The 60948-nt window shown below is 32.2% G+C and overlaps 3 protein-coding genes and 4 long non-coding RNA genes across 13 annotated transcripts; 3 read left to right on the top strand and 4 right to left on the bottom strand.

Moving 5' to 3' along the window:
* Positions 1–2820: 2820 nt before the first annotated feature.
* LOC137001513 (uncharacterized) lies at positions 2821–3369 on the bottom strand. The gene has a single exon (XM_067360526.1). It carries the CDS (start codon positions 3367–3369, stop codon positions 2821–2823), a length of 549 nt encoding a protein of 182 aa, XP_067216627.1.
* Positions 3370–8519: 5150 nt separating this feature from the next.
* LOC137001391 (E3 ubiquitin-protein ligase cblA-like) lies at positions 8520–10090 on the bottom strand. Its single transcript, XM_067360140.1, has 3 exons — positions 9897–10090; positions 9669–9815; positions 8520–9582 (listed from the first exon to the last, which is right to left on the bottom strand). The coding sequence occupies exons 1-3, from the start codon at positions 9967–9969 to the stop codon at positions 9287–9289; spliced, it is 516 nt and encodes a 171-aa protein (XP_067216241.1). The 5' UTR covers positions 9970–10090; the 3' UTR covers positions 8520–9286.
* A 4754-nt stretch (positions 10091–14844) lies between these two features.
* On the bottom strand, positions 14845–16308 carry LOC137001390 (uncharacterized). Its single transcript, XR_010891416.1, has 3 exons — positions 15364–16308; positions 15080–15142; positions 14845–14986 (listed from the first exon to the last, which is right to left on the bottom strand). It is a non-coding gene; the product is annotated as an uncharacterized lncRNA (long non-coding RNA).
* Positions 16309–24078: 7770 nt separating this feature from the next.
* Positions 24079–29234, top strand: LOC137001783 (uncharacterized). Of its 4 annotated transcripts, XR_010891653.1 has the most exons (4): positions 24079–25292; positions 25395–27160; positions 27914–27989; positions 28174–28539. It is a non-coding gene; the product is annotated as an uncharacterized lncRNA (long non-coding RNA). The 4 variants fall into 4 exon arrangements; XR_010891650.1 differs by adding an exon at positions 29124–29234 and having other exon boundaries at positions 25395–28388; XR_010891651.1 differs by having other exon boundaries at positions 27914–28539.
* A 4699-nt stretch (positions 29235–33933) lies between these two features.
* LOC137001785 (uncharacterized) lies at positions 33934–34734 on the bottom strand. Its single transcript, XR_010891655.1, has 2 exons — positions 34652–34734; positions 33934–34483 (listed from the first exon to the last, which is right to left on the bottom strand). It is a non-coding gene; the product is annotated as an uncharacterized lncRNA (long non-coding RNA).
* Positions 34735–36625: 1891 nt separating this feature from the next.
* Positions 36626–37524, top strand: LOC137001784 (uncharacterized). The gene is made up of 2 exons (XR_010891654.1): positions 36626–36811; positions 37404–37524. It is a non-coding gene; the product is annotated as an uncharacterized lncRNA (long non-coding RNA).
* Positions 37525–40545: 3021 nt separating this feature from the next.
* LOC137001782 (uncharacterized) lies at positions 40546–51868 on the top strand. Of its 4 annotated transcripts, none has more exons than XM_067360929.1 (9): positions 40546–43892; positions 46605–46863; positions 47797–48003; positions 48098–48419; positions 48519–48663; positions 49479–49555; positions 49838–49993; positions 50542–50714; positions 50900–51868. In XM_067360929.1, exons 1-8 carry the CDS (start codon positions 43600–43602, stop codon positions 50697–50699), a joined length of 1617 nt encoding a protein of 538 aa, XP_067217030.1. In that variant the 5' UTR covers positions 40546–43599; the 3' UTR covers positions 50700–50714; positions 50900–51868. The 4 variants fall into 4 exon arrangements, with proteins under 4 accessions (XP_067217030.1, XP_067217029.1, XP_067217027.1 ...); XM_067360928.1 differs by having other exon boundaries at positions 50837–51868; XM_067360926.1 differs by having other exon boundaries at positions 50542–51868.
* Positions 51869–60948: the final 9080 nt, after the last annotated feature.

Here is a 60948-nt window from a genome sequence, read left to right as displayed (position 1 = left end):
ATTATAAATTTGGAGTATGTTTGAAAAGATAACCCCCGTAGAGCGGTCACATAGATTTGCACCACATCTATGGGATGTACATTATAAAAATGCGTTGAGGTTTTGAACGGTCACAAGTTTTCTCATATTCGAGCTGTGACATTTAGTCGGTGATAGTTTCATACAATGGCCGCGTTATACACATTAGAAATTCAAGAAATCGATGCATTACTGACATCTTTAATGGATCGAGTGGCTGTACTGCGAGGTGCAATCCATCAATTTGAGGAGGCAACGAGGCTTGTGCAGCAGCAGCACGTGCTGCACTTTTTCAGAATTGATTATGATGTACACGGGTGTGAAAACGGAGTAGTTTTGGCATCGATGTAAGTATTGTTAGCTGATATTACGTATGAAAGATTTATTCTTAATCTTATACTATTTTTTATTTTGTTTGTAGGCAGGATATACGAGAAAACTTGATGACAGCTGTAAGGCTGCTGGAAATATTAACTACACGGTTCCAGCACATGCAGCATGATGCGGCACAAACAGCCGAGGTGTTGCAGACGGTGGCGGAAGCGCTTTCCGCAGGCTACTTTTTCCCGTTTGTATCTATTTTTTAAAATCTGTACTGTTATTTTAAATTTATTAATGATTTTTTTCTTTTGTTACAAATGACTAATTTTTTATATGTATATTATTATATATTATTTTTATCACATTTTAACACACACATACACACACACACACACACACACACACACACACACACACATGTGTAAAGTGCACATTTTAAAAATAAATTTTATATTTTTTTTACATTTTAATCTAATTGTATGTATATATGGGGCATTCTTTCTCAACTTTACATCCATGCTGCCCAAGAATAAGGAGACGACGTTTCTTAATTTTTTGCATTACCAACATCACTTTTTGACCGCTTGTATCTCTGAAACGGCTGGACCAATTTAAATTTTTTTTGGCTTAAATTAGTCGTGGCGATGCCGCCTTTAAGGATATACTATGTGTTTTTATAAAATTTTTTATATTTTAGTTGCTACAAACCCCCGAAAAGTCGACTTTGTGCGCGCAGGATAAAAGACTTAGTAGTGTCATTTTCTGAACTTTGCCAGAGATTCTTTTCCTGACTTAGTAGTGTCGTTTTTTGAACTTGGCCGGAGACACTACCGCGTCTCCTGATAAGTAAAAACCAATTATCAAATAAAGAAATTTTGTTACAAATTTATGAATCAAAAGAAACTTTTGAGAAAAATCGAGAAAGACGTCATCAAGAAAAAATGAAGCAAAGAAGTGAAACAATAGAAGTTATTGAAGCAGATTGTAACGAATTTTAAAAAATAATTTTTAGAATAGTAGTTTGTATTTAGAGTATTTCATATGTGTTTTAATGAAAAGACTTTATTATAGTTATGTTTCAGAAGTTTAAAGAAATATTTTTTGTTTTTTAATATTTAAGAATACTGGTTGTGTTTAGAATCTTTTATATTATATGAATAAAAATACTTTAGTTTAATAAGTTTAAAGAAATATTTTTTGTTTTTTAATATTTTAGATGAATAGTAATTGTGTTCAGAGTCTTTCATATAGTATTAACAAACTAGTATTAACAAAAAATATCTATATTATATATCAATGAAAGACTGAAAAGTTGTGTATTATATTTATAAAGTCTTTAGTATCTTAATAAATTATATGTGCAATAAAAACTAATTCATGATTTAATTAATAATGCAATAAAAACAATAAAAGCCAGTTACATTTTTTTGCAATTTGTATTAATTTATTAACATACAAACAAATTGATATAAAAAATTATGCTAAATAGTATTTATTCTTATACAATTTTTGTTTCTATAAAAAAAGTTTTACACAAGGGACATTCTTTCTCAACTTTACACCCATGCTGCCCATTTTCTATTTGATCTAAAAATTTTTGAAAAAATCTTAAAATTTACAGAAAAATGTAAGCTTTCCAATGGCGCGTGGCAAAATTATCAAATTTAATTGGATCATACTTAAAATTTCAGAAAACCAAAAAAAAATAAAAACGGTAATTATTCAAGTGTAGCGATTATTCATTCGACGTTTTTCTCTTCCAATTAACACTTTCGAGTACTCTGTTTATCTGTGCACTGTCACATAAGTCTAAACTAAAATGGCGGATCCAATATGGCCGCCAAAAATTTAAAAAATTTAAGAAATTAACGGATTTTTGTAAAACTTAATACCAAAGAGTTTTTCTGTATGCTGAATACAAATCTCAAATCGGATTTTGAAAATTCAAAATGGCGAATCTAATACGACCACCAAAAATATTGAAAAATTTAAGATGTTAACGGATTTTTATAAAACTTGGTATCAGGAGTATATTTGGGACGCAGATTTTAAAAGTTTATCATTAAATTCGTATTTATTGACCTATTTGGTCTAAAGATTATCAAAAAACTATTAAAATTTATAACAAAATTCAAGTCCTCCATGGGCGCGTGGCAAAATTATCAAATTCAATTGGATCATTATTTTTTTTCTGACACTTAAATTTGTTGTGTTAAATCTCACCATATTTGAGTCATTTTTAACCACCCCTATAGATCGCCACTGCTCCTTTTTTTTTTTTTTTTTAAGGCGGGGGAAATTTTTTATGGATACCCACGAGTCTCGGGGGAGAGCCCGTGGGTTATGTGGGAGTCCCCCAGAAAAGGTGTCCCTGGGTATACCCACTAAAACCCCTGCCGGTAGCCCCTGGTCTAAGACATTCATTGTAAGGGTGTTGAGCCGCGAAAGGAACAAAACCCCTGCTACCTGAGCGTAGAAACGCTATACGCCACCCCCTGGTCTAAGACAGGCACTCCCGGTACGATCAGGGTCCCTCGTACGCCGATAAACCTTGGCGTACGAGTTCGCCAAAAATTCGACCGGGAGGAGGCCCGCCAGGGCCGTGGCCGCCACGAACGACGTCGTGCAGTAGGACCGAATTATCCTGATGGCAGGCCGGCGTTGTTGACGATGAATAATCGCCATGATTCGCCGACTGACCGAGACTTTTGCGGCCCAAATCGGTGCCCCGTAAAGGGACACTGACTGCACGACGTTCGCGTATAAACGCCAAACGCAAACGTTCGGCCCACCCACGTTGGGCAGGAGACGACCTAGTGCGGCCGCCATCCTGTCCGCTTTGGGGATAATTTGACCAAAATGTTGCTTGAATCCCAAAAGCCTATCCAGAGTGAGGTTCAGGTACTTTATCTGGGACCCCACCGGGACTCGGACCTCACCCACCCACATTTGGATGGGGGGAGGACGCCCTATGGCCCTGTTGTAAAAGTACAGAGCCTCCGTCTTATGCGGGGCGACCTCTAGTCCCATGGCTTTTATGGAGCACACGACCGCTCGGGTTGCGGCGTTTGCTGCGTTCCGAGCCTCTCTCCAGTCCTCTCCCCGGGCCACTATTAGTGTGTCGTCTGCGTAACACAACAGACGACAGCCCAGGGGGAGCGCCGTACGGAGCACTCTATCTTATGCGAGGTTCCACAGTAGGTGACCCAAAATCGACTCCTGCGGAACCCCGCAGTGCACTGGCCTTCTGCTTACTCGCTCCAGCTGGTCTCGGTGCTGAAGCGTCCTGCCGCGGAAGTAGTCTCATACCACTTCCCTTAAATATTGGGGGAGGCCATGATGTTCCATGGCCACCCCCACCCAGTCCCAGGGGAGAGAGTAAAACGCGTTGACGATGTCTAATGACACCGCCAACGCAACCTCTCCCTGCCCTACAATTTGATCCAAGAAGGTCTTCAGATGCAAGATTGCATCTGTTGTAGAGCGACCCTCCCGGAATCCAAACTGCTTCTCACTTAGGTTGGGACCATTCCGCTACAGGTGCCGGACAATTCGGCCAGCAACTATTCTCTCAAACAGCTTGCTGACCTTGTCCAGCAGACAAATTGGCCTGTAAGCAGAAGGCTGTTCCGCCGGCTTCCTAAGCCCCGCTCTCTTTGTGGATCAGAACCAGATTAGCTCTTTTTTACGCCGAGGAGAAAGTGCCCGTCCTGAGGCAGGTGTTGTATAACCTCCTCAGGCGGACTCCCACTCCGCCAAAGACCAAGGCCCAGACTCGACCAGGGATCCCATCGGGACCGGGGTCCTTGCCAGTCGCCCCCAGTCTCTTTGCTACCTCGGAGAACTCCCTTTATGAAATTTCCAGGTCCTCGGACCAGGGGGGAGGGTCCCTCCTCGGGGGGATGTTTACATCTCTTTCGGGGAAGAGGGTCCCCACCACCTGACCGAGAAACTCCGGGTCGAGCATCTCCGAGATGGGTGGCGCCGCCGGTCTTAGTCTGTTTAGGACCAACCGGTAGGGATGCCCCCATGGGTCCCTGTCGAGTTCCGCGATAAGTTTTTCCCAGGCCTTGGCCTTGGCCCTGCTAATGGCCGACCGCAGTGCGTACCTTGCGGCCAGGTACACACCGCGCGCCATTGCAGTGCTTCTATCGTATTTACCCGCCCTTTGTCGGACCCTGAGGAGATCGCGTCGAGCTGAATTGGCAACTCTGCGGAGTTCTGCAATCTCCTCACTCCACCAATACGCCGCCCGACGAGGGGCGGGTTTCGATCGGGGCATGGCCACGTCACAAACCCGTGTCACCAAGCCCACGATCGCGGCGGCCTCTTTTTCGGTTTCGACATGGCCGGGAGAATCCGACCACATCTCCACCGAGACCGCCGCCTCCAACTTGTCCTGGTCCAGCCTCGCCAGGACCCACCTGCGTGGGGATCTATTTTCTTTCCGCAGGCGACGGAGCAGCATTCCTTGGGGGGTGGCTGTCAGGACCACCTCTATGATTTGGTGGTCCGACAGGGACTCTCTGTCCGTCACCCCCCAGGACTCTACCAGCCGCGCAGCCCGCGGGGAGGTCCACGTCAGATCGACTATGGACTCCCCACGGGGGTGCTTGTGGACCCCCTGTTTAATTGCAGGAGGTCCAGCTCCGCCGCTCATTCTATCACGTCCTCACCCTTTCTGTCGGTGCGCCGGGAACCCCACGCCATGTTCCAGGCGTTAAAGTCACCGGCCACCAGTACAGGGTGGAGGAGGCATCGGCAAATGCCTGCCCCCATCTCCCGCAGGAGTTGTAAAAACTCGGGGTGAGACATGCTGGGAGGGGCATAGACCCCCACCACCCGTAGGGCACCTCACCGCGCGATGACAAATCTCCTCCCCTTCTCCACTAGGGATACGGGAAGGAGCGCGGGGAGTGCCTTCTAATAATGACAGCGGAGCCATCAGCGGCCGCGACCCAATTAGGATTTGAGTCGTGCACACTGTACGGCTCCGCCACCACTCCCAATCCAGCGTCACGCCCGCACAGGTCCGCAAGAAAGAGATCTTGGGCCTGTCGGGCGTGATTTAGGTTGGCCTGCAGGAGTCTTGTAGACATTGTCGGGTTTATGTAACCCGTCACTCCCGCAAGTCAACTTCCATCGCGTCGTCAGCGACGACACTTGGCGACGTTTCGCTCTCCTTTCTCTGGGGGGACTGGGCCCCTCCGGACCAGACGGTTTCGCCGCTACCGCCTTAGTCTGTCCTCCCTGAGGAGGGGGAGAGAGTGCCGAGGCAGTCCCCCCCTTTCCGTTCCTTCCCCCTTTCTTCGGGGGTTTACACGCTTGGCCTCCCATACGATGGGAGGCCGGCCGACCGGCTGCCTGACAGACGGCACAATGGGCCGGGCCGGGCCTTTGCCTCGTGTCCCGCAGCACCGCAACGGTAGCAACAGTCGCTGCGGTCCGCGTTACCGGCTGGACACTTGGCCCTGACGTGCCCCTTCTCCAAGCATCTGAAACATTGGAGGGGGCGCGCGTCTAGTAGCTCCGCCTTGAAGGCGAACCACTCCAGCTGGAGACGGCCAGTTCGTTCGATCTTAGTGGCCGCCTCCAGAGGACAATGTACTCACGCCATCCGCAGGCCCCTCGCCGTCAGAGTAAAGTCCCCCACTTTAACTTCAGTGGAGAGACATCCTCCTTGCTCCGTCACAGCCCGGGCTATCTCTTCGGGTGTGGCAGAGGGGTCCATTCCGCTGATTCTAATTTTGCCCGTCTTCTGCGGACGGGCAATGCGGACTTCCGGGTTGTCGGCAAACAAGTCGACCATCCGCTTGGCCAGCCTGTCCGCTTCGATTTTTCTATCGGGGCCGGAAATCTCCAGGACCATGGCCCCCGTCTGAGCTGGACGGGATTTCAGTTCTCCCGAGATTACCTCTTTCAGGGGGATCCTCTTTTTTGCCCGTCCCATCACCTCGGCATATTTGCCCACAAGGCAGGTGACGGTGATCGCCGCGGTGCGGGGGGCTTTCCTCCTCTTTCCCCCTTTCTTCCCAGCTCCTTGGGAGGAGGGAGAAAAGGGGGGTTTGGGAGCCGAACTGCTCTCTTCTGTTTTTGGGGGGGGGGTCTTTTTCGGGGGCGGTGCACTTGGACACGGTTCAATTAGACACGTTGCATTTGGACACGGTTCATTTGGACACAGAAAGTTGCGCACGGTTCAATTGGACACAGTACAATTGCGCACCGTTTACTTGCGCACTGTTTATTTGGACACAGAAAGTTGCGCACCGTTCATTTGGACACCGTTCGTTTGGACACCGTTCGTTTGAACACCGTTCGTTTGGACACCGTTCGTTTGGACACCGTTCGTTTGGACACCGTTCGTTTGGACACCGTTTGTTTGGACACCGTTCGTTTGGACACCGTTTATTTGCGCACTGTTCGTTTGGACACAGAAAGTTGCGCACTGTTCGTTTGGACACAGAAAGTTGCGCACCGTTCGTTTGGACACAGAAAGTTGCGCACCGTTCGTTTGGACACCGTTCGTTTGGACACCGTTCGTTTGGACACCGTTCGTTTGGACACCGTTTATTTGCGCACTGTTCAGTTGTGCATCGCTCAATTGTGCGTTCGCTTGGACACGAAAAGATACATATACCATTCGTTTTGATATGTAATATATGGAAATAAATTAAGAATAATTTGTGAAAAATGTAATTATACAATGTTTTTATTGAATTTTATACCGGTAAATAAACGTGAAGTGTGAAATTGTAAATATACATGTGACATTAAAGATTATTAAAGGTTACTTCCCAGAAAGTGAAATAAGACGCATGCGATATATGTACCATTCGTTTTGATATGTAATATATGGTGAGAAATAAAGAACAATTTGTAAAAAATATAACTAAGTGTGTTCATTTAGTGTTATACCGGTTAATAAACGTAAAGTGCGTGAAATCAAAGAAAAATGACATTGAAAGGTTAGGTTAGGTTAGGTTAGATCTGTCAATGTAAAATGTAAGAAAAATTTATCGAGACATGAAAAAAAAATGTTTTATTATTTAGGTAGAAAAATGTTTTATTTTTAACAATTTCTGAACTTTTTAGTTTATAACTGCGTCAGGCATAAGCAGCATTCATATAAAATATTTATTTACATGTTACAAGAAATAAATGTCTTACAATATTTATACTTTTGAAAAAAAATACAGCACGAAATTACAGAGCAATTTACATTATTAAAAAAAGTAATAAAAGTATCTCGACATTTTGTACATTTGTACAATGTAAAATCTCTATATGTTAACTTGTATGTCAATCGTAATTACTTAGAGTAATTATATGAGCGAATTTTTATAACAGTACGTTTCTGAGAAAATATGAACGGTTTTCTCTAATAAGACGTAATGAAGAAATGAATGTGAAATTGTGTGTTGCCAATCAACTTGTAGCTAAATATTCGCAACGATCGGATATAATAAATAGTAATCATCCCAGCTATGACAGTCAGATATAACGGTACATTTCATCGATTACATATGAATTAATTTGTGCAAATGTGTGAGATACCAAACGTTCTCTACTTATATTCAAATGAAAACGAAGCACTGATACTAAATATATAAAATGCGGCACACTATATTTTAAATATTTATTTAAACAATAGTTTAAAGTGAAAAATAAGAATTGAAATATCTTTGGCTCAAGAAACATACATTTGCAGAAATTAAATCTGTATCTTCATATAAATGACCTATATTACTTAGAAGTATAAAACTATCACAACACTTAGTACATATTCGTAACAGTATTACAGAAAAAAGTAAAAGTATCTTTGGCATCTTATAGCTTTGCACAAATTGGAATCTCTAATTACGTTATATGCGAAAGATACATTTTTCTTAGAATATAAAATGCTGCCATTTCTATAATGATACGTCTTTTGAAAGATATAACTCATAGTCATTCTTACTCATAGTTATAAACAGGAAAAAAATTAAAAAATTTGACGTCATCCATCAATTTGTAGCTAAATGTTCAATGCGATTGGATAAAATAAATTGTACGTACCATTATAGCAAAGACATTCCGGTACATTTAATTGATATCAACTTCTCAACTCTACTTATATTTAGGTAATAATCTCTGGTATATATAAAATGTTATATATAAAATACATACAATAAGTCAGATACTTTGCCTTATTTGGTTAAGGCTGTATAATAGTATAAAATAAAATCACAGTTTCATACTATATGTAACAAAAAAAGAATAAAAACATTCATATATCTTTGACGCAAGAAACATACATTTACAGAAATTGAATGTCTGTATCTGATTATAAATTATACCTATATTTTGACTTAAAATAAATCTGAAAAAAGCTGAAATTTCTATAATCTATACATCTTTCAAAATATACAAACTATTATTCTGAGGGTGATCCTACAACGCAAATTGTCGCCTGATTGTCAGTCAATACAAAGTATTTTTCAGTTAAAGCCATTATTAAGTTGTCATTCTTCGCGATAAAAACCGAAATTTTCAATGCACTGTAGAACCACTCTGTAGACAAATAGAAAAAAGTGTAACGTGTTTAGCACTTATTATCGGAGAAAAGAATCGAACTTTTATCTATCTTATTAAAGTAAGTTATTAACTCCGCTTGCAACAATGTATAATCAATCTATAGATGTGTATATATGTATATATATATATATATATATATATATATATATATATATATATATATATCTTTCCAAAGTAAAATTACACAAACATCTATCTCTATCACAGAATCTTTTTGTCATCAATATTGATATCATTCGAGTAATATTAATATCAGTGTTTTTGAAACTTAAATTCTCGAAACTCATCAAGTAATATTAATATCAGCAATTTTGAAATTTAAATTTTTTACGTGGATAGATATAAATGTTTTATGTAGATAGATATGAATGTTTTATGGTTTTCTAATTCTTACGTAATTATCATATGTTACGTTACATATCGGACATCGATCGGCTTCTAAACGTTCGATGCATAAAAAGCAACAAGCCAAATGACCGCAAGGTATAAAAGCATGTGTACGTTCGTTTATAAGACACACAGTACATATGTCTTTCGTACATTCTTCTTCTGATGCAGTTGTATCCTCCAAGTTCCAGTCCACAGGATGGTACGGAATGCCTGAAGTAGCATCATTAGCGTCATTCAAATATGAGTAATCATCATAGGGTACTTCGTAAATCGATTCATCTAAAATGAAAACATTAATAATATATATATTTATGTACTTTGAAGATTAATGTTAATCTTCCTTAAAATATTTGAGCTGTAATTACCTTCATTTATTTCAATATTGTTCTCAGAAGTAATGTCGTGATGTTGTCTTACTGCTTGTGTATTTGCAGGGATTTCTCCTTGGTTATTCCTGGTATTCCATACTTGTTCTATTTCACTAGAAGGCGATTCTGTGTTTACTGGTTCATCTGCAAAAAAGAAGTGTAATTTTTACTATAGATCTAATAATTTATATTATTTCCCTTAAAATAGTTTGATTTATAAATTACCTTCTACTACAATTGTATTCTCTGTCTCTGTGTCAGAAATAATTATTTCATTCTCATTTATTATTGTCTGCATGTCTGAACTTTCTTCATCGTTATCTTCTAATGTATTATCCTCTCTCTGTACATTGTTATGTATGCGTCGAGATCTGCGTCTATTTTGTCTTCCTAAAACAAAAATAAAATAATTGTTTTTAAAACAAGTGTACCATAATAATTATTACGTAATTAAATTTTTGTATTTGTTGTATTTAACTGTGTTCTGTGTGAAAAAAGACTAAAGCAGTTAAATACTTACTTGTTTGTTGAATAGTTTCGTCCAAATCATCTGAAAACAACTCCAGGTTTATTTGTTCATCAGTTGTTAATTCAGCATCTGCAAATAATAAACAATTATTAAAGTAGTTCAGAATAGATCTGTAGTAATAAATTAACATAATTTTATTTTTCAATGTTATAAAAATTGTAACATTATAACATGTATTTATGATAAATATAATATAGATATAGCATATTTACCTTCCATTGATACTATTTGTTCCATTTGTTCCATTGGGAGGATATTATTGTTGGTGGTGAACATTAATAAAAATTCATTCAGTGACAATCTGAAAAAAATTGAAGTTTTAATTCATAATTCATCAAATTTTATTTAATATATAAATTATTACAAAATGTTACCTTTGATTTATTAGATCCTCTTGCGCATTTATAATTTTAGAATCTAGTTCTCTCCTTGCCCTTGTGCGAAGTCGTCGAGATCTAACACCATTGTTTAATCGATGTAAGTCTAATTCTTGATCAGTAATTAAATATGATAATTTATCTGGAAAAAGAGATAAAGCAATGTATAAGATACAAAGCGAGCTAAAAGAATGCAACACAGGAAGAGAAATGTATGAAATGAAGTGGAAGGTAAGAGTGATTGCTCGCGACAAACAAAAAAATCTTGATTTTGACTTACTTTCTGAAAACAAATCTATTTAATTTACTTAAAAAGTGGATATTTGAAATTTTGCACAATGTGGAAAAATGTTACATTTAATTTTCATATTAAACGCACGTTTAAAATATAGATAAAATGTGACATGTGTTATACGTATATAATGCAACTACTTTATAATAAAAATATTTTAATCCAGTATTATATATGTAAAATGATACATGTAACTTTTTTTTATACATTTTTATCATTTCATACAATATACGCATTTCATAAATATGCGTTATTTCAAAAATATATAATAGTCGCGTACACATTATAGAATTTCATACTTGATATAAAATACTTTGACATAAAAATTACCTAGAAATGTCCAAACATTAATATTCCTTGTTCCCAATTTTTGTGCCGCAATGTTATGAAAACTTTCTACTATATTATTAGTACGCACAGGACAACGATAGATACTAATTTTTAATGCCATGTTAGACCAAGTAAGTCTTAGATATGACATAAATTGTAAAATATCTGGATGTTCATTAGAAAGTTCATCAGCTTTTGTTTGTATTATTAATAAAGCTTCTTGAAACATATCTGGTGGTAATAAAGGCAATGCCATAGTCATTGAGAGTATCTTTTTTGGAACATTTGAAAGACGTAGTTTGCGCCATTTACGCAGTACAGCCTGAAATAAAAAATGTAATTTAATTAATGCAATGCAATTTTTCACATTTACTACGATTTTGATCAATGCAGAAACATAATATTTGTCACGTGTGATACATTCTGTCTGCATTGAAGAACTCCGAAAAAAGATAAACAATACTAACAATACTTTTTAATTTTCAATTTGAATAATATGGGTAATATGAGCACAATAGCTACAACAAAAGCGATATTACGACAAAAAAGCATTTCAGGCGTATATTCGAGCATGATTAAGAATAAAAGTTATGTATCACGTAAAAATCGCGAGGAAAATGCACGCATACGCTGTATTTGTCGGATAAAACACGAGAATGATGACAACAAAAGTGATAATATGTTAGAAGCACATCAGACACGTAACGACAAGAGCATAGATAGAAAACTAAGCACATCGCGAGAAAAAGCGCGGGAAACGTGTATGCGTGTGCACGCATTTATCACGTGCCTAGGACGACATTCATTTTTCAATAATATTATTGGCCGCATTCAGCGGATTCAACAGTTGAATAAGCGATTATTGCTATTGGGCTGTTCTATTATTAAACTTTTTACACACATAACATATATATATATATATATATTATACTTCAATCACAAATAAAATTTATCAAATATAAAATTTCTTATACTACCCATACATTACTTACTTTGATAATCGAACAATCAAACAAGACAAAAATATGTTTGGATAAGAACTATGTTCTTCTCGCGGAAATATTTTGATATATTTGATATTCTTCTAATTGTTACTTGGACAACATGACCACGATGGTTACGACAAAAGCGGTATTACGACGACAGCATTTCAGGCACATAATGACACGAGCGTAGGATAGATTAAAAGTTATGTACCACGGAAAAATCGCGAAAATCGAGCTTATATATGTACTGCATTAATCACATACAAGGCGAGCACGGTAGTTATAAGAAAAGCGGTATTACGACTAGAACATTTCAGGCACATATATTGACAAGAGCATAATATGGACTGAAAATGATGTACCGTGTAAAAATTGCGTAAACGCGAGCTGTTTTATTACTTACATATTTTGAATATGTGAGAAATCTAATAAAACAGTTCGCGTTTTAATAATATACTCCAATCAAAAATAATAATTATTAATTATCGATCTCTCATTCAATTGTTAACTCTATTAAATGCGATAAATATACTGTATATAAAGCTGATCTTACATTGTTCTTAATATTATTGTAGCATTGTGATAGCCTACTCATTTTCTTGTTATTCAGACACCCATAGAAATTTCGAAAAACCCATGCGGAAAACATGTTTTAAGTCAGCAGTGCACGTATAATACGTTTTTATCTATTAATTGCTTGCAAGATAGTAAAAAAAAAATTAAAAATGCACAGTATACACACAGCCTTGCTTTGTAACATACCATAAAAAATAATATTATCAGATGTATTCATAAACAAAATAAATTTTAAAAATGTTTTTACATGAAAAAATTCTTAAAAATTTTTTAGAGCTTCGTATCTTTAAACTTTAAAATATATTTTTTTAATATTTTATAACAATATTTTTAAAATATCTTTGTATTTATTACTTAAAATATGCAATAATTTTATCAATATTTACAAAAGTATTGATTGTTTTATGGAAATTTCATATGTTCTAAACTCTGTGAAAGAATTATGAAAAAATCTGCCCCTTTTCTAAAGATTAATTTCTAAAATTTTCTTTATATAATTATTTATTAATAGCAAATATATTTACAGGGTGTCAATTAAGTCCCGGGACGGCTGAATATTTTTTCATGTAAGGTATTTTTGAAAAAGGTCAAGGTCATTTCTGAAGTAATTTTCAACGAGAAATTCAACGGTGACCTTCAATTTGACCTTGAGCTTGACCTTCAAAGTCATTTCAAGGTTAGGTTAGGTTTTTTAAATGGAAACCCCTATTTTTGATTCCAAAATCTAATAGCTGGTGTCAAGAGCTTTTCAAAACACTATAATGAAGTTATTTTTCATTAAGTACTTTTCGAGTTATGAGGCTTGTAAATTACAGTATTTTGACATAAAATACAAAATATCTTGTAAAACATTCAATTTTTGGGAATCTTACCTTAATACTTTTATGCATAAAATAATGAGACGAATCAATTGGTATAAAGAAAACACATAGTTGCTTTCAAGAAAAAGGTATTTTTGAAAAAAGTCAAGGTCATTTCTGAAGTAATTTTCAACGAGGAATTCAACGGTGACCTTCAATTTGACCTTGAGCTTGACCTTCAAGGTCATTTCAAGGTTAGGTTAGGTTTTTTAAATAGAAACCCCTATTTTTTATTCCAAAATCTAATAGCTGGTGTCAAGAGCTTTTCAAAACACTATAATGCAGTTATTTTTCATTAAGTACTTTTCGAGTTATGAGGCTTGTAAATTACAGTATTTTGACATAAAATACAAAATATCTTGTAAAACATTCAATTTTTGGGAATCTTACCTTAATACTTTTATGCATAAAATAATGAGACGAATCAATTGGTATAAAGAAAACACATAGTTGTTTTAAAAAAAAAATACGTAGTTTGCAACATGCAACTGCATACTTTTTTTTAAAACCAATGTGTTTTCTTTATACCAATTGATTCGTCTCATTATTTTATGCATAAAAGTATTAAGGTAAGATTCCCAAAAATTGAATGTTTTACAAGATATTTTGTATTTTATGTCAAAATACTGTAATTTACAAGCCTCATAACTCGAAAAGTACTTAATGAAAAATAACTGCATTATAGTGTTTTGAAAAGCTCTTGACACCAGCTATTAGATTTTGGAATAAAAAATAGGGGTTTCTATTTAAAAAACCTAACCTAACCTTGAAATGACCTTGAAGGTCAAGCTCAAGGTCAAATTGAAGGTCACCGTTGAATTCCTCGTTGAAAATTACTTCAGAAATGACCTTGACTTTTTTCAAAAATACCTTACATGAGAAAATATTCATCCGTCCCGGGACTTAATTAACACCCTGTATATATATATATATATATATATATAAACACTTTAAATTTATTAATAATATATTATATTTACTGCGTGCATGCACGCACGCACGTACGTATGCACACACAGACAAAGAGAGAGAGAGAGAGAGAGAGAGAGAGAGAGAGAGAGAGAGAGAGAGAGAGAGAGAGAGAGAGAGAGAGAGAGAGAGAGAGAGACATTTATGTGTTTTATATACTACTAATGATTATATGTAAAAATCTATATATACCTGATTGAAATGGAACCAACATCCAGTTAACTTAGCTCTAGGAAACTTTTTGTTCAACGATTTTACTGCAGCCATTTCAAAGTCGCTCATGATAAACTTGATATTTTGTTCAAGTTGTGGTATCAGTTGTGTAATTTTATCCCATAAAGCGTCATACATAGTTATTGTACGTACATCACATAATATAAATAATGTTGCAATACCCTGAAAAAGTCATGTTACTTATTTTTGTCATCTATTCCTGATACTTGGAAAAATTAAATAATTAAAATTTTAATTTTAATTTTAGTATCTTACCGTATCCATATATCGCATATGTACAGAGTAAAGCTGCGCAATGTGAGGTTTACATGGGAGAACCTTAGGCAAAATATGCAAAATAAAAGTTAATTATTAAATAAAATTAAATAGTAAATAAAAGGTAATTAGACTCTATATTGCTCTATATGTTATAATAACTTGGTTACTGTCACGATTTTATAAACACTTATAAAACTTATATACACTTATATAATTTTATAACACTTATAAAAATTTATATAAAATTTCTTTATTACAGAAAAAGATAGTCATATACTTACAGAAAAAGTTCCATCGACGTAGATTTCAGTAGCAGAAGATAATGCTTGTAATAAATAATTGGTTGATAAAATTATTGCACTTTTTCCATCACTTGTAATTACGTTTTCTTTATAGATATTTTGTAAGATATTAGAATTTTGTAAAATGTCATATAATGATGCCAATGTATTAGGTACGGATGGCTGATTTTTTGTTCGTTCACGATGCATACTGCATCTTATAGCTGCAAAACTCAAATATTGTGCTGCATCTGAGTTGCTGAAAAGAAGAGAGATATTGTAAATATAATATAATATTGACAGAAAAACTTTTGTGAAAATACAATTATATAAATTGATTGATTTTTTTCATAATTGTTTAATAAATTTATTCTATTATGACTGATGCGCTGATAAAGTAAAATAGAAAAATTTGTATTTATATAAATTTTAATAAAATTGTTAAATTAATATAAATTGAGAAGCAACATTTGAAATTAGTAAAAAAAACGTAATTAAAGTATATTAGCAAAATAATGTTTCTAATAATATTAACAGAAGTATTCAAACAATTAAAATAAACAATTTAAGTTTACATAAGAAATTAAAAAATTTAGTTGAAGTTTTTAATTTCTTATTTTAACTTAGATTGTTTATTTTAATTGTTTGAATACTTCTGTTAATATTATTAGAAACATTATTTTGCTAATATACTTTAATTACGTTTTTTTTACTAATTTCAAATGTTGCTTTTCAATTTATATTAATTTAACAATTTTATTAAAATTTATATAAATACAAATTTTTCTATTTTATTTTATCAGCGCATTAGTCATAATAGAATAAATTTATTAAACAATTATGAAAAAAATCATTCAATTTATATAATTGTATTTTCATAATAATATATATCTTAATACAGTATCAACTGTTTGTTATACAATATTAATTTTTCCTTATAAAATTTCTTGTATTGTATTAACAATAAAAATGCAAATAAAACACATAAAAAAACAATATATCTAATATGTTAAAGCAAAAAGATAATAACATGAAAAAATATATTGTTAGATTGTACATATTAGTAAACATTCAAAATCATCATTTGAGTTGAAAAATATGGAACATGAAATTGTACTTATTCCAGCAAAATTATGATTGAGAAAACAGTAAATGTATTCAATAATATAATTAAAGAAGATGCAAAAGTTGTAAACAATAATTTAATACAAAACTGTATTAAAGAAGTTTTCTAAAAGAGTCAATTAAAAACTGTAGCTATTTATTTTTTCAAACAATTGTTCACTAGGGACTTATAAGTCAACAACAAAATTTACAAGTCAACAAATGGATTTTTATATTTTATCTTTCTATTAATAAGAAAACTGCTAAAAGTCTGAAACATTTAAATCAAAATCAAAATATTGAAAATCAAAGGTATAAGATATAATTGTTCAAGATATTACAAAATTATTGTGGGTTCTAATATAAAAAAAATTGCTAAGTCCAAAAAATTATTTTTATAATTTTTATAAATTGTTTTATATATAATAATATTTATATAATATACATAGATGCATATCAGACTCTATTTTAAATGTATTATGTAAAAAAATTGTAGTAAATTATTTAAACTTTAAATGTTAATTATTATCATTTACCATTTAAAACAATTAATTTGGACTCAATCATTTCTACCTGAACGCCTATGTTATTCGATTCATCTAATACAAATAATTCCAATACAGTAATTATTCTTTTGTACAAAATATATAAAATCAAAAAATCTAAGCACATCAAAAATTAAAACTCAAGATGCTAAAGATGTCAAGTTTCAAAATAAAAATATCAAAAAAATTTCAAAATATCAGAAATATCAGAGATATTCCTATAAATTACAACATTTTGATGTAAAAGATATCTAAAAATAATGAAATTACAAAGTTTCAATTTTATTATGTTATAAATCATAAAAATTTCGATGAAATATATTGAAAAAAAGAAAATAATTAAACCTTCTGCATATTGAATCAAAGATTTCTTTTAGTGCAGTATGAGTCTCACGAGAGCGCTTTAACATTTCTTCTTTCATTTCAATTTGTGCTTTGATAAATGGTTTCTTAGGATGATTATGTTTTTTTAAAACAGTTACAATATTATCTTGAAAAGCAACTGAGCCAGGACATTTGGTTGTCCTCCGTGTATTGCATCGAAAGACATTGTTGTAGCGACTGTCTATATAGTACAAATAATCATCATATACGTAAAGAAGTGTCCCCTTCTTTTTTCCAGGAACAGTTTGCATCTACAGTGAAAAAAATATATCAGTTAAATCTTTCATATCGCAGAAATAATGTCAATATTCTCAGTTCTCAATTAATATGTACTTTTAAATTAAATTATTATAAAGTAACTTATTAAAGTTTTAAATATATAAACCTTCCATTAAAAATGAATAATAAAAATAAAAAATAAACAATATTTCTTTAAAGATGCAGCAAAATATTAATTATAATTTTTGCACATACAAATTCTTTATAAGTGAAATTTATATTGTATTGTACTATTGAGTAATTACAGAATCACATTATTTTTAATTTTTTTATATTTAATTAACCATGTTAACAAAAGCAATAAGTAACAGGTTAATAAAATATTTCATGTTGATGAATAGTTGATGAATTTAATCAACAAGAGAAAATTGCATAAAAGAAACATACTGTGTCTGTGAATATGTACATGTCTACTTTAAACATATTGATATGCATCAAATATAAAGTTCTTCATGCTACGGATACTCTATTACTTACTATGATAATCAAACAGGCAAACAGGCAAACAGGCAAAATATGTTAGATAAAAACGATACTCTCCTTGCAAAAAATATTTTAGTGTATTTTATATCTCACAAAAAACCTTTTTTTTAAAAAAAGGTAAAAAAAGGGCGCCAAGTACACGCCTTGTTATATTAAAAAAAAGTTTTCCTCATAAAAAAACCTTTCCAAAAAATTGTTTTTTTAAAAAAAGTTTTCCTCATAAAAAACCTTTTCAAAGAACTGTACTTTCAAAAATATATTATATTAAAAAAAAGTTTTTTTCACAAAAAACCTTTTCAAAAAAAATTGTATATATCATAAAAAACTTTCCAAAAAGATTGTATTTCCAAAAATATATTATAAAAAAATCTTTTTAAAAAAATTATATACATTTATTATAAAAAACCTTTCCAAAAAAATTGTACTTTAAAAAAAAGTTGTATATATTAAATAAAAATTTGCTACATATTCTGTCTATAAAAGAGGTGATATCAGAAAATGACGCCAAGTTTAAATAAAGAACCTTTCAAAAAAAGTTGCATGTATATCTAAATATTTATTTAAAAATGATATTTATGTTTATATCTAGTTAATTCTTCTTAAGTATACTTTTTAAAATAATTGCATCTGTATTTAGTTATTTTTTTTATATCTGTATCTAGTTAAATAAAAAAATTTTTCAAATTTAATCAAAATAAAAAAATATTACAAAATTTCGCAAAAAACTTGGCGCTGCTATAAAATAGCCTTCATTGCTCTATAATATTTTAAGATGTATAATAATATTTTAAGGCTATTTTATAGCAGCACCAAGTTTTTTGCGAAATTTTGTAATATTTTTTTATTTTGATTAAATTTGAAAAATTTTTTTATTTAACTAGATACAGATATAAAAAAAATAACTAAATACAGATGCAATTATTTTAAAAAGTATACTTAAGAAGAATTAACGAGATATAAACATAAATATCATTTTTAAATAAATATTTAGATATACATGCAACTTTTTTTGAAAGGTTCTTTATTTAAACTTGGCGTCATTTTCTGATATCACCTCTTTTATAGATAGAATATGTAGCAAATTTTTATTTAATATATACAACTTTTTTTAAAAATACAATTTTTTTGGAAAGGTTTTTTATAATAAATGTATATAATTTTTTTAAAAAGATTTTTTTATAATATATTTTTGGAAATACAATCTTTTTGGAAAGTTTTTTATGATATATACAATTTTTTTTGGAAAGGTTTTTTGTGAAAAAAACTTTTTTTTAATATAATATATTTTTGAAAGTACAGTTCTTTGAAAAGGTTTTTTATGAGGAAAACTTTTTTTAAAAAAACAATTTTTTGGAAAGGTTTTTTTATGAGGAAAACTTTTTTTTAATATAACAAGGCGTGTACTTGGCGCCCTTTTTTTACCTTTTTTTAAAAAAAAGGTTTTTTGTGAGATATTATTTCTTTTTTTTAGTAAAAATAATTTTAATAAATATGATTCTTTTTTTTTAGTAAAAATAATGGTAATAATATCCCACCATCACTCCCGTCATATTTTCAACACGACGATCCTCTTTTTGATTATAGAAATCTTAATTTATACAAACCTAATAATTTTTTTTTATATTTTACAACATGTTTTATAAGAAAATTATTAGTGATCATAAAAAGGGTATAAAAAACCATCTGTATTTCTAAGTTATTGCGTTTTTTCATATATAAAAACAGATTACTTTTGATCAAATTTCTGTAAGAATGACAAAAACATCTTTAGCACCTTTAGGCCATTGTCTTTTTTTAATTAGCGTATCGTCAGCTTCAATCCAAGTGTTAGACATTTCTTCTCTATAAACATTACATACCTGCCGATTCCACCAATGTGCACAAAGTACACTTTCTGTCCACTAACTACAGAATACTAACAAGGGAACGTTCACAAGTGTCCCCTCCCCCGATTTGATTCTCCTTGAAATATGTTGTAAAACATACAATTTGAGGAGACACGTATTTTTTTATAGCGGCCCTAACTTAAATTTAAGGGATTAAACACTCCTTTGAAAAAAAAAACGGTTTTTTTCTTTGTGTGTAACTATCGCCAAAACCGTAGGAGATAAAAAAATATTTCAAATAGAAGTTGTATGGCTTGTAATGGACTTTATAACTGTGTAGTTAAATTTTCAAAAAATAAAATTTTTTTTAATTTACCTCCACCCCTTGTTATTATTTTTTCGAATTTCAAAATTTTTGTAATGACAAAAGTTGTAGCATTTTTTACGCTGAATTCAACCATATATGATTTTATTATGTTTCGAAATCACATCTTTCAAAAATGAGTCATCAGTATCACATTATATGCGTCGCGCTGCATGACCGTTTATACCGCACTTGTGTTGTGCATAGTCGCAAAATAAATATAAAAATGACATGTTATTATATATTTGAGAAAGAAAAGTTAACTAAAATTGTTGCTAAAGCATCTCTTCCACATTACACTCTTACAGATAATCGCTGCATTTCGTGCGCAGCGCGTTGTTATATGCAAGTTAGCTATCAGCGCATATTACACTTTGAAGTTTTGCTTGCAGTGACCACGGGAAAATAATTTATGAAACGAAAACAGTGAATGAATCAATCTATTCAACATATATCTACCCTGACTCTACCTTCTTGGCCCGACTTGACTGAGAATGAAATAAAATATAAAATTCCGTACAGTTTACTCTTTTTCAATAATTTTAATATACTGTGATTCTACATGCTATTACATTTCACTAAATTACTACGATTTTTTTAAACTATGATATATAAAATGTATATTATAAGTATAATTATAATATACAGGGTGAGGCAAAAGTATGGAAACCTCCGAATAAGTTTTGAGGAAAGCATTTTACGAAAAAATGTTAAATACAAAAGTTTTAGGAAATTTCTCTGGCTTTTCAATGGTGACCTTGGATTTGACCTTGACCGTGACCTTGAAGGTTATTTGAAGGTCAGAGTAATTTTTTTAAATGGAAACCCCTATTTTTTATTCCAAAATCTAATAGCTGGTGTCAAGAGCTTTTCAAAACACTATAATGAAGTTATTTTTCATTAAGTACTTTTCGAGTTATGAGGCTTGTAAATTACAGTATTTTGACATAAAATACAAAATATCTTGTAAAACATTCAATTTTTGGGAATTTTACCTTAATACTTTTATGCATAAAATAATGAGACGAATCAATTGGTATAAAGAAAACACATTGGTTTTAAAAAAAAGTATGCAGTTGCATGTTGCAAACTACGTATTTTTTTTTTAAAACAACTATGTGTTTTCTTTATACCAATTGATTCGTCTCATTATTTTATGCATAAAAGTATTAAGGTAAGATTCCCAAAAATTGAATGTTTTACAAGATATTTTGTATTTTATGTCAAAATACTGTAATTTACAAGCCTCATAACTTAAAAAGTACTTAATGAAAAATAACTTCATTATAGTGTTTTGAAAAGCTCTTGACACCAGCTATTAGATTTTGAAATAAAAAATAGGGGTTTCCATTTAAAAAAATTACTCTGACCTTCAAATGACTTTCAAGGTCACGGTCAAGGTCAAATCCAAGGTCACCATTGAAAAGCCAGAGAAATTTCCTAAAACTTTTGTATTTAACATTTTTTCGTAAAATGCCTTCCTCAAAACTTATTCGGGGGTTTCCATACTTTTGCCTCACCCTGTATATAAATAAGCTTATATATATATAAAAGCTTATTTATTGTATCAATATATTATAATTATACTTATAATATACATTTTATATTTCAAGATTTTATATACCATAGTTTAAAAAAATTGTAGTAATTTAGTGGAATGTAATAGCATGTAGAATCACAGTATATTAAAATTATTGAAAAAGAGTAAACTGTACAGAATTTTATATTTTATTTCATTCTCAGTCAAGTCGGGCCAAGAAGGTAGAGTCAGGGTAGATATATGTTGAATAGATTGATTCATTCACTGTTTTCGTTTCATAAATTATTTTCCCGTGGTCACTGCAAGCAAAACTTCAAAGTGTAATATGCGCTGATAGTTAACTTGTATATGACAACGCGCTGCATACGAAATGCAGCGATTATCTATTAGAGTGTAATGTGGAAGGGATGCTTTAGCAACAATTTTAGTTAACTTTTCTTCCTTAAATATGTGATAACATGTTATTTTTATATTTATTTAACGACTATTGCGCAACACAAGTGCGGTATAAACAATGCGTCATGCAGCGCGACGCATATAATATGATACTGATGACTTATTTTTAAAAGATGCGATTTCGGAACATAATAAAATCATATATGGTTGAATTCAGCGTAAAAAATGCTACAACTTTTGTCATTACAAAAATTTAGAAATTCGAAAAAATAATACCAAGGGGTAAGAGTAAATTAAAAAAATTACATTTTTTGAAAATCCAACTACACAGTTATAAAGCCCATTACAAGCCATACAACTTCTACTTGAAACATTTTTTTATATCTCCTACGGTTTTGGCGATAGTTACACACAAAGAAAAAACTCGTTTTTTTCAAAAGGGTGTTTCACTCTTTAACTTTGAGTTAGGGCCGCTATAAAAAAATACATATCTTCTCAAATTGTATGTTTTACAACATATTTCAAGGAGAATCAAATCGGGAGGGGACACTTGTGAACGTTCCCTTTAAGAGTGTTGTCAGCATGTGTGTTGCTACACTTCTGCACTTCAAGACAAGAAAAATTTTTTTTATAAAGAATACTATTATTTTGATATACACTATCTCTATTCGTCTCCACAACACGTTACATATACATTTTACGACCGATATTAATTATATCAATGTGATTAGTATCATCAAAGCTGCGAGCTGACAGATCTGAGCGCCGCCATGTTGGAAAAGGACAGACATCTTTTAGAAAAAGAAAGGAAAGAAAAAAGACGCTCTTATGCAGGAATCGACATTTCACGGGATGTAGAAAAGGACAACCATGTCGCATTTTGATGCTTCTAGTTGACAAAGGAAAAACTTATATATTAGAGAAGGATGACGAACAGACGACGACGACCAAGACTTACATAGATTTCGGCATATTTCGACTTTGGCAAACTTTGGCAATTAATATATTTTTTTAGAAAGCATGTACAAAAAAAGTAAAGATACTTTTATTATGTAAATCGCATGTGCTCTATCGATTGAGCCTATTATAAATTCGATCGGTCCACGCATTATTGAGATATGAAAATCTCGACTCCTATCAGCTCATGTGCTCGCGTAAAGATACACGGTCGGTCTTGCGCTGCGCGTGAACTTGGCGCGAGACACTACCGTGTCTCTTGATTTTAATTGCTACTTGGAGAAAAAGCACATCAAACACTTAACGACACGCGCACAGGTAGAAAATTGTAGACAGGGTGAGAAAAAGCGCGGGAACGTGTATGCGCATGCACGGTTTATTACGGGTGCGTTCCACTTAACGCCCGCAACGACCGCGACCACGACTGCAAAATTGCGCGTTCCACTGGCCTAGTTTACACCGATTGTTTAGTACGCGTATCAAATACTAAATCTGCTTCTCCGATAGGTATAAATCGTTTAGTGTAAAATTTACACCAATCAAAGAAGCTGATTTAGTGCTTGGTCCGCGTACTAAATAATCGGTGTAAACTAAGCTAATAGCTCGCAAATGTCGCAAGCAAAAATTTTAGTGGAACGCATTAGACGACCACGGCATCTTCTGATAAATTTACTTCTATAACTGTGTCGCTTTCAGTATTGTAAAAAAGAATTATTTGCGACGACATTGTCAAACACTGTCAAACACCACGAACATTCTAGTTTAAAAACACGCGCGAAAATAGCTAAGATTACGACGACCCACGTTTGAACCACGGACGTCGTGAGCTCGACGCGGTCGCAATGACGTCATCTATGACGTTTCAAGCGTGACCACAAAGTATTATAAAGCAATGAAATTAACATGTAGTTTACTGTAGCAGCGCCAAGTTTTTTTGCGTTTTTTAATAAATATCTTTTTATTTTGATTAAATTTTTTATATTTTTTTATTTTTTAATTAAATATTTTTATTTTTTAAATATTTTAGTCCCACTTGGTGCCATTTCCTGATATCATATTTTTTTGTAGAAAGTATATATAATAGCTTTTTTGAAAATTTTAATATATACAAGTTTTTTTTTAAAGGTTTTAATATATCTCTTGATAATATATATGACAGGTTTTTTTGAAAGGTTTAATATATACGACAATTTTTTGAAAGATAAAACAATACGGTTTTGTTTTAGTTGTGACAAGATTAGAAGTTACGTACCGCGGAAAAATCGCGAAAATCGAGCACATTGTATGTACTGCATTTATCACATACAAGGCGAGCACGGTAGTTATAAGAAAAGCGGTATTACGACTAGAACATTTCAGGCACATATATCGCAAACAAATATTGCTTCTTCCTAATTGGTCAATTCCCAATCTTCAATCTTCAATCTCAATCTTCAATGCGTCGTCTGATACGGGCTTTATGGAAGTATTGTAAATTGATTAGCTACCGCGTTGTCTTTTGCCGCGCGGCAAGCGTTGTCGTTTTGTGTGCAAGAGTCAATAAATATGGTTTGTTCGTATCGCGTGCCTCAACATGTTCCTACTTGCTTAAATGCGCTTCAATTTATTTGTTCAATCAATTGAAACGCGTTAATCAATTAGAAGCGGGTAAGAGCGTGTTAAAGCATGTAAGAACATTCCGACGCAAACAAACCTAAAAGATGTGGCTTTGTGGTTTGCTACAACAATAATATAACGCAAAAATGATGATTTCTTAGCAAGGGGAGAATAAAGTATAAACTATTTACTAATGCAGCCAATTCAGCCAAAAAGAACAGACCTTATAAAATTGGCCATGCAACGCATGGTCTATATATTATTACGTCTATGGGTTTCGTATTCCCGAGTCCAGAATCCAGAATATGACATTGTTGTAGCATGTGTTGTATATTGCTTCTGTAGTATTTTCGCTTCTGTAGTATTTTCGCTCGTCGTTTTCGCTTTTGTTGTTTAATTTTCATTTTGTTTTATATATTGGTTGTCAGATATGTCATTTTATGGCTTAAAACAACGTAGGTACTTTATATTATTCATAAAATTTTATATTTTATAACACATTATATAGTATATTGATTAATATTATTTCATAAAATAATACACCAAAAATGTTTCAGAAAATGTGCAGAAAGCTTGTCGAAAACCCAATTGCGATGATTTGGATTGTGGCTTTGTTCACTCATATAAATATTGTTATGAATACCAAAATACAAAGTGTTCTAGACAGAATTGCCCGTACCTACATTGCACCAGCGTCGAGCAATTTCGATACACAGTGACGGGTAAAGCAACAGACAATTTAAAAAGAGAAGTTGGCCGAACGTTACAAAGCGTGAACATATGCGGCGATTTTAAAAAAAATGTATGTAAACGAGCGATTTGTAATCGTCGACATATTCGTCCTGATACACAGCCGCTTGAGTGTCCGATATGTCGAGAAACAATTACAATGAAAACTTTTGGTGCTGCGACGTGCGGACATATATTTTGTTACAACTGTGCCTTACAATTTATAAGTAATGACGAAAAAATAATTATACAATGTCCAATGTGTAGGTTACATGTAACGTACAGAGAATTTATATAAACTTTAAGTACATTCTTTTATTGCTATTATTTTCTTACTATTTACTATTAACATTTTTGTTTACTTCTACTATTTACTTACTTTATTTGTTTGTATTTTTATTACATTTTCTTTCTTTTACTTTACAATCTTTATCTTATTTTACCAATTATACCTATTATTTACATGTATTCATCTATTGCATTTAATCGACTAGTTCTTATATAATATTTATTTCATATTAAATTTTTCACTATCTAAATACTTAAATTGGCTCTTTGTTTCTTATTGCACTCCTATTTCCTTCTACTTCTATTCTGTATGTTACCCTTACTCTTTCTCTTTCTTAAAATTCCTCTTCTTATCCTCTTTTTATCCTAATTCTATTGTTTTGTCTTTAATTTTTCCTTTTTTTCTTTTTCTTTCCATTTTAGCCTATTTAGAATCTTTCCCTTTACCTTATCTAACTCATCACTCCAAACCAAGTAAGAGACTGACTATGAAATTTAGGCGAAAATCAAAGGTAAAACATAAGAATGTGTTCTATGTACACTGAAGAAGAATAAAAATTAATCTGAAACAGATTATATTAATACACAGATTAGGAAGTGAACAAAAAGCAAAAGTAACCTTGCGATAACTCTGGAAGTTTTTTATTTCTTTATACGATGAAATTTTATTATTTTTTTCATACTCACATAATGTAACTTTAACTCTTATGTTATGCATTTAACTAAACATTGAAGAAATTATTCTTTATTGTTATCTAATTTTGTATTTCTTTATCTAGAACCATAACAATAAGATGCTTTTTGCATATTTCAAATATCTTGTTTCGTAAATATTAAATTTGAATACAAAGATTTAGACGTAAAGTTTTTATAAGATTTGTGCAGTATCAAAATGTTAGAGTGAAGACATCTTCTGGCCTTTAGAAGAGAGAGAGAGATGACGTGTGGTTTCCCTCTTCTCTCTCTTACATTATTAAGAGTTTTTCTTTTGTTTTTTGGTTTTTATATATACAGCGTAGCTGCGCCACATTTTGTTACTTACGTTAAGACCTTCGTCGATGTCACATCTAACTTTTAGAGTGTTATATAGAGTATTACCTGGTGGTGTTAAATATTTAGAGATAGGATACAGGATTCAGAATTGGATAACTAAGAGTGCGCAGTGAAAGAGAGATATATTTGTACTAGCGAAGGAGGTCGGTTGTGGACTGACTAAGGCTGTCCTTCGTTCAACCTCGCGCATTCTGCCAGGTTATGAGCCCAGTCACTTGGTGAACAAGAAATTAAGAGTTCCTTCAGAGAAACCGTAAGTACATATTTAAGCAGGTTCTAGTCAATGGAAAATAGAGAGAGGCGGAACTATAAGAGACCGGACATGTCATGTAAAAACGAACGATATTGTATCAATCTCAGAATTCCAAGAAATTTAGAAAATCACGCTTGTGTCGCAAAGAAAACGTGTCTCAAAAATAGATCAAAATAGTAAATATATCTAAGATAAATTCTAAAGAAAACAATTGCATGAACTGTCCGGCACTTGGCGGGAAACAAAGTCACGTGGTCCAGCCATAGCCATAAAATATATGCAGAATCGCAATCGATCAAGCAATAGAAATGAATGCTGTGCAGTGACGAAGCGCGGCGCCAGTGTATGTAATTCTCCGGTGTAAACGGACTACTAGTGTACCTGCACCGGAACCATAAAACGCAGTGCGTGTAGTGGTATAAACTATATAGCATCCTGCGCGTGACGCGCGAAATCATTTGCGAAAGAGAGAAATTATACAGAGAACTTAATAAAAAGAAACTATATCTTATTAATATAAGAACTATCAAAGAATTTAAATAAATTAAAAGATCAGTATGAACCGACTGTACTCATGTAAGTGATCACCCCCACCCATTAAGTAACGGCAAAATCGTAGTACGACTAGTCGGTTTGGGAGGGAGTATATGAGTGCAGGCGGTAAATACAAAAGATCAGAATATTGATTTGTCGTACAAAGCAATATTCACGTGTGCGAAATAAGGTAAAATAACAAAGAGTAATGTTTGGCAGGAAGCAGAGATATATATTCAGAGATGGAAGGGCAAGGAAGAAAAAAAAGACGACCAAACTTCAAAAACAACAAAAGGTAAATTTATTTCCTAACTTATATTCGCACACAATAAATAAAAATTGTGGAGAAAGAGAACAAGAATATGGATCCATAAGTATGTGGTAATATGTCCAAGGACATATAACATGTACGCTGTTCGTAAGTCCAAACATTAATGAGAATATAATCTACATGCTAATCATATTAACCGAAATTACAGAGACACAAGATGAAAACAAGGCCATACTAAACACAATGGTAAAACTACTAATACAACAAACCGAAGCAACTACAAAACTAGGTACATACGTGCAAAAAATGTATGAAGGGATGGAGACCCTCATAACATCAATAAAAGTACAAGAACAAATAGGAAAGGACCTAAAAAAAGTGACCGAGACCTGTCTAGCCGACGTCCGCACCCTTTCAGAGAAAGTAAGAGAAGTACCAACAAATACAGAGATCTCAGAAATTATACACTCTACTGCTATCGAACCAAATAATACAGAGTGGTCAGAAATTCAAAATCAAACAAATAATACCGAGAATATTACTCATATGCAATCACTAAATGAAATGACTAAAACCTTTGCAAATTTAAATAAAACTTTAGAATGCAATATACAAAGAAAATTTAATATTAAAAGAGATTATAAACTAACAACTAAAAGTAATCTAGATCTATGGTTAGATTCCTTAAATTCAGAATTAGCTGCGAACGATTTATTAGAAGTATTAAATAATAATAATGACAATTCAGAGAAAACAATGAAAGAAAAAAATATCATTAGAGACATTATAATAAATCGACTCGACTCTAAATACCATCAAAAAATCATAGAATTAAAAGACCCCAAAGACATATTACTAAAAATTAAAGAAATTAAGAGACTAGAGACAAACATGACGCACGTTACTGTGAGACAAAAACTCTATAGCATTAAAAAGTCACAAAAAGAAAAAGCGGTCGATTTCTTCGATAGATTCGACAATATCATAAGAGAATACGAAATTTGCAATTCCGAAATAGAACTAACTGAAAAAGAAATAAGAGCTGCCTTCTACAATGCAGTGTCTGACTCCAGCCCGGAGCTGAGAACGGCATATATTGTAAAAGGCCAAACAGGTCCAGAAATGACCATTGAACAAATGAAGACTTGTCTCTTACAGATAGAAGCAACAAGACAAAATACAGAGGCCAGAGCAAATATGATTCAGAGGACGGAGCCACGAGCAGGAACATCACATCAGAGCACAGGGGACATAAAATGCTATTGTTGCAACAAAATAGGCCACTGGCAATCTGATTGTCCATTGAAGACTTATGGTCTGTGGTTCTGCTATGTGTGCAATATGATCACAGACCATAAGGGCGACAACTGCCCGAACAAAGTTCAAAGGTATGAACCTATTAAAAATAACTCAAATATCAACACATTAAACAGAAGCAAAGATAGCGGTAGAGGTAAATTCAGAGGTAGAGGAAATAAAGTTCAGAGTAGGTACCATCCTTATGACAAGAAAAACCAACCGAAAAACCCATCAGCTAAGATTGCAGGTAAGCATAACATAACAAAACAAACTGACAAAAAGATTAGTTTTATAGCTGACTCAGGAGCAACAGAACATATAATAAGTAAAGGATTACTGCTCAAAAATTTTATTAAAACAATAGGAGAAGAAATTCGGAGTGCAAATAAAAACAAAAGAGCAAATATAAAAATAGATGGAAAAGGAAACTTACATTTAAAATCAAGCATAACAAACGAAACGATTTTTCTATTCAACGTAATAGCAGCACCAGGAATATCAGATAACTTACTGTCACTAAGAAAATTCGCAGAAGCGGGTTATGGTATATATCTAGATAACACGGAAGTAAAAATCTTTAATAAAGAAAATGGGGAAGAATATATAACGGGAAATTACGTAAAACCGAACTGGATAATTGATTTTGAAGTAGATAATTCTGAAGATACAGAGAACAAAAGCAATAAGTACATAGTAACTGCAAATCTAGTTTCTCTAGAAGATTTCCTGTCACAACCTCAGACAGACCAAGGGAATTCAGAAAGTACAATAGACATACAGAGACCGCCTGAGGTTGGGAGGGAGAATGTACAGGAAATCACGGAAAACACAGAAACAAAGGAGAAAAATCAAACAGAGACTGGAATTTGGAGTGAGGAATTAAATAAGAAAATTTTGGATCTAAATAATGTTATACCAGAAACAGAGACAAATAAACTAATAAATAATGCAGAGAAACAAAATAATGAAAATATTAAATACAAACCATCTGAAGGAATGATTTGGCACCTGAGGCTGGGACACACGTCATTAGAATATATGAGACAAATGCAAAAGTACGAAGATAAGTTGAAAAAGATCAAATTTAACAGAGAAATATTAGACTGTGAAACGTGTGTTCTGGCTAAGATGGAGAATCTTCCTTTTAAAAATCAGAGAAGTAGATCAGATAGACCACTACACACAATACATGTAGACACGATGGGCAAGATCTCACCGGCGTCATTCCCGGGAAAGAACAGATATATCATAGTATTCATTGATGATTACACTAGGTATGCAAAAGCTTACAGTGTGAAACAAAAGAGTGAATCCGGCCAATGTCTAGAAAGATATTTAACACACATAAAAAATCTGTCTGAAAAGAATGAAAGAGTATGCTTTATCAGAGCAGACAACGGTACAGAGTTTACAGGAGGAGAATTTGCAGAAATAATGAAAAAAGAAGGAATCAGTGGTGATTTTTCACCACCATATACTCCAGAGTTGAATGGCACAGCAGAGAGATTTAATAAAACAATTCAGAAAAAAATCAGAGCCCTCATGATTGACTCAGGACTACCATCAACAATGTGGATTTTTGCAACCGAAGCGGCAGTACATATCTACAACCGGACACCACATAAAGGTATTGAATTCAAAACACCTTTGTCAAAAATTAATCCCAAGGTGAAAAGCCACGTAGAAGAACTGAGAAGATTTGGATGTCAGGCGTACATAAAAATTCCAGTCCCAGAAAATAAATTTTCAGAGAGAGCAATAAAAGCTATTCTGGTGGGATATACGCCAACAGGTTACTTGCTGTGGCATCCACAGACACAAAGATTCTTAAATTCTAGGCATGTAAAGTGCAACGAAAAATTAGTCTACAAGAACGTGGCTAAAATAGCTGAATCAACTGAAATAGAAATTGAAGAATCTAGAGAGGAAATTGCGGAGGAACAAGATAAAATAACAGAGAGACGAGAGGATCACTCAGTTGATTCAGAAACAAAACAAATAGATGAACTAGAAAACACGACAAAAAGGAGAGGCAGACCCCCAAAGAGGAAAGCCAACCAAGAAAAGGAAAAGGAATCGAAAACTAGAAAATTGCCAGATAGGAAAACAAAAGGCAATCCTCAGAGAGATCCGGATTTTGTTTATAGAATTCAGAGTATTGAGACAGAGGAAATTGATAAGCGGACTGAAGATGAAATAGTACATGCAAATTTAGCCAGTGTCAACAGAGACCCAACAAATTACAGAGAAGCGATGGAATCGCCAAACAGAGAACAATGGATAAGAGCGATAAGAGAAGAGCTAAATTCAATGACAGAAAATAAAGTTTGGGAAATTGTAAATAGACCAACAAAATCTGCTAATTGTAAGAAAACAAACATCATTGATTCCAAGTGGGTGTTCAAGAAGAAAAATGAAGAAAATGGTCAAGAAAAATTTAAAGGCAGACTTGTAATTAGAGGTTTCAAAGACAAAAATGAGTACGAGATATGTGAAACCTATGCACCAGTTTCGCGCCTGTCAGTTATTAGATCAGCACTGGCCATTATAAATAAATATGACTTGGAAGCAATACAACTGGATGTGAAAACTGCATTTCTCAATGGTATGTTGGATGACAACATATTTATGGAAATTCCAGAAGGAATCGAAGTCAATGATAGTATCAAAAGAAATAAAGTGTGCAGACTAAAGAAAACGTTGTATGGATTAAAGATCAGTCCGAAGAAATGGAATCAGAGGTTTACAGAGGAGGCTTTGAAACTGGGACTAGAGAAAGATATAAATGATCCATGTCTATTCACTTGGAGGAAAAATGGAGAAGTTGTATTGCTAGTATTGTATGTTGATGACATACTAGCAAGTAATAACACAGAGAAAATGAAACAAATCAAGACCAGTTTATGTAACACATTCCGAATGAAAGATCTAGGAGAACCTAAATTATACCTAGGAATGAAAATCCAGAGAAATAGAGAAACAAGAGTTATGACACTGAGTCAATCGGAGTTTACAGAAAATATACTAGAAAGGTTTCAAATGAAAGAGAGCAAAGCTCAGAATACACCAATGGTGACACGACAGATGAAAAATAAAGAAAATAAAAATCCAGAAAGACTGAAAGAGACTACAACTCCTAGTAAAGCACCTTACCGAGAAGCTATTGGATGCCTGCTTTACTTAGCCAGAGCTACGAGACCAGACATAGCTTTTGCAGTAAATTATTTATCCAGAAGACAAAAAGTCCCAAAGAAAGTGATTGGAAAGACGTCAAAAGGATCTTTCGCTATTTAAGAGGAACCACAGAGATGGGATTAACGTTCAGAGCAAAAGAAGAACAATTAGAAGCTTACGCAGATGCAAGCTTCAAGGATTGTGAGGATTCAACATCAACTGGAGGATACATAATAAAACTCTATGGAAATGCCGTATCATGGAGAAGTTACAAACAGTCCCACATAAGTCTATCTACCTGTCAGGCGGAATATCTCGCCATGAGTGAAGCTTGTCAAGAAATAGTATCCTTGGACAAGGCCATAAGAGACATTACTGGGAAAACCTTTTACCCAGTGACAATCTGGTGCGATAACAAATCAGCTGGAGCAAGCACTCAAATGGATGGATCACACAGGTTAAAAAATTTTGATGACGAACTTTCAGAGATTCAGAGAAAACTCGAAGAAAGAGAATTAACAGGAAATAAAAGACATATAGCAGAAACACATGGAGATTATATAAAGAGCTGTGTGTTGAGCAATCAAGTTAGGGTAAGGTGGATTAATACAAATGAGAATCCAGCTGATATTCTGACAAAACCTCTACCGGCTCCATTACATACTTATTTCAGAGAAAAATTATTAAATATATTATGAGTTACATTAAGTTCAGAGTCGTAGAATTTGTGTTATTTGTTTCAGACTCCCTTGAGCTAGAAACCGAGGAGCCAAGACCAGAAGAGGAGGGAGTGTTAGAGTGAAGACATCTTCTGGCCTTTAGAAGAGAGAGAGAGATGACGTGTGGTTTCCCTCTTCTCTCTCTTACATTATTAAGAGTTTTTCTTTTGTTTTTTGGTTTTTATATATACAGCGTAGCTGCGCCACATTTTGTTACTTACGTTAAGACCTTCGTCGATGTCACATCTAACTTTTAGAGTGTTATATAGAGTATTACCTGGTGGTGTTAAATATTTAGAGATAGGATACAGGATTCAGAATTGGATAACTAAGAGTGCGCAGTGAAAGAGAGATATATTTGTACTAGCGAAGGAGGTCGGTTGTGGACTGACTAAGGCTGTCCTTCGTTCAACCTCGCGCATTCTGCCACAAAAAACTTATGCTTTGAATATACAAAACATCTTTTGAATAGATATAATATATATTACTGTATTGTATTCTTAATTTTTATATTAAATAATACAAAGAAAATAATACAATAAGAAAAAAATAGTTTAGATATGATATGTAGAACATATATTCTCAATATTATATATTTCTTTTGAATATTTAATTTGTGCAAATAACTGTTTCTTACATAAACAGTATATACAAAGTACATAAACGCAAAAAAAGGACAAAAATAGTATTGATAAAAGATTATACTTGAAGTTCATATAAATTTTTTGTACTTTACGTGTAGCTCACATATTCGACATTTTATGCTAATTCCTTCCTCATCAGGACTTATAAATTGTAAGGCACAGTTATAACAAAATATATGTCCGCAAGTCGCCGCACCAAAAGTTTTTGTTACAATTGTTTCTTGACATATCGGACACTCAAGCGGCTGTGTATCATGACGAATATGTCGACGATTACAAATCGCTCGTTTACATAAATTTTTTTTGAAATCGCCGCATATGTTCACACTTTGTAACGTTCGGCCAACTTCTCTTTTTAGATTGTCTGTCGCTTTACCCGTCACTGTGTATCGAAATTGCTCAATGCTAGTGCAATGTAGGTACGGGCAATTCTGTCTGGGACACTTTGTATTTTGGTATTCATAACAGTATTTATATGAGTGAACAAAGCCACAATTCAAATCAGCGCAATTCGGTTTTGGACAGAAAGCTTTCTGCAAGACATTTTCTGAAAAATTTTTGGTGTATTATTTTATGAAGTAACATAAATCACTATATAATGTGTTATAAAATATAAAATTTTATGAATAATATAAAAGCTATAATTACCTTGTTTTAAGCCATAAAATGACATATCTAACACCTAATATATAAAACAAAATAAAAATAAAATATATTTCCGAAATATTCTCACAATATTTGCACAAAAGCAAAAAAACGACAATAATTAATAACGAAAACAATAAAAGCGAAAACAACAAAAGCGAAAACGACAAGAGCGAAAATGTTATATCAACAATATGCAACATACGCTACAATATGTCATATTCCGGTAGCACCATAGACGTAATATAGACCACGCGTTGCATGGCCAATTTTATAAGTTTGTTCTTTTTGGCTGAATTGGCTGCATTAGTACACAGTTAATAATTTTTTTCTCTTCTTGCTAAAGGCCATTGCACGTAAAAAAATTTTAGCATTATCCGTAAGAAATAAACGAATCGACCAATCATAGTGAGCAATAACGCGAGCGCAATCTTAATTGCTCAGTGTGATTGGTTGATTTGCTTATTTTTTACGATTAATACTAAAACCTTTTTTGTGTGCAATAACCTTTGAGAAATCATCATTTTTGCGTTATATTATTGTTGCAGCAAACTACAAAGAGCCATCTTTTAGGTTTGTTCGCATCGCAATGTTTTTACATGCTCTAACACGCTCTTACCCGCTTCCAATTGGTTAACGCGTTCCAATTGATTGAACAAACAAATTAAAGCGCATTTGAGCGAGTAAAAACATGTTGGGGCACGCGATACAAACAAACGATATTTATTGACTTTTGCACACAAAACGGCAACGCTTGCCGCGCGACAAAAGACAAAGCGATAGCTAATCAATTTACAATATTTCCATAAGAGCGATTATCACGGTTCGGTTATCACGTCGCTTCTTGCTGCACAGCAAGCGTTAGAGCTTATCCAGACAAACTTACATTGTCGCATAAACATATGCATAAGAAAATTGATTGGTCCATTTCCTTATGCATTTGCTTATGGACCAATCAATTTCCTTATGCATATGTTTATGCGACTATGCAAGTTTGTCTGGATAGGCCTTTACTGCGTCCTGTGTGCAGAAGCTATATTTCTGCTTTCAATAAAATATCATTTATTTGCTACTATAGTGAAACTTAGCAGTTTCCTATAACATTGACATAACTCAAATATAATGATTTCTTAGCAAAGGGAGAAAAAAAGTATAAACTGTATATTAATACAACCAGTTCTGCCAAAGGAACAGACTTTAAGTGCATGTCAGACTAAAGATTAAAAAATTGTGATTATGAATTGGAGATTGTAATTTGATTAATTAGTATAAAGCAACCTAATACTGTTATACAGGGTGTCCCAGACTTACCGTATCACCCGTTAATGGCAGATTCCTGAGGTCATTTGGAGACGAAAATCTTAATACCAAAATGTCGAGGCTACTATAGTATTTGAATGGGAAAGGCTTAAAGTTTACCAATCAGCTTGTCAGAATTTCGCGCGCTCAGGGACATCGCATCTCGAAAGAACCCTTGCACAACACTTTATTCAATACGTTTTATTTACTTCACTCAGCTCTTATTATTTCTTTATACTAATTGGCTAAATTACAATTTCTAATTCGCAATTTCAATCTTCTAATCTTTAGTCTGATACGGGCTTTATGAAATCGACCATGCAACGCGTGGTCTATATATTATAATGTTCATAGTACTATCGGCATGCAACTTTGGTATAGGTTATATTTGCTTGTGTCGTACATTTCGCTATTGTCGTTATTTTCTGTCTATTATTATTTTTGCTATTGTCGTTCTTTTATTCCAAAAATATAAGTTTTAATTGCAAAAATGATTTGTCGTGATTATATGATACGCGTGTGTTATAGAAAGCCTTGTAAAATGTATCATAAAATCATAGCCTGTAATAACGAATCATGCAACGGCAATAGAGTGTGCAAATTTGTACATCTAATGGAAGATGAAATAATTGAAATTAATAATAATATACGACCGTTTCGTGAAACGGTGTACAATGAAATGAAACGTTTAGCTTTCATTTTAAGAGAATCTTATCCTACAGAATTAAGAGTACACACCTGCTCATTATATATGCTGGGAGAGTGTATGTGGCCGTGCTTATCATGCGGAACAATTTCCAACAACAGTAAGTCTTCTTTAACTGTTTAAAAATTTTAATTATTAATTTAAATTATTATGATAAATTAAACGTATTTTTAATTTCAATAAATACTCCCCCAGTATGTAGCAAATGTTACATAATATTAAATGGGGATATAGAAGCATTGAATTGTGGCCATGTATATTGCAAGTATTGCATGGAACGACTGCAATTTCGCATAGATGGTGCCTTGCCAGCATATAATTGCGTAAAATGTCATATGTGGGAAATGTTTATCACGTTATGTAAGTATGAAGAAAATAAATTTCTCTTTATCTCTATTTTTAACAACGTATCGCTAATTTGCAACAACAGTGACTCAACAATTTGTCACAACAGTGATATAATTAAGAAGTAATGATTTTCCAGAAAATAAGTTTCAATGTTACAATTTATTATAATTTTTATATTACAGTGAAGCAACTTTCTCATAGAGATATTTAATATTTCACTTTTGTTCTACTAGTAACAAGCAAAATCTGTTCTTTTCTATATGAGTGACTCAAAGTTAGCAAATTTTGAATTATGTCATTGTTGCAGCAAATGAGCGATATATGAAAAATGGAATTGGAAGCTTATGCTTTTTGTATATCTTGAAAAAAATTTTTTTTGCTATATATATTCATCATATGTTAAAAAAATGTTAAACTTGTACTTATGTTCTGTACATTGCCAAAGAGTATTTCAATTTTTAAAAAAATATTCATTTTTAACATTTTTTAAATAGATTATGTTAAAAGCAACACATTTAATTTTATTTTTATTATTTTATTTAAGAAAATCTATTTTAAAAAGTATAAATTTATATATTCTAATAAAGATAAAATATGTTTACAGATGGAACAGAAGGAACAATTTAAACATAGAAGAAAAGATGGAAATATTTATATTTACTTTTATATTTGGTATATAACGCATTTAATCAAATATTAAAAATTATTTCTTATTAAGGGAAAAAGTTAGTAAAAACATACCGTATCTATAAGACTGACTTAAAAACGCATTATCTGCATAGCTTTTTCGAAATTCTTTTGGGCGTATATATAACAAAAAAAATGAGCTGGCATCTCGATGTTACAATAATTTAACAACCAATGTAGGACTAGCTTTGCAGTACATTGGTCGCATTTAGCAGAGTCAACAGTTGAAACACAGTAATCAGTAAATATTATTTGTGATTGCAATATACTATTTGATATACAACTGTTATATCTGCTAAATGTGACTAATAATATTGAAAAATGAATATCGGTCTAAGCATGTAATCAGTGATGCCAATTCGAGCTCGCTGGTACCATGGGTATCCCCTCCACTACGGTACCAATGGTACCAGCGAGCTCGAATTGGCATCACTGCATGTAATAAATGCGTATATGAGCATGCACGCTAATTTCCCACTTTTCTTTGTGCGCAAGCCGCAAGAGGGGAGAACCTTCGGAGCCACGCCATATTTGTGCGCTTTTTGCCATGCCATGTACAATGGGCGCGTTCAGCAGAACATGGTTGCGTTCCGTTTCGCACATTATGCGCACGAATTACATAGAAAACGTTCCGTTTCACTCAATGCGCGCATGAACAGCGCTTAGAATTCCCTAGATTCCCACCACCTGCAGCGCATAATACACGCATCAGCTACCTCAAGTTTGAGTTGCAGCAGCTTATGCGTTCCATGCGATTGCGTAATTGCATATGGCGATTGATAGCGATATTATAAAAAGTGTCAAAATAGGAAGAGTCATAATGGAAGAGTCATTGATCGAATTCCCAGTCTTCATTGAAGAAACGCAGAGTATCATTACATTTATTGTGGAATCCATTTTGATTTTCCGCTTCTAATGCGTTCAATATCGTTCCGTTTCAAAGCATGTATCATGCGCATAATGAAACGAAACGCAGCCAATGCGCTAAGCATTAGCGATGCGAACGATGCGTGCTATGCGCAAAACGGAACGCAACCCAAATCGCTTGGTAGCAATCGAACGTGATTGGCTCTTACTTTTAGAACCAACAAATCAACGTTAAGTGATGACTAGACGACAATTCAGCAGTTGTTCTGCTGAACGCGGCCAATCTTCCACGAGCTCGTGTTGTTACATGTCTGATGTGCTTTTGTCGTAAAATCGCTTTTGTTATAACGTGCCAACGTTGTATCTGATAAATGCAGCGTATGCGTGCATGTTTCTTGCGATGTTTTTCCGCGGTACATAACCTTAAATCTATATTATATATTATATATATATTATGCTCGCGTATGTCGTTATATGTGCTTGAGATGCTCTTGTCGTAATACCGCTTTTGTTATAATTACCGTGCTCGTGTTGTAACTCTAAGTTACAGAAGAATATCAAATATACCGAAATATTTTTTTACATTGTTCTTATCCAAGCGTATTTTTGCCTGTTGTCAACATTCCGTTACAAATGTAAGTAAAATAGTACTTAAAGGAAAAATTTTTTACTTGCTATGTATTAATGTATTCAATTCTAGTTTGAAGTATCACGTACATATTCATAAACAATAACTTTTTCTTAAGAAATTAGTTTTGCCGTTATATATATTTATTTATATGAAATATTTAATCAGCATATGGCTAATTTCAGTTTAATATAGCTTGCTAAGCATAAAACAGATTCTGAATAAATTGCAAAATATTATAGATAATATTCGATAATAGTCGAATATTATTCTATATACTGTAATGTAAATTCAGCTTATGTGGAAAGAAGTTATGCTATTCCAAATTTTATTATATTTTATGTATTGTACTATACTTTTAAAAGAAAATAGCTTATTTTGTAATTTTAATGAAAAAACTATGTGTTAATTTTGAAAATAAATAGTAACACTTAAGAGGATGCTGAAGTGACGGGCGAACTCCGACGCGAAAGCGCCATCATTTTGATGGTACTAAAAATGAAATGACATTATTGGCGCAGCCTACGGACCTATGCCGCGTAGGTCTGTGTGTACGCATTTGTTTGTAGTGGTGACTCACTACACTGACGTGTGGTCTGTGTACGTGTGTCATCGGAAGTTTGTAAACAAACGATGCTTGCGCTTGTTTCCTCGACTGAAATTTCGTTGCAAGGCTGCAATATAATGTCCGAGAAAACATAAGCGTATACAAGGTGTCAAATAAATACAAACTAAATATGACAAAATAATAAATAAAAAATATACATATAATACTATATATATCACTGAAGAAAAATGTCATATACTTTTCTTATTTTTATCCTTATGTAGTAAATACTAAATAACTAATTAATCAATTAATTAATATATACATATACACATATAATCAATAAATAGTTATCTTTATTTTGTATTTTATATGATAATGACTGAAATAATGGAAGTATATATCATTTCAGTTATATAAAATACAAAATAAAGATAACTATATTCAATATGTATATGTATGTATTCAATAATTAATTAACTTATTTATTTATTTTGTATTAATTACATAAGAATAAATTTAGGAAAAGCATATAACATATTTTTCCAATTAGATATATAGTATTATACATACATTTTTCAAATAAAATATTTTATCATATCTAACTTATATCTATTAGACACCTTGTATAAGTCTATTTTGTCTCGTATGTACATCATTCAGCCATACGCTAGAATTTTAATTGCGAGAAAAAAGGTTAAATGACCTTATAAATTATCTGATAAAATATAAACAGACCACACGTGCAGTAAATTGCTAACTAAAATAAATACGTATTTCTTCAAATCTGTCAGCTGACGTTAGATCGCCTATGACAATATTTCTTAAAATCTGCCAGTTCACGAATAAATCGTCTTTGGCTCTCTTTTTTCTAAACGGTCAGCTGACGTTAGATCGCCTCTGACAATATTTATTAAAAATTGTTAGCTGACGTTAGATCATTTCTGACAATATTTCTTACAATTTGCCAGTCCACGAATAAATCGCCTTTAGCTCTCTTTTTTCTAAACTGTCAGCTGACGTTAGATCGCCTCTGACTATATTTATTTAAAATTGTCAGCTCACAATAGATCGCCTCTGACTATATTTCTTACAATTTGCCAGTTCACGAATAAATCGCCTTTAGCTGTCTTTTTTCTAAACGGTCAGCTGACGTTAGATCGCCTCTGACTATATTTATTAAAAATTGTTAGCTGACGTTAGATCGCCTCTGGCTTGTCTTATTCTATATTGCCAGTCTACAAGAAAGCCGCCTCTGGCTTGAAGACAAGAATAAGAATTTTCTAATGCCAGTCCACGAGAAAACCGCCTCTGGCTTGAAGACAAGAATAAGAATTTTCTAATGCCAGTCCACGAGAAAACCGCTTCTGGCTTGTCTTATTCTTTATTGTAAGATACTTTTATTACGTCATATGCTCTATGTATATATATAATGTATATTATATGCTCCATATTATCTATATTCATATCAAAATATCTTTCTAAGAAATTGACATCATTTTGTATACTTTTTTTACAATAAATGTATGATATATGCCATATTTTTTATTTCTAAAGCATGAAATATAAAGATATTTTTATTTTTTTGTGTCTATTATTTGTAAAATAATCTTGATAAAAGAAACAACATTAATTTTGCGACTTGCAATAATCTGTTTTATTATATGCTTCTTTTAAATACTTACAATTAGCCTTATTTTATGTGATTAACTTGGTATTTAAAATACGTATCAAAATCGAAAATGTATTTGTATTACAGTAGAAACGAAACATTCTTGTCTTACAACAGAGAGAAATGGCAAAATATAATATTGTCTAAAGTACAGTCTAATAAAAACTGTTAAAATTGAACATTTTATAAAACCACTGTGATTCATGAAAAATCAGAACTATTATTTAAAAAATATAAACATATTTTGACTGTGTGTTTTAAACTGCACCACACATTCAAAATTCACAGAATAAAATTATTTCTGCAAAGTTGTGTATAATGTCAGTGGAAAAGTGATTTATTTGTTATTACATATACATGATATTTTATCATTCCTCTCTGGTGTAAGACTACAATGTTTTTTTTTCTACTGAACTAGAAATTAATTTTACATTTTGATGTGTATTTTAGATACCAAGGTAAACGCATAAAATAAGGCTAATTGTAAGTATTTAAAAGAAGTATATATTGAAACAGATTATTGCAAGTCACAAAATTAATGTTTTTTTTATCCAAATTTTTTTACAAGTTATACATACAAGAAACTAAAAATACCTTTATATTTCATGCTTTATAAATAAGTTATATGACATATACATTTATTATAAAAATATATACAATATACAAAATAATATTAACTTTTTACATAGATACTTTGATGTGAATATACATAATATGGAGCACATAATATATATAATATAAACACATGAAGCACATGAATAAAAGTATTTTACAGAAATTAGAATATGAACGTATGTAACTAAATAATATAAATATTTGCAAAAATGTTGCAAAATTTATGTATAATACATACACTTTTTTATCCTTCAGAGTGCCTTCAACCCATTTTTTTCAGCCGGGTTTTGTAGCACATAACACAAACACACACACACACGCACAACTAACACACATAACTAACCTAAAAGATTCTGTATATGACAGATAGCACTGAGAACTGTATAGCGCCTCTATCCCAAAATCGCGGAACTAATCTATAGCTCTTTTCTACCATTTTCTTCTATATTGCACGCATGCTTTGCATAAATCTGGAAAAGTATGGCATTTTGAAAATAAGTCTCTAAGCTCTATTTTTTTGGTTTTCCATTAAAGTTTCATACGCTCTTCTTCGGCACACACTCTTGTTTTGCAGATTGAAGCAGTATAATTTTGATATAAAAGATATAATTCTTTGAGGTGACATTGTCGATAAATTTTCAAAAATTTTTTTTATTTTTTGGTTTAAATTTCACTATCCACCGAAAGATTAGCATGTGCACTTTACTTACACCAAAGGATTTGTAATTCTATCAAAGCAATAAAAAATGCCATACTTTCCAGAAAATTAGAAGTTCGGTCGGTAACAATATGACTTCAGCATCCTCTTAATAGTTTTTGCATTTAAAAAATACATATTAATTGAGTACAGAGCATCTGTATATAGTGTGAGTAAAGTATTGTTTATATCTATGAGTGCATTTAAGGAGATGCTTATTAATAGTAGTACAGATATGTATGCCATAAATGAATTCTGTGACATTCTAAGAATTTGTGAGAAATGCTTATGTATAGCAAAACTGTTAGTAATTTCAATATAACATTATTATCCAGCAATTTCTAATTCTACTTTTTTAAATTATATTATTAATTTTGTTTACTGCTTAAAGATCACTCACTCTCCCACCACGAATCTCCTTCACATACGAGTTCTCTAATATATCCTCTATTATATTCAACTAGTTTGCCATGTCCACTCAAACGACACGGACCTCCAATATCATTTTTAGCAAACTGACTCGTTACACCGAATTTAGTTTTGGTTCTTAGTTTTTTTAAAATAAGAAAGTTTACACGAAAACACAACATGACGGTACTGCTATGCATTGAGGTAAGAATATTTGTAGTAATTTTAATAAATAACAAGTAATATAAAGATAAAAGTAGACATTGGTTCATGCTGGTTTTAGAATAATTGCAATCAACCACAATTCAAGTTTTAAAAAGGACATCGTGTATGTTTAATGTAAAACATGATTTCCTTCCTGATGATCTTAAGATTGGTGTTATTAGAAGAGGCATGACTTTCAAGATGTGTTGTCCTTCTAAACAATTTTTAAATGTAACGAATATAAGAAGATTGTAATATCCGAATTAGTTTTATAAGTAACGATTGTTTATTAATATGTTCCGAATTTTATAATAACTAACTACTGAAGATGACCACAACCAGATGGTCGAAACGTCTAGATTGACCTAAACATTTGTTATAATATATCAATAAATTAAGCACGAAAATCCAGCTTGGGCTCTGTAGCTTGTTGTTAATAATTTATTAATTTTAACGTTTTTTAATTATTTTTTAGATGGAGGAAATAAATGGGAGGAAATCTGGTACAATAATTTACGTTTATGATGATTATACTTATAACAAGGATTCTCGTAATCCAAATATTTTAAGATGTAATACTCGTCGATCTACGAATTGTTTTGGTACCCTTAAAGTTGATAAAGATGGCAAAATACATTTAGTTCAAGATCATACTCATGTTCCAATAAAATGGAAAGTAAGGCATTTTATCATGAAACAAGAAATGCTGCAACTTTGTCGAGATACATCTTTACCATTGAAAGAAATATTTGATAGTGTCTGCAGAAAGTAAGTATTTTTCAAGTTTTAGTATATTTTTCAGAACATTATATATATATATATATATATATATATATATATATATATATAAATAGTGTGTGTGCGTGTGTGTGTGTGTGTGTGTGTGTGTGTGTGTGTATGCACGCGCGCGCACTACTTTGTTTATAAAATTTGCACAAAATTACTTTAACTTCATTCTTATTTTAACACTCTTTCTTAATTTTGTGTTATTTGCATAATAATTTTTTTTTTAATTTAACAAATTTTGCAGAATTTAATGGATTAATTAAAATATCTGCTAACATTTCTTGAACAATATTTTAGTTTTATTACTTTATTTTTAATAAATTTATATATGAATCTGAATTTAACATCTATTTTAGATGTTTGACTAGCACTCTATTTTTAATGCTATTGCATTGTGATTGTCTATATGTTATATATATATATATATATATATATATATATATATATATATATATATATATATATATATATTACTGTACATTTAAAAAATGTACAATGATTGCTACAGTGGTTGACTCCTCGTTTCAATCACAGGACTAAAAATTTTTTATTGATCTATTTATGTTGTTTAACTTTTTACTACAAGTATCTCCCTTGAATTTCCTATCATTCATTTTTAATCCTGAAAATCCACTTGTGTAATGATATTTTTTTCTTTTAATTCATTAATATCTTCAATTTTATATGTACTCTAAATATTTTTTTTTGGAGATTTTTTCTTGTTTGATTACATTTTTTTTTTCTAAATTAAAGATTATAGTAATATTGTATAAGTATACAATCTATATGTCAATCTGGTGTATTACATATTCTTTTAGATCTTTTTAAATTTGTTCCCCAATTTTCTTTGACTGGTTTTTCTTTTTTAATTTCTGTTGTTTTTTCTGCATCTTCCTATTCATTACCTTCATCTTGAACTTCTTAAAAGAGATTTATTTATTGTACTTTTTTTTAACAAGTTTTTAAGCTTTTTTAAATGTATCTAAATTTTACATTTCTGCTATTATTTAATGCTTTTCTTTGTTCCACAATGTATGCCCTATTAATATCCTATAAAGAAATAACTCTTACTTCTCTTATTATATTGTGTGTGTGTGTGTGTGTGTGTGTGTGTGTGTGTGTGTAAAGGTCTTATTGTTTTTTTAAATTAAACCACCAATTTTTTTTATAAATTAATTTTTTTTATATAAATCCATTCATCACATTCTGTGTAAAAAATTATAAGGATGCGGATGTAATGAACAAAAAATGAATAATTTACGAGATATTTTATATCTTAGTTTGACATATTTTTTATAAAATATAAAATATCTCAAAAAATATTTAATTTTCGGTAATCTTATCTTAATACCTTAATGCACAGAATAATGAGGAATAAATTAATTGTGTAAAAAAAAACAGTTGTTTTTAAAAAAAGTATGCAACTGCATGTTGCAAATTACATATTTTTTTTAAAGCAACTGTATTTTTTGCACCAATTGATTTGTCTCATTATTTAGTGCATAAAAGTATTAAGCTTCTCAAAAATTAAATGTTTTTTTTAGGTATTTTGTATTTTATGACAAAATAGATCAAACTAAGATATAAAATATAAACTATTTTTTTTTTCTATTATACCCTTATAACTTTTTATACAGAATGTGATAAGTAAATCTATTTTTTTAAGAAAATTATGATGATTCTACTTATAAAAACAATGGTGACCTTTAAAACTCAAAAAGGTCACAAGTTAAAAAAAATTTTATGTACATTTTATTGTGGACTAAGAACCATATTTCGATTTATATAAGTTACTTCAATCAGTTATGAGATGATTTGTCCGAACTTAATTAGACGAACACCCTATGTATGGTGACTTTCATTCAATTCATGTTTTAACAAACCTCAAGTTTTTTTTTTCAAAGGCTCAACATATTTTTATGAGCTTAAAGTTTTAAATACAGTATATCTATTTTATATTGGCTTCTTACAATTTAAAAAATTTTTATAAAATATATAGTATAAATAATTTATTTGTTGATTTGTAATGTAAGTTTTTTAATTTTATTAACATTAATATTATAAATACTACAAAGATGATTATAATATTCATTTTTTATTATTTTATTTGAATAGTCATGAAGATTGACAATTTTTATTTACATATTAAAGTAGGAAACAGAAGTTTTTAAGAATTGATTAATATAATGATTTTATTGATTGTTATTTGTGCAATGTTTTCTGCTATTGTTTCTTTTTTTGATAAATTTAGTACAAATAAATAATGACATTTTATGTCTTATATAAATATATGTGTATATTCTACAAAGAAGTTAAACAAAATTAAATAAAATTAAGGATCAAATATACGAATTTTTTGCAGAAAAACGAATAATTTGTTTACAAATAATTTTGCTCTAAATAAGATCATTTCTCACAAATACTAGTTAATGAGAACAAATTAGAGAACATTTGAAGAAATATTGTACATACCATATAATGTCTATACTACCTACTTGTTCAATTTATTTCTGAATTTTGTACGCTTTCATTTGACTTTAAATATGAATCATAGATTTGTTAAAACATGAATCATAGATATTACATACACTCTTTCTTGAGATATCAATTTTAATTCTGTAATTAATATAAGAATTTATTATTGTTGCTTGTAACTTATATTTGTTGTAATACAGATATTTGTTTGTAATATAGATATCCTGAAGCAGCCACAACATTATCATATGCAACATTGAAAACTACATTGTACCGTGAAAGAATCAAACTTCGCCAAACTTTACCAAAAGATATGGAGACTCTTGCTACGAATTTATCAACTTACCAACCTCTTGATAAATTTTACAAAGGAAATGTAACTTGCAGCGATGGAAAAAAAGCATTAATATTTACAAGTAATGAGCTATTGCAAGAATTACAAAAATCAACAGAACTTTATGTCGATGGCACATTTAATGTAAGTTTGTATATCTTATAATACATACACAGTATATTGTTTCTATATATGTATATGTATATGTATATGTATATGTATACAATAAAAATAATATATAACGATACTCGGTGTAAACTGTGAGGATAACGAGCCAGAATTGGATGTTCTTTTGTAATAATTAATTTGTTAAAACTCTTAATGTTTATTTATTAAATTTTTGATGTTAAAAACCGTAGATGTTTCGGTCAAGTACGCAACCATTATCAATGCAATAAAATTAGTTGTATATAAAAGTCATGTATGGATGAGTGATCATAAAGTTTTAACAAATTAATTATTATAAAAGAATATCCAACTACTGACTCGTCATCCTCACAGTTTATACCGAGTATCATTATTAATACACACGAGTCTACTATTTAAGAGGTTAAAAGTAATACATTTAAATAATGTTAACTTTGCAGATTGTTCCACGTGTACCATTAATGAATCAAATGTATACACTACATACTCGATATATAAATGTAGTAAGTAATAAAAATATATTATAACATGAATTATCACTAGTTAAAATATTGCATATGTATAATATTACTCAATAAATCATAAAAAAAAATAGTATAAAAAAGTTGTAATATAAGTTAATTTATTTTATTAATAAATACTAATTTTATTTTTTTATAATATAGACATAGAAAATGTCAAGTTTAAAAAAAGTAGTTTTAAAAAAATATAATTTAATATTTATTTTATATGTATATTATGAAGTTATAAATTATATAAAAGTATATGATTTCTCTTATTCTTTATAATAAATCTATGAGCCTTTTAAATATGTTTTTTCTTTAAAAAACAATAAAATCATGATTTGAACAATATCAATTGATGCTTTATCCCATACTCTTATTCATTGTTTAATTATAATAGGAATACTGTAATTTGTTTATTTTGCAGGGTATTGCTATGATCTTTATCCTGTGTGAAAGTCGTTCTAGTAATATGTACAGAGCTATTTGGAACAAAATTCTAGAGTTAGTGCCAATGCTTCAACATAATGTAAAATTTATAATGAGCGACTATGAGACAGCAGCCATGAAAGTGATAAATGAACAATTTCCAGCAGCAGCAGCAGCACATGGGTGTTGGTTTCACTATAATCAAGTGTGCATTATACTTTTACATAATTTATTTTTTATGTTTATTCTATATTATTTACATAAACCAGTTATTATAATACATAAATATTCACTTACAGGCACTTTTGCGTCATTGGCGGCGATTAGGCTTAATGGATGCACCAAGAAACATTTTATCAATGACTATGAGTATGGCATTGGTTCCTTCTGATTGTTTTGAGGAAGCACTTTCCTTTATACAATTTGAAGTCGATCAAATTTCTCATGAATATCCTGCTGTTAATGATTTTTTAACATATGTACGCAAAACTTGGTTACCACTAGCATCAAAAGTCAGCGTTTATGATTGTCCTGTAAGGACAAATAATATAACAGAAACTTTCCATAACATAGCAGGAAGAAAATTCAGTAAATCTCATGAAAACGTCTGGAGTTTCTTAGGTAATGTTCTCATTAATATTTTTTTTCCATTTTATATATAAAGTAAACAAACTTTGACAAATAATAATATGACAAATAATAAAAATAATATGCTTACAGATAATCTGCGAATATTAATAACTGACGAAGAAATAAAACTGAAACGTTTAAAAACAACCGAAACTACTGGGCATTATACAACTGTTAAAAACAGAAACCGAGATAATAAAATATTAAAAATGCAAAACTATTTTGCAACAGGCAGGTTAGTTTATATAAAATTCTATAACACATAATCTTTCATCGACGTTTTCTTTCGCAATTTTTAATCTTTGCATAACACATTAATAGCGAATTGATTATACATTATATAATGTATTATGCAAAGACTAAAACAGACTTTAATTTTAACAATTCATAAATTGACGCGATAATCAAGAGCTGTTAGATATGAAATTGACTTGACAGCGAGAAATAATCCGCATCGAGATTCGAGACTTTTGAGAATCGATATAATATAAATTTTTTAAATGAGAAGAAAGTCGACTTATAAAAGCACACAGAATAGCTTTATTTATAAAAAAATTTAATTTATTGTCGTTTTTTCAATTACTTTTTTGTATATAAGCAGTATATTTTTGAAAACCTATTGTGTACTATTTATATCTATTGATTCCTATCATTTTTTAAATAAAAGCTTTGAAAAAAACAGCTATTTAAAAAATAACAATTTACGTAATCTTACATTTTTTTACATCAGATAATTACAAGAAAAATTGATGTATCTAAAAGAACAGATAAATGTGTGATTCTATTTATAAGATTACTTTTAGATTGATTTTTCGTAAAGATTAATTAAAAATAAATATCAATATTTTCAATTTTGTGTTAAATAATTTTCATTAAAAACGACTAAATTTGCGACTGAACATGAAATGAAGATATTAATTTCCATTTTCGGCATCCTGCATTTATATTGTAAATTTAATATTTTTATATGTTTCTTTTTTATTTCTACATATGTAATACATAGTAGTATATATGCAATACATAGTAAAAGTATTTTTTTATTCTTTTTAGGTTGGATCTCAACAATTTCTTACGTTTTTTCAACGACAAATATGAAAATATGATAAAGGATAAATTACTTTCTAATGGTATGTCTATTATTAGTAATTAATAAAATTTGATATTTGAAGCTTTCGCAAAGTGGAAAAATACTACCCTCTGATTTAAATTCATCTAAATAAATATATACAAAAAAAACTTTATCTTGTAAAGATATTATATTCTTAAAATATTTAATATATATGAAATAAAAATGTTAAATATCTTGATTGTATGGATATATATTTAAATTTAATATAAAAATTATATTTTTACAAAAGATAACATTCCTAATTCAACATTTGATGAAGAATATGATCATGTGTATTTAGAAACAAAATCAAATACACTGCATAATATAGAAGATGACACAAAAATTAATACAAAAAGGAAAACACCATTACAAACATTAAATTATGAGGAAATGAATCATTCACGTACAAAATATCACAAAAGAAGACAAAATAATGTGTTAAACACTGATAAAGGTAAACATGTAAATTTTAATATTACATTTGCAAGCATCATACTTTTAAAAAAAGTGAAATACAGTGGTTTGAATAAAATGAAATAATATACTCCATTAAATTTATTTTTATTACTTTTACAACTGAATAACATAACATATATTATATAAATTTATAACAATTCTACTAGATAACAATTTTGTTTTTTTTTTGGATTTAGTATTTGACTGTTATTGATCTTATAAAATTAATGTTTTTATACATCAAAATTGATAACGGATATATAATAAGTTATTGTATATATATTCATATTAAACATATCATTATTTATATTCCCTTACAAACACAAATTATAATACAATCTTTTTTGTACATCTAAGATGTATATATTTGTTTATATTAAAAATAAATTTTGCAATTACAGTAACACAAATTTCAGATCCTACATAGAAAAATTTGGACATATATAACCAAATTTTTCTATGCGGGATTTTATGTTTTTAAAAAATATATATCGCTATCATATTATTATAATAAATATATTACTATAGTATCATATTTGTTAACAGAAAACTTTAATAGAGAACACGAAAACACACAAAAACAAGATATCTTAAAATTACCAGAGTTAAAGGTGATTTTACAAAGGATAGATAAAGTATCAAAGGAAGAAATAAAAATATCATCAAAAGAATCATCAAAAAAACGTCGCAGAATAAGAATTTAATTTAATTGCAGCAAGGTAATTATTTCACAGCATTCTACTGATGCAGAATTAAAATAAAATAAGATTTGTTAACTTCGACAAATATTTATATACTTAATATTAACATTTTCTTTTTCTAATAAAAATAAAATATATAGAAAGTACTGGAAGATGAATATTTATATTTAAATTAAGTAAATCATATTTATTCTTTGGATTAGAAACTGAAGGATGATATTAAACTGCATCAGAAGAAGAATGTACGAAAAACATATGTACTGTGTGTCTTGTAAACGAGCGTACACATGCTTTTATACCTTGCGGTCATTTGGCTTGTTGCTTTTTATGCATCGAACGTTTAGAAGCCGATCAATGTCCGATATGTAACGTAACATATGATAATTACGTAAGAATTAGAAAACCATAAAACATTCATATCTATCTACATAAAACATTTATATCTATCCACGTAAAAAATTTAAATTTCAAAATTGCTGATATTAATATTACTTGATGAGTTTCGAGAATTTAAGTTTCAAAAACACTGATATCAATATTACTCGAATGATATCAATATTGATGACAAAAAGATTCTGTGATAGAGATAGATGTTTGTGTAATTTTACTTTGGAAAGATATATATATATATATATATATATATATATATATATATATATATACATATATACACATCTATAGATTGATTATACATTGTTGCAAGCGGAGTTAATAACTTACTTTAATAAGATAGATAAAAGTTCGATTCTTTTCTCCGATAATAAGTGCTAAACACGTTACACTTTTTTCTATTTGTCTACAGAGTGGTTCTACAGTGCATTGAAAATTTCGGTTTTTATCGCGAAGAATGACAACTTAATAATGGCTTTAACTGAAAAATACTTTGTATTGACTGACAATCAGGCGACAATTTGCGTTGTAGGATCACCCTCAGAATAATAGTTTGTATATTTTGAAAGATGTATAGATTATAGAAATTTCAGCTTTTTTCAGATTTATTTTAAGTCAAAATATAGGTATAATTTATAATCAGATACAGACATTCAATTTCTGTAAATGTATGTTTCTTGCGTCAAAGATATATGAATGTTTTTATTCTTTTTTTGTTACATATAGTATGAAACTGTGATTTTATTTTATACTATTATACAGCCTTAACCAAATAAGGCAAAGTATCTGACTTATTGTATGTATTTTATATATAATACCAAAGATTATTACCTAAATATAAGTAGAGTTGAGAAGTTGATATCAATTAAATGTACCGGAATGTCTTTGCTATAATGGTACGTACAATTTATTTTATCCAATTGCATTGAACATTTAGCTACAAATTGATGGATGACGTCAAATTTTTTAATTTTTTTCCTGTTTATAACTATGAGTAAGAATGACTATGAGTTATATCTTTCAAAAGACGTATCATTATAGAAATGGCAGCATTTTATATTCTAAGAAAAATGTATCTTTCGCATATAACGTAATTAGAGATTCCAATTTGTGCAAAGCTATAAGATGCCAAAGATACTTTTACTTTTTTCTGTAATACTGTTACGAATATGTACTAAGTGTTGTGATAGTTTTATACTTCTAAGTAATATAGGTCATTTATATGAAGATACAGATTTAATTTCTGCAAATGTATGTTTCTTGAGCCAAAGATATTTCAATTCTTATTTTTCACTTTAAACTATTGTTTAAATAAATATTTAAAATATAGTGTGCCGCATTTTATATATTTAGTATTAGTGCTTCGTTTTTATTTGAATATAAGTAGAGAACGTTTGGTATCTCACACATTTGCACAAATTAATTCATATGTAATCGATGAAATGTACCGTTATATCTGACTGTCATAGCTGGGATGATTACTATTTATTATATCCGATCGTTGTGAATATTTAGCTACAAGTTGATTGGCAACACACAATTTTGCATTCATTTCTTCATTACGTCTTATTAGAGAAAACCGTTCATATTTTCTCAGAAACGTACTGTTATAAAAATTCGCTCATATAATTACTCTAAGTAATTACGATTGACATACAAGTTAACATATAGAGATTTTACATTGTACAAATGTACAAAATGTCGAGATACTTTTATTACTTTTTTTAATAATGTAAATTGCTCTGTAATTTCGTGTTGTATTTTTTTTCAAAAGTATAAATATTGTAAAACATTTATTTCTTGTAACATGTAAATAAATATTTTATATGAATGCTGCTTATGCCTGACGCAGTTATAAGCTAAAAAGTTCAGAAATTGTTAAAAATAAAACATTTTTCTACCTAAATAATAAAACATTTTTTTTTCATGTCTCGATAAATTTTTCTTACATTTTACATTGACAGATCTAACCTAACCTAACCTAACCTTTCAAAGTCATTTTTCTTTGATTTCATGCACTTTACGTTTATTAACCGGTATAACACTAAATGAACACACTTAGTTATATTTTTTACAAATTGTTCTTTATTTCTCACCATATATTACATATCAAAACGAATGGTACATATATCGCATGCGTCTTATTTCACTTTTTGGGAAGTAACCTTTAATAATCTTTAATGTCACATGTATATTTACAATTTCACACTTCACGTTTATTTACCGGTATAAAATTCAATAAAAACATTGTATAATTATTTTTTTCACAAATTATTCTTAATTTATTTCCATATATTACATATCAAAACGAATGGTATATGTATCTTTTCGTGTCCAAGCGAACGCACAATTGAGCGATGCACAACTGAACAGTGCGCAAATAAACGGTGTCCAAACGAACGGTGTCCAAACGAACGGTGTCCAAACGAACGGTGTCCAAACGAACAGTGCGCAACTTTCTGTGTCCAAACAAACGGTGCGCAACTTTCTGTGTCCAAACAAACAGTGCGCAACTTTCTGTGTCCAAACGAACAGTGCGCAAATAAACGGTGTCCAAACGAACGGTGTCCAAACAAACGGTGTCCAAACGAACGGTGTCCAAACGAACGGTGTCCAAATGAACGGTGTCTAAACGAACGGTGTCCAAATGAACGGTGCGCAACTTTCTGTGTCCAAATGAACAGTGCGCAAGTAAACGGTGCGCAATTGTACTGTGTCCAATTGAACCGTGCGCGACTTTCTGTGTCCAAATGAACCGTGTCCAAATGCAACGTGTCCAATTGAACTGTGTCCAAGTGAAGGCCACTCTACAAAACCACGGGAAGTTGCATTTCGGTCAAATTTTTTGAAACTCTGGGGATCGATAGTTTATGATTCCCTGAGAAAAGTCTGTGAGTATGAAGCTCCACAAATCAAATTTGGGTCAAAGTTGGGCCTCCAGAATCATTGGAAGGGTCAAAAACTGCCAAAAATCGTTTATTTTAAGTAAATGAGTTATCAACTGTACTGCTCTTACCTGCTTACCTGCGATTGTGTTCAAACATGTACAGTTAAAATATATGAAAATGTGTGTGTGTGTGTGTGTGTGTGTGTGTGTGTGTGTGTAAGTGAGTGAGTGGGTGGGTGAGTGTGGGTGTGGATTTGTGGGTGTGTGTGCGTACGTGCGAGCATATTTAATGTAATTACTAAAGTAGACATAAAGAACAAAGACATAAATGCTAGTTCAATTGGCGTGAAAAACATGAGGTACCGGCGGTAACACATGCGTATTATATGTACAATGGAATCTCTCAATAATAGACCTCTCAATAGCGGATTTGATCCCTTCCATGCTCTAAACCATATATGAAGCGCCTCCTTGAGAACATGGAAAGGAGTCATCGCTCAGCGACGTAGCGACCGACACAAGCGGGTGCAATACACATGTATCTTTTGTCGGCAGCGTAAAAACGTTATGTTTTACGGGGAAAAATCACGCGAGTAACTATTAAATATTATGTTTTATGTCAATAAGTCGACAGTGTACTTTTGTATCAATGGCTATATATAAATATAAAATAAGTAGACAAAGCGATACCTTCTTACGGTCCTGAACTTAGCAGGAGTGAGGGTAACCTTGAGCTAGAGACCAGAGCCCCGTTTAGTCCGCTCTCTAGAGATTCCACTGTATCGAGGAAAAACGCGATTTTACGGAGCTGTTTTATGGAAAGTCGACTATATATACATATGTGTATATATACATATATATAGAGTGTTTATTTATGTAGAAACTATTGGTTCCACAACAGTTGTTTTCACGACTACTTCATACTATTAGTTTTTTTCAGTTAATTATTTTTCTGTAAAAATTTTTTTAATAAAAATCAACTTTCTATTAAACTTGTAATACAAGGTTTAAAAAATTTTTTATTTTTTTTTTCATGTCCCAAAGAAATCGAATTCCATGTTTTATATGCGACAGCGCATTAATACCTCGTGTTATAGTAAAACTGAGTCATGAAAATAATGCTATAAAACAAGAAATCGCTATAAACAGGCGAAGAGAAGCAGGTAAACCTGCTATGGAAATCGTGAATGAGACTCGAAAATGCAATAATTGTAACATATCAATAAGCCAAGAAATACGTATTTTAGAAAATAATCCATCTTGTATGAGACTTAATGTTCTGAGTCAAACATTGTCCAATACTTGTTTGGTTTGTAATACACTTTATGGAGTAAAGAGACTGCCATTAAAATGTAGGATTGATATTTTTGTCAAGATGAATATTTATGTTCCAAAATATTGTTTATGTTGCGATCATCATTTAAACGAAAACGGCTTAATGTTAGATTGTTTACTAGTCGGATTACGATATGTATATATATATATAATCCAAAGATATTAAATAAATAATTTATAAAAATTAATAACTGTTATTAATTTATAAAATTAATAATAAATAATTAATAAATTAACACATTAAATTATATATTTAAAATGTGTAATTTTTTAATATTAGAAATAAATCATTTATTGTTATAATTTATAAAAAATTATTATGTTTTTATAAATTATAACGACAATAAGTGACCTATTCCTAATATCAAAAAATTACACATTTTAAATATATAATTTAATGTTTAAGCGTGTGAAAAATACGCATTTAACTGTGTAAAATTACACAGATAAAATATGTAAAAAAATAACACGCGTACAAATGCGTAATAAGTGACTACATAATTTTACACACTTTAAGTGTGTATTTTTTACACATTTGGATTTGCAGTGTAGACAATAACAGAAACTTTAATACATATAACACTGAACAGAATTACACAGAATCCCGTTTTAATCGTACACCGCTGAGCTAGCAGAAACCGCACTTTTCTGCTCCCGAAAATCTGACATCTGTTTTCTTGTTTACAATCTCCTAGCAACAACTTGTTTATTTATAATATCCTAGTAACTATTAAACATCTATTATTTCTTAGCAACTATCCTCTTTTATTAATTCCGCAAATCAATATATTGATTGCGGTTCCATCAGCTGTTAAACGCGATATTGGGCGATAAAAGTCAAAACGGCAAGAACGCAACAATATTAATACGTTGATAAAGACGACGAATCAATTCAAACATCAGCTTTAAATCTACTTCAATTGAATGCAATTCAATTAATTATCAACGTGCCTAAAAATTGTAAGGTCTCTCATACAACTATTAAGCAAATAATTGATGGCATTACAAATTTGTTCGAAGTTTACTCAAGTATTATATTAGTAAGTTTACTCAAGTATTATACAAGTATCTTTTTTATGTATTTATGTAAATTTATAACTATTTAATTTTTTCAGAGAATTGAAACAAGCAAGTAATCCCGAGACATATTTAATTAATTTTGAGGATATTAAAAAAATATACAAGAAAAAGTATCCTTCTACTATATTTTCTAATATAAAAACGAAAAAAATATTGGATAAAATATTTGTTAAAAAATTTTATATGGTATCTCAAACAAAAATTTCTCTTAGTACTGGTACAAAATAGAAGAAAAAAAGAACAAATAATTTTCCTAAAATCATTGATATTACATATGATGCATATACAGTTCTATTTTTAGACAATTTGAAAAATCTTTTCATAAACGAGCAAATATTGTTAAATATTGAACATTTTAAACAGTATGAAGATAGACTATAAGGTGTCTGGCAATAATCACCTCAACGGTCATATACAGGTAGAGGAGGTCAAACCGAGTAGAAAAGTCTTTTATCATTTTTTTATTTTTGTATATAAGTACTGAGGACGCAAGGATCTAGCGTTACGCGCCGCTCGTATATTGCCGTTGTCATTTGTAGAGCGCTCCTCCTAACGCTTCATCGCACGCCTAGTGATCGCATAGCAGTGGAATGTCCTTCTCGCCGCGCGCGCTTTACTCGCGCGGATTCGCCGATCTTTTTTCGTTAATTACTCAGTACTTATTACGAAAATCAAAAAATGGTAAAGGACTTTTCTACTCGGTTTGACCTCTACCTGTATATGACCGGTAGGACAATTATTGCCAGACACCTTGTATATCATACTGTATTAAATGGATCTCATTATCGTAAGAGTGAATTCTTTTCCAATCATAACAAATCATTGGTCATAATATTTTATTACGATGATCTTGGTATCACTAATCCTCTTGGAGGAGCGTCTAAAATTTATAAAATGTCAATGTTTTATTGGACACTTGGTAATATACATCCGGAATTACGATCAAATCAGAATGCTTTTTAATTGTACGAAATTACAAAGACGGGATATCTCAAAAAACCTGGTGCTTTAGACAAAATATTGGAACCATTTATGTCAAACATGAAGAAGTTAGAATCAGAAGGCATAAATATTAATGTAAAAGGTGACATTAAAAATATTAAAGGTTCTTTACTCTTCTGTGCTTGTGATACTACTGTAGCAGCATTATTAGAAAGTTTCAAAGAGTCTACATCTGCTTATCGACTATGTCGTACATGCATGATGACAACTGAAGAATGGAAAGATATATTTCGTGAAGACGATTTTATATTATGAAATAAAGCTAATCATAAGTTACATAAGTAGATATACTAGGGGGGTTCTAACCGAAGAGCAATGAGGGAGGTGCGGGTGAAGAGGGGAAGAGTTTGAGGGGGAAGGGGTAATTTTTGAGTGGTGGGGGTCGTTTTGGAGGAGAGGAGATAATGTTTTCTTAGAATTGGAGAGGGTAATGTTTGGTATCAGATTATAAAGGGGTATCAAGTTACAAGGGGAGTATCAGGTTACATAAAGGTCCCTGGCGACGGTGTGCCACCTTGTCATGGTGCTAGGGCTCCCCGCAAATCCACTTGGAGATGCGGGGTCTAAGAGTACACCCGGAGAAGCTTAACTCCGTTATAAAAACTTGGGGCGCCATACCCAAAAAAGGCTCAAAGGCTTGCACTTCACTTTATGACCTAAAATTTGGTCAGAGAAGTACAACTCTGTAAAAAAAACTGAGGGGGAAAACCTCAAAATAGGCCACTGTAGATTGTATCCTTTTTTCTTCCTTTTCCTACTCCCTCCTTACCCTCTCCCACCCTCCCCTTTCTTTTTCCCTCCCCCTTTCCCTCCGCCAGCCTGTATGCCCTAAAAAGCCGAGGAAGGAATACCTTATCACAAAAACCGGGGGTTTGAGATACCTTCTGATGAAAAATCTCAGATGGGAATAACCAGCTGACCGGAATCCAGGCTTAACAAAGATCGTCCCGAAGAAAGAAAACCTCGTTAAAAAACCAGAGGTTTGAGAATACCTCCTGATGAAAAGTCCCAAATGGGAATAACCAGCTGGCCGGGATCCAGGCTAAACAAAGATCGCCCCGAGAAAGAAAAACCTCATTAAAAAATCGGGAGTTTGAGAATACCTCCTGATAAAAAATCTCAAATGGAAATAACCAGCTGGCCGAAATCCAGACTAAACAAAGATCGCCCCGAGGATGGATAGCCTCGTTAAAAAATCGGGGGTTTGAGAATACCTCTTGATGAAAAGTCTCAAATAGGAATAACCAGCTGGCCGGAATCCAGGCTTAACAAAGATCGTCCCGAGGAAGGAAAACCTCGTTAAAAAACCAGGGGTTTGAGAATACCTCCTGATGAAAAGTCTCAAATGGAAATAACCAGCTGGCCGGGATCCAGGCTAAACAAAGATCGCCCCGAGGAAGAAAAACCTCGTTAAAAAATCGCGGTTTAAGGATACCTCCTAATAAAAAATCTTAAATAGAAATAACCAGCTGGCCGGGATCCAGGCTAAACAAAAATCGCCCCGAGGAAGGAAAACCTCGATAAACAACCGGGGGTTGAGATACCTCCTAATGAAAAGTCTCAAATGGAGATCCCTGGGAGTGGACAACCCGGTAGGTAGCGAAGGTAGCTACCAAGCCTATGGCGCCCGACGTCCCGGAGTAACGACCCGGAGAAGCGAGAAAAAAACGTCCCGGAGAAGGAATAACTTCGTGATCAAACCTGGGTTTTCTGATAAAGTTCCCATGATTGAAAAAACCCCTCGTAATGGGACGACTTTCAGTCGTCAAAACTGGTGTTGTAGGTTTTCCTTAAACCTTTGTGTTGGACCTTTGGGCACTTCACTTTCCTCCTCGTTGTGCGCCACCTTGTCGTGGTGAGGAGGCTCACCGTGGGATGGCCCATTTGGGTCTTTTTACGGTGCTAAGAGCGCACGGTTCCTTCTATGGAGGGAACGGGAGCCCGGCAACTCCCTCAGAGATTTATCCCAATTGCCGGTAGAGGTTGGTGGCCCTGACTTCAATCGCCCGGTGGCACGGCACCGTTAAGGGGAGATTTCCATCTCTCTTCCGTGCACGGGCGGCCAGGCTTGTTAGCCCTGTGGGGCGGCTGGTCAGGGGGGTGCTCTCCTCAGGGTCGAGACCTGTCCTAGCTGGGGTTGCTGCTCCGGAATGACGGATCTCTGGTGGGTCATTTCGGTGACCTCGCCTAAAGGGGTCGATGTGGGTGCCGGTCTTTCTTGTGTCTGGGGCCGACTCTTCCTCTTCCGGTTTTGGGAGAGGAAAGGCGGCCTGGCATGGGAGGAAAGCGGTGTCTCACAATGGCGGCTCTCCCTTTCCGATCAAACGACTCGTGGACGTGGTCCTCGAGTACGAAGTCGTGAAGGAGAGCGACGGGCCGTCAATGTCCCGGAACTCCCGGGCTCGTCGGGCTGGGCCATTCCGAGCCGCTCGGACGTATTCCGAGGCGGGGTCGGAAGGCGGAGGGTAGCTGCTTGGGCCGCTCAAAAGTATTCCGAGGCAAGGTCGAGCAGTGAGGACCAATCACTACCGGAGTGCGTCCCGGTTCTACCGGTTTCGGAGTGATCAGTCGAGGAGTCTGCTGGTCGCCACGGCGGGTAAGGCGCGAAGTGGGTCGCAACTTTTCCTGCCCCGACCGTCCGTGGAGCCTCCCGCGTAGCTGCGCCCACTGCGGTGCCCACATTGTCGGAGGTGTGGGACCTCCGAAAGCCACTGGGTAAAACCAGGAGTAAGAGGCCGAAGGCCAGTGCACCGGATGTTTATTCCCGGTGCCCGCGCCATATGCTGACCTCCCGGGGAAACTCGGGACTTGGAGGGTGTTACGTATGGCGACTCCACCTAAGGTCCCCATACTCTACTCTCTCCGCTTTCTCGCTCTCGTATACACGGGAAATTTTAAAACTTTATTAACAATAATAATTACAGATAGTTATACTAATTGCGTTATAACCTTTAATAGTTTAAACAAAAAGCCAACAATGTTATTAACTAGAAAGCTATAATTACAAAACGACGATTTGTTATACCTAAATTATAAAATCAAACAGTAGAAAGCCGAAACTCGAAATGACATGTAATACGAATTCACTATTATACTAGTCTATGGTCGACCGCTAGTGGCAACGAAAAGTAACTAGGTCGAAATACTTTTAGCAGCACCTGTAACCTAACCTAAACTTTCATCTCAGACTATACGAATGTAAACACAGGTGTGACTCAATGATCACATCCGAAAGGAATGTACAGATCACGCGATTGATCATACGATGTCCAATGCGCAAGTCAAGAGAGTAGGGATAGCCCTTATATAAGCGATCATCCTCGTCAAGAGCCTACTTAACTACACAGTCTTTACTTCTTCACTTGACGACTTGATCTACTAGTAATAATTCAGTATTCTCAGTCCGGGACTTAACCTAAAAATTAGTCACCACGTGTAAGTCGGCCTTCCGCCTTTTAATTGTTATACGCGCTTAAATTATTGTATAAGTAAACTAAATAAAGTGTGAGCCTTAGTGGCAATCGATAATAAAGTGCGTCAGTGTTAAATAAACTTTAC

Source organism: Linepithema humile, chromosome 8 (assembly GCF_040581485.1).
Source record: "Linepithema humile isolate Giens D197 chromosome 8, Lhum_UNIL_v1.0, whole genome shotgun sequence".
NCBI lineage: Eukaryota > Metazoa > Arthropoda > Insecta > Hymenoptera > Formicidae > Linepithema > Linepithema humile.
The sequence above is the reverse complement of the archived record's forward strand: the minus strand, read 5'-3'. Positions and strand labels throughout refer to the sequence as shown.

Bases quoted from the DNA above. Each gene is read 5' to 3' on its own strand.
- LOC137001513 (XM_067360526.1), bottom strand. From the start codon at position 3,369: ATGGGACTAGAGGTCGCCCCGCATAAGACGGAGGCTCTGTACTTTTAC.
- LOC137001391 (XM_067360140.1), bottom strand. From the start codon at position 9,969: ATGCAGACAATAATAAATGAGAATGAAATAATTATTTCTGACACAGAG. The intron at 9,816-9,896 runs GTAATTTATAAA...TCTTTTTTGCAG, and splicing joins GAATACAATTGTAGTAGAAG to ATGAACCAGTAAACACAGAA. The intron at 9,583-9,668 runs GTAATTACAGCT...TTTTCATTTTAG, and splicing joins CAATATTGAAATAAATGAAG to ATGAATCGATTTACGAAGTA.
- LOC137001782 (XM_067360929.1), top strand. From the start codon at position 43,600: ATGGAGGAAATAAATGGGAGGAAATCTGGTACAATAATTTACGTTTAT. The intron at 46,864-47,796 runs GTAAGTTTGTAT...TTTATTTTGCAG, and splicing joins ATGTCGATGGCACATTTAAT to GGTATTGCTATGATCTTTAT. The intron at 48,664-49,478 runs GTTAGTTTATAT...TATTCTTTTTAG, and splicing joins AACTATTTTGCAACAGGCAG to GTTGGATCTCAACAATTTCT.